The 72,089-nt window shown below is 46.1% G+C and overlaps 2 long non-coding RNA genes across 2 annotated transcripts; one reads left to right on the top strand and one right to left on the bottom strand.

Moving 5' to 3' along the window:
- Positions 1–38,335: 38,335 nt before the first annotated feature.
- Positions 38,336–40,209, bottom strand: LOC146871208 (uncharacterized). The gene is made up of 5 exons (XR_014959521.1): positions 40,059–40,209; positions 39,524–39,638; positions 39,333–39,425; positions 39,112–39,211; positions 38,336–38,746 (listed from the first exon to the last, which is right to left on the bottom strand). It is a non-coding gene; the product is annotated as an uncharacterized LOC146871208 (long non-coding RNA).
- Positions 40,210–41,228: 1,019 nt separating this feature from the next.
- On the top strand, positions 41,229–43,275 carry LOC146871207 (uncharacterized). Its single transcript, XR_014959520.1, has 5 exons — positions 41,229–41,388; positions 41,809–41,923; positions 42,021–42,113; positions 42,235–42,334; positions 42,700–43,275. It is a non-coding gene; the product is annotated as an uncharacterized LOC146871207 (long non-coding RNA).
- Positions 43,276–72,089: the final 28,814 nt, after the last annotated feature.

Genomic DNA, 72,089 nt, shown 5'->3' with positions numbered 1-72,089 from the left:
GCGGAAGTGGTGGAGTCCACGTCGTTTCAACACATCCGGAAGGCTCTCGAGAGGACCTTCGCCATGTTGGGAAACCCGAAGGTAATTCGATCGGACAATGGGCCACCCTTCCAAGGCCAGGAGTTTAGAGAATACTTGGCAAAGCGGGCGATCCGGCACAGGCGGATAACCCCCTTGTGGGCGCAGGCGAACGGGGATGTCGAGAGGCTGATGCGCACACTGAACAGGGCCCTTCGCATCGCCGTCGAGCAGGGACAAGACGCGGAAGCGGCACTGATCAAATTCCTTGACGCATATCGACACACCCCGCACTGCACAACGAAGTGCGCACCAGCCCATCTCCTGTTTAAGGAAGCCCAGCGAGATGGAATACCGACGGACCCGTCCTGGAGTCCGACGGACCCGTCCTGGAGTCCGACGGACCCGTCCTGGAGTCCTCCGACACGGGAGGATGTCGCGGTGCAAGGGAGAAGGGAGTTAACGAACAACAAAGCCAGCGAACACCGTAGGGCCCGCGAACATCACATAGTGGTTGGAGACAAAGTCATAGTGAAAGACCGCCACCCGGGATGGAAGTTCCGGACACCTTTTGAACCAGAAGTGTGGACGGTGCTATCAACGAAAGGGACAATGATAACGGCCAGTAGAGGCGATATGAGGGTGACAAGAAACGCATCGTACTTCAAGAGAGTCGAAGGAGAACTGGCTGCTGAACAATAAAGTGAAGAAGCAGGAGAGGAGCAGGATGGTTTCCCGGAGCGAGCGGCCACCCCGGAGAGAGCGTCTCAACAGCGGAGGGGAGACATTTCACCAGGAGTCTCAGGACAAGCTACAACCAACCAGCAAGAGAATCAGACTCGAGGAGAAGAGGCTGGCCCCCGTGGGCGAGGCGAGAGAGAAGTGTCCAGCAGGGGAGTGGGGTCCAGGCTGCGAAGTAACCCAGCTCCCAGCCAGAGACTCAGAGACTGTGTATGTCCCTCACCGTGAAAAAGACTCTCAAATGGGTGGCACTGTCTAAAATGTTGGAGGGATGTAGAGAGCCACTCGGCCTCTACGAAACAATGTATACACCCACACATGCATCCTCCACCCCTCGAGGCGGGCTCGCCTCGAGGGTATAAATAAAGTAACGGAAGACCGCTCGTGGTCTTTCCGGTTAACCATTCATCCGACTCACCGTGTCCCATTACTGACGAAGTGTCCTCGAGTACGTGGCCTCCACAGGGCTACCACAGACAGCACGGTGTCATGGACAGCAGCTGAGAGTGAGCGTGCAGGAGAGTGGGCAGACAGCTCCAGCTCGAGACTGCCACTGCACGGCAAGGAATGTGCTCGCAGCCTAACTGATTAGGCAAAAGAAGCTCTTCTCGACCAGCCAGTCTGGGGGAAATGTAACCGGCACGGGCAGGGGTAGATGAGGCAAGTAGACAAGCTGCTCGCTGTGGGAGAGGGATGGGGAGACCCATGTGAAGGGGCGCACTGCACATGCACACACGTGTTCCGCCGTACACCACAGGTTTACTGCATATGACCTAATTAGTAGAGCTGTGCATCGCACGCTTACTGCACAAGCCCACGTGGGAACAAAAGTGCACCGCAGGCTCGATGCCCATATATACACAACCCCACAGAGGTGCACCACGAGCTACATGCACACATGCGCCACGGCTGTGCACAGCGGACTCATTATACTACACATCCCACATGTGTGCACCGCAAATTCGATGCCCACATATAAATATCCCACAGCGGTGCACCGTGATTGAATAGCGCATGTACACATACGCACGGCTGTGCACAGAGGACTCAATATACTACTTATCCCCCACGCTGCACATATATTTACAAACTTCAACGCCTCGTCGGGAGTAGTAAGCGCTATATAAGTACCATTACAAGATAATACAGTGCAATACAAATTACACGGCTGTACAGGCTCATTGTACTGCACACAAATGCACATGCCACAGCGATACACCCCTCGCTCGCTGGTCATATATATAAAACAGGACTGAGCACCTCGGTTTGAGGTACCATCCTCAGCAGGGGGTTCTTTGTTACAATATATGATCCATTCATCTGAAAATCACTCACCCATCTGACAGAGGAGGAAGAGCTGCAAGCCACCGAGGAGGCAGCGCCGGATTAGCATGTTCAGCTCGTCCTCGGTTTCTCGCCTCTGTCACCAACTGTACTCCCCAAAATACAGCCCATGCCCCTTCCTCCAGCCTTGGCTCGTCCTACGCCAGACGCTACAACGGACAACGAAAGGCGCGTTTTCGGCATCGCAGTTTGAAAGCAGGCCGGCACCACACCTCTAAGCCACACCCGCTGCCTCCATAGCTCAGCCCCATTCACTTTTAGCCTTTTTGGTATGCCCGCTGGCCACGGCCCCTTCACGCACACCCACTCCATCCCAACCTGTCCTGTATAGCCTGCCACGCCCCCTTTCCATGCCACTGGGGATCTCTGCAAAGACATTCCTTCAAAGCACACGAAACACCTATGTCGCCTAGCATGTCCTGCATGGTTGCCCTCCCTATGATTTTCTTTTTTGAAAATTCTTTTTATTGGCATTTATAGTAAACAGAGTGCGGATATTTGCACATACAGATTTACAGTAAACATGTGCCCTTGGAGCACCGTGTGCAGCGGATCTCACAAGCTTAGAGTGTCAGGGTCCCCGCCCTATCCTATGTCTAGGCCCATCCCACTGACGAACGCTGTGGATGCCTTATTACATGAGGGCTGCTATGAATATCCATATCCCCTGAGTGCGTTGTCCCTCCGGTCGGTGAAGCGCGGCCAATTAAGTACTATAAACGAACTGGGGACGTGTAAACTGGGGAGTGCACCATATCTGGAACTATAGTCAGTGTGTGGCTAACGTCGGGGAGCAGTTTCCTTGCCTGTCGCAGCGCTAGGTTTTCTCGGACGCGAGGAAGGGTCTAGGGAGGGGAGGGGCAAGGGTCGATGGCGGGAGTGTAGATCCCCGGCCGCGCATGGGGCGGATAGGGTACCAGCTACAGGTCAGGGTTAGGGCCCATCGGATACCCGGGCCTCTCGGTCATCTCCCTCCTGAGTCGCGGGGGCCTCCTGAGAGTCAACTATTCGTGGCCCCGCCGCCGGTTGTGTTTCTTGTGTGAAGGAATGCATGAGCATCGCCCATGACAGGGAAATCGGGTGTTTGCGGTGTCCCCGAGCCTCCTCCGTTCGAAGCAACGTCTCCTCCGCTTTCCCCCACTTCTTAACTGCCCCCACCCATGCCGCCATGGGAGGTCCCTCCGGCGCCTTCCAGTGCATAGTAATGCATCGTTTAGCCAGGATAAGTCCCAAGAAAGCAAAACGCCTCTCCACCTTCTTATTCTTGTGTCGCCCATGTATGCCTAAGGCGCTGGCCTCCCACGTGTAGAGATCCTGCAACCCAGTGACTGCACGAATGGCGGTATGCACCGCTTCCCAGTAATTATGGAGTGTCGGGCAATCCCATAGCATGTGTATGAACGAGGCAGCCGGTTCAAGACACCTAGGGCAGGCGAACGGTGTATCAGGAAAGTATTTCTGTAGTTTTTCAGGAGTGAGGTACGCCCTGTGTAGGATATGTAACTGTATGTTCTTGAAGCGGTAATTACGGGACACTTTTTTGGTGTATTCAAGGGCCCTGATCCATTCCCCGTCGTGTAGGGGCCTGCGAAAGTCCTGTTCCCATTGTTCCCTGAAAGGTGCAAGTGTGGGTTGCCTGAGGGTACGTACAGCCTTGTATAACCAAGTAACTAAGTGTCACCCGGGTCCCATCTGTAGTATTGCGTGGATAACCGGGTTTGTGGGGGGTTCCGTATCAATCACTTGCCACTGTGTGCGACAGTCAGTGAGAAGCTGTCTATGTCTCAGGAACTGACCCCTAGGGAGCTCAAAATCCTCCACCAGCTCGTCAAACGTCCGTAGGTGCCCCTCAGCATAGAGCATCCCCACCTCGGTTGCCCTCCCTATGATGTAGCTAAAGCTCGATGCACCCGCTCTCCGCGTGGCTCATGTAGCCACGCCCCTCACCTAAGGCTCCCCTGCAAAGACACTAGCAGGCAGCCACTATTAAAGTGAAATCACGCATTGCGCGCTCTGTATACAAATAACGCTCACCATTGTCCCACGAGTGCTGGGGGGGCAGGGCCAGAGGGGGTTGTTGGCCACTATTAAATTGAAAGCGCACATTGCGCGCTCCGCATGGAAGTAGCGCCCTGAGTGCTGTATGGGATTGCTGCATATTTCATTCGCCGCCATTCTCCCACATTCCTAGTAAAGAAAATAGTGCTCGCACACTAATTAAAGCATCCCGTGTAACGCCGCCAGTGAAAGATCCAGTCCGGGTGGGCGGAGCCAAAAGGAGACAGGGCGGTAACCAAGGGACTAAGAAGCCTCCTTTATAATGAGAAGCCACCGTTTACCATGCACTTTGACGCAAGCCAATAGGAATCATGGGCGGGGCTTCAAGTCCCCTTCTAAAAGTTTATTGATCACAATAAGCCTCGCAGAGCGAGGAGCGCATGCGTGCTCCAGCGCTAGGTCTGCAAGACCTAAAAAGGTACAATAACATGGCTGCATCATTTTGTAGCGATGAGGTGTGTGCACACCAGGGTCGTCCCGTATGCATGGCTACAAAATGATCCCAGTTCAATTTTTATACTTTACTGATCGAAGTTGGAAAAGGAAAATGAAGTTGTGCAAAAGGGATTTATTAAGGTGTTGGGACTAGCAGCCATTTGCTGTCTGGTCCCCCCAAAAGATGAATAAATAAAGAAATAAAATATTTTTGGGAAAAAGAAAGTGGATGTGGGGGTAGCAAAGGAGTGGGTCGGGGAAGCAACAAGGAGTAGACAGGGAAGAGGAGAAGCAGCATATGAGGGAGAGCAACACCGGGGTGGTGGGAGAACCATTAAGCAAGACAGAAACAGGGAGGTTAGTGCAGGAGAGGCACAGGAGAGAGAGAAAATGGAAGGACAACATGAAAGAGACAACAACACATCGCGGGGGCAGGTATTTGAAGGGGGAGAAGCACACGCGGGAGAGAGCTGGAAAACATATGCTCTATCATTGGTTGCTTAAGCAAAAAGAAACGAGCATTGGCTAAGCCAATAGGTCTCAGCAATGCCAGAGCTATTGGCTCTGCCAGTGTCAATTTCTTTTAGCCTTGTTGTATAGTAGCACGGCTGCTGTTCAGCATTATTGAAAGTCACGGAAAAAGGAGCAATGATGCAGCCAACTTGCTTCTGTACATTAAAACCATCTTATTCACCTTTATCATATTCATACATGGTAACATTTTAAAAGTGAAAAGGAGGAGAATTTGAAAAGAAAATTCGGGGGAATGCAATTTACTAATTGACATGTATTGAAGCAGCAGTATTTCAGGTGGGAGACAGCTACAATAAAGCCATTTTTGGCTTCAAGAATCGTGAGTCTCCAACCTGAGTCGGGTCTGTTGGCATGTATGCATATTTTGCTCACCTTAAATGCGTTGCAAGCTAAGTCTAACAGAAAAGCAGGCTGATTGATGCCTCAAACAGCATGCAAAGTACTGATTTTAGACGTTGTGTGCAACATGACAACGAGCACATTGGTAAAAATTCTTCAGTCCTGCTTTAGAACGCTTGCATTCATCCAGAACTATCTTATTTACATAGTTCACCTTTTTGTTTACCTCTAGCCGGCTACGACTCTACTAATCAGCCAAAAGCAGAGCACCTAAAGCTGATATGCTTTCCAAATTTTCCGGCCTTTGCATGACCCCGTCTGCTAAAGAATGTGGGCACAGGCATGAGGATGAACCTGTTCAACATTCCTTTATTCTGGCCTAATCGCCAATCTCCCCATGCCTAAAAACTAATTGTGACCCATGCCATATAACTGATGCTAATTTTTTAAAAATGTATATTTATTTTTTATTTTTATTTGCATATTAAAAGATGCAAGAAGGGCACAATCACCCAACCCAAGACAAGAAAGGAGGCGGATATACACAGGTCGCCCTCCACCCTTGGCTGGTACAGGGCCTCAATAATGGAATGTAGCAGGATAATAGACAATAGCTCAGAATACGGCAGTACGAGCACAAAAAATGTAGGTAGAAGCGTCTGCCACTTCGGCAGGGAACTGTATGTCATAATGGTATAAACCTCTATATGTAACCTTTTCTGCTGCCATATAGAGCTCAATCCCCGATCTCCAGTCTCCCACAGTCGGGACCGCAGGAGCACCCAAATGGCGCGCCACATGAGGCTTCGCCACCACAAGCCCCAAGTTACAAAAGAGGAGCTTTGCCCTAGGGACATGCACATCTCCCGGGACCCCCAAGAGAACATATTTGGGCTGAAGAGGAATGCGTCCCCCAACACCCTAATGAGCTCCACAACCACCTGTGGTCAGTATACTTGAATGGCTGGGCAGCTCCAAAAAATATGCACAAATGTACTCCGAGTCACCCCACACTGCAGATAATCTGGGGATGCAGCCCTCCCCATTGGGATGCAGGCTGTCCCAATCGAAATGAACCCGATGCAGTATCTTGAGTTGGATCAAACGTAACCGGGACTTTGTGGAACTTCCCTTGGGTGTATCAGAGTCATCTCCCAATCTACGTCCTCAAGCTCCCCCCTAAATCTTCCCCACAGGGAGCATACATCTTAACCAGTCTGTCTGGCATATTGTTATTGAGAATTTTAAAGGTAAGTTAGATAGCCTTCGAAGACAGCTCCTCTAGGAGCAGTCAACCTTCAAGAGGGGTGTACTCAGGCAGATCCAGCTCCCCCAGGCCATCAGCCCGCCATGCATGGTGCATCTGTGCATATTTTAAGTATTGGTGGGAACTCATAAGTTAGTTCTTTTGAAGGGAGAAGGGCATCAGACTACCATCCTCCAGGTGGTCCCTCATCCAGGAGATTCCCAGCAAGTTCCAGGACTTAAACCCAACCCTAAGTTTCCTCAATTCGCACATCCATATCCCATCCCAGAGCGGAGTCTCTTGTGTTAACTTCCAAGTCCAACCTCCAGGCTGGTATTGCCACCCGCATCGCCGGTAGTAGCATCTCAACCCTCTTCTCACTGCACAAGTAATGGAAGTAGGACTGAATGGCGGCCATCGATAGCCGCCAGATGGGATGCCCAGTAATAGCCCCTTACATCCAGGAGCGCAATCCCAACATTATATTGGTTCCGTCGAAGAGTTTTGAGTGCTATCCGGGGATGACCTCATCCTACAGCAGGGTCTGCAAGTCTCCCTCTATCTTGGTGAACGTTGCCTCTGGAAATGGGTGGTACGTGTATTATAAGACATAGACCAATTTGGGGAGCATTCAAATTTTAAAGACAGCCGCCCTTCCCAACAGAGTAAGAGGCATCTCTCCGTCTCCTCCTGAAACCTGGACACCTCCCGGCCCAAGATCCTGGCCAAACACATCTGCCTATAAGGAGTCACAAAGATACCCAAATATTGAAAACCAGTAGTCTCTTCCTGGAGCGTGTTGGGAAGAATGGCTGGATCCAGCGGGCCAAAAGAGTGACAGAGCAAAGATTTGGCCCAGTTTATATAGTACCCAGAGTACGTGCCATACACCTCAAACACTTGCCGGATAGCCGGAATTGTGGTAGCTGGTTCGATGACATAAAACAGCATGGCATCCACTTATAATGAGACATTTTCTCCGTCCCTATCAGCCTCAGAGATGCGGAATCCACCAATATCAGAACAGGATCAAATCATGGCAACCAATGGCTTTATAGTAAGAGCAAAAAACAATAGGGACAAGGGGCATCCCTGCTGGGTACCTCGCCCAATTGAGAAGGTCGAGGAGGTGCCTGGTAGAGCAATTAAACCCAACGCTGGTATCTGGGGCCAAAACCAAAGCTCTGCACTGTCTGTTGAAGGTAGGGCCAATGAATTGCATCAAAGACCTTTTCAGCCTTCAACACTAGGAAGACATGGGGTTCTGTCCTGTGACTCGCCTCTGACAACCAATTGTGGAGAAAGCACAGTCTGAGTCTGGTGAACCTACCCGGCATGAAGCCAGACTGATCATGGCCAATATCCTAGTCTCAATATTTAGCAGGGAGGTGAGGTGATAGGAGCCACAACTCGTCACCGGTTCTACCTTCTTGTGTTCTACAGCAATAGTGGCACACTGCAGATCCCACGGGAGCTCATCTGTGTCTTGGGCCTCCCTGGAGTGGTCCAGCAGGTATGGACTCAACATCACAGAGTAGCACTGAAAGAATTGAGCCACGAGGCCGCTGGGACCTGGAGTCTTCCCGGTTTTCAAATTCCCGATAGCAGCCTGGACCTTTTCAAGCATGATGTCCTTCTCGAGGGACAAACGGGGACCATCAGTTCTCTGCTAGAACTGCTGGCAAGTCCACCACGTCCAAGAAGGACGCTATGGAGGCCATGTCTGTCAGTGGTTTGGCACTATACAATGAGGCATAGGACCTTGCAAAGACCTCTGAGATGTCTTTATCTGACAAGTAGGGAATTCCAGTCTTGTCAATTACACATTTAACCCACCGTGACTCAGCCTCTAGCCTGCTTAGCCCAGCAAGCCGCTTACCCACTTTATCTCCGGCATCATACAGACGATGTTGCATTCTCAACAATTGCTGCTGCACCTCCCCCTAAGCCAGATCCCTGTACTCCCTCAGCAACACCTCCAACTCACGGAGGATGTGCTGATCTGTTCAGGCCCCCAACATTCAAGGCTCTCTATCTCCTCTGTTGTCTTACGCCTTTTATACTCCAGTATATTTTGTGCCCTGTCGCACAAGACAGTCTTATAATCCTCCTAATGTACCAGCTCCAAATCTACCGACTGTTTATTATATTTAGTAGAACGCCAAGAGCCCCTCCCACTCACTGTTACTAAGAGAGGCGAATGGTCCAAGAGACCTTGCACAAAGTATTCTACCCTATACACCACAGCCACCTCGGCCGCTGGGGCAAATATGAAGCCTATCCTGGAGAAGATCTTGAGTGTCCAAGAGAAGAAAGAGTAGTCCCTGGCCACCGGATTCCACTGACGCCACAGGCCAGAGAGACCTAGGGAAGCTGAAAATTGCCCTGGGGGGTACCTGCCAGGGCGCCAACGCGTTTGTCTGGCCGGTCTGCCACCAGGGCCATAACGTCATTAAAATCACCACCCACAATGTGGAGAGCAGAGTTGGCCTTCAGAAGTATGGCTGTCATCTCTTCCAGTACAGGTGCCTGAAGATGAGGGCGTGTATATACACTAACCAGGGTAACCGACGTCCATTCCTACATCCCTGCACACTGACATACCTCCCATACTGATCCATTCATGTCCATAGAACCTGAAATGGAGGCATTTGCTTAATACCTATGGCCACCCCCTGTAATCCAGTGGTGAATCCGGTGAATGCTAAGATAGTATATACTCCCCTACCTAAACCTCTGCACTGGGTCCCCAACAAAGGGTTTGAGGCAATGAATGCACTGCACTGTCAGGCCCCGCTTCACCCTGCTATCCAACCTGTTAACATTCCAAGACATAACTGAGCACTGTGTGCTATCCATCGGTCTACCCTGCATCGTCAAGTGGGAGTATAATCATGACTATGCCGCTCCCGTCCATGTGAAAGGAAGTGTGCGTTTGTGTATGTGACCCTCCGTAGCCAAGTGAGCAACTCAAACAACCAAAAAATAATAACCATAGAAGCACCCCATCAACCCCACTTCCCAGCTCCCACCGCTCCCAGCGATTGCAAAAAATCACATCAACAGAGCAACCACTCAATATTGAGGCAAGAGAGGTCTGTTGCTCTCCCACATACATTTGAAACACTGAAATGTTATGCCAACCAAAAGATAGAAAAAGCAAAGATTAGGGCCTTAACACCCCAAGAAAGGCTAAATGAAGCATAAAGAGCTAAAGAAATGTGAAATAAAGGAAAAGAAGAAACTGAGGAAGAAAAAGAAAAGGAAAGAAGGGGGTGACAATAATGGCAACTACTGCCCTATGATGTGTGCTGCTACATTTTCGACCTCACAGTCCAATGCCATTTGTGGGCAGCACAACAAGGTCCCCAACGCGAACAGCAGGAGCACACTGCACCATCCAGAGGGGCAAAGTGACAGATCACCACAGGTCAACAGCTGGAATGACAGTTCAGAAATCTGTTCAGTAGCTCCAAGAACCCCGCTGGGTCCTAGCAGCAAAACCCCACCATTGCACACCAGGAGCTAGTGGCTGGATGGGTCTGGCATTTCCTCGACCACCTCCAAGCCACTGTCTAATGATGGTGCAGACGTGACAGCCTCCACCAGCACCCCTCGCTTCCTCCTTCTCCAGCTGTAGTTGGTCCACATCCATCGTGCCATCCTGCACACCACATGTGTGTTTGATCATGTCTCTTTCCTGCAGCTGACCTGTGTTCTCCCCGTCACTCCCCTCCAGCGAGAACCTGGCAGCCAACCAGAGGGCTCCCTTGCACTAAGCACTGGGATCCTGCCATCAACCTGTATATTCGACATTCCCAGACCTCCTCTAGGCCCCTCATGGATGAACTTCAACTTGGCAAGGTACAACATGTACTGCAGCCTCATAGCTCTCTGCTTCTGCTTAACTCCCACAAACGTTATTCGCATCTGCTGTACATGCTTGGTGTAATCCAAGAAGATCCATATGCCACGGTCCTCAAACGAGGGATCCCCCCTGCTGATGAATCATCTGCCCTATAGTATCCCTATCTTTATAGTTAAGGAGTTTGGCAATTATAGTTCTTGGTGGCGCCCAGGCAGCACCAAGGCTCAGTGTGCATATTCCACTACAAAGACATTCGACAAGGCAGCATCCAAGAGTGTCCTCCGGAGCCATTTTTCTAGAAAGAGTTCTGGGGTCATACCCTCAGCACCCTTCAGGAAACCCCACAAACCACAAGTTGCAGCACAGAGAGCGAACATCTGCATCCTCCGGTCGCATCTCAAGCTCTTGAGTCTGGGTCGTCAGAGAGGCAACTGTGCACTGGAGGTCCTTGAATTCTTCCTGGAGCTTCGTAATGTGTTGTTCAGTCTCCAGTGATCTCTCAGCCACCTCACGTAGGTCAGCGCACAGCAGATTGGCATCCATAGATACTGAGTCAATCTTGGCCTACACATTGGTGCAGGAAGCCTCAATTGCCGCCAAAATCTGCATGACCATAGGGCCCTGACGGTCATCCAGTCCCCCTCCACCATCCGCGACCTGTTCGCCCCCAGAACCCGTCTCTGTGTAGTACTCTATCCTCGTCTGCTGGGCCACCCTTTGTGTTTTGTCTTAACAATCATCAGGCAAATTAAGCGTCCCGGTATAGAGTCTTGGCACTTCGCCCCAGGCAGAGGAAGTCCCACTGGGGTCGAAGGACAAGAAAGGGCGGAGGGGGCGCAGGAACGAGGCCTGCGACCCACCTCAAAGTTGCCACATTCACCAGGAGCTACCGCACTCCATCCTCTGCCTGGAAGGCACTGCACTTGATGGAGCGGGTAAAATATTTTCTTTTTATATACCCAATCCATTTATATAGGTTTATATTAAAATGAATAATAACTAATTCTAATGAATAATAGAGTGATGTGATGATAATTAAACAACCTTATTAACCAAGAGAATACACGTGGGAATGCATTTGCATGGCTAAAATAATAAGTGAACTAAGTTTGTACGCATATTAAAGTTATATGTTTTGCTTAAGCAGTGTTTATGTGATTTGCGCTTAAATAAACCAGCATTAACAGCTTTGAATGTTGCATATGGCTAGATAAATGCATACACATAAGGGTATTAGTAAGTGAATAACACTGTTTTTATCATTTCGATGTATTAATTACGATTTTGTGTTTCTTTGCTTAAAGTTGACTATTTTGGCCTACCAAAAGATGGCTGCCGACTGAATCCTAACTAAAGTACATGACTTCATAAATTGAGCAATGGAAAAAGGCGCCTGCACCGACTTCGTTGTGGCCTTTCCATGACCCATCGGACCAGGTCCATGAAGACTACCCTGGGCGAGGTGCCAATGTCCCTGAACGTGAAGCAATTGTTGCCATTTGGGAAAAATGAACTACCAAAAGCCACCTATTCACAATAGACTGATACTTTCTTGACCTGGGAACAGCCTTTCCCATGCGCCTAGTTTATTCATCATCCAAATGTGAAATTTGGAGAATGTTTCTTAAATGTATTGGGACGTGGCTGAATTCAGCCAATCAGGGACCCGAGAATAAAGAATTGTTACTGTTATATGTAAATTTTAGTATAAATATTAGTAGTCTAGAGAGGAATACTCACCACCCCCTATCCTACATCGCTGCTACTCAGAGATGCTACTCTATGCGACACTTCCTGCTGCTCTGCGCTAGAGATCCTTATGCTGACGGAAGAGGACGAGGACTTTAGGATTCTGATGAACTTTCTGAGGACCGGTTCTGACTTAGAAAACGACAAATAGCCAGAATAGGTAAATATGACAAAAGATAATAGGGCATTGTTAGGATTTAACCCGCAATTTAATTAGATAAAGAAAAATCATTATTTTAAGAACTGTGTCGGGTGATTATTTCTTGAAATGTTTATTGAATAATTTGAGAATTAAAGAGTCATCAAATTCTATTACAACTAAATGATCTAGTCAACCTCCGGATGGAGGAACTAGTAGGGTAAGTCAATAGATGAGTTTTCCTCTATCCAAGTGAATAACAGTAGTTCGAGATCAGATATCTCCTCTGTAAGACATGGTTAGTTTGAAGAGAATGAATGTTGGTGTTATGGGCCCCACCAGCGTGTGATGTGTGTATGTGCGTGTGACTGAGAAATCATTTTGTCCGTGGAAGCAGGGGGAGATTTTGTGTTCTGAACTGCACCAGTATTTCTGGTAGCAAGATGATGGTTTTTATTGTATAGGTCTGATGATTTGTGTATATATATATATAGCTACCAGTATTTCTGGTAGCTAGAGATGGTTTTTATTGTTTTGGTTTGATGATTTTGGCATGTATATAGCTTATCGATTGTTGCTTGGTATTAATATATGTACTAACACTATATGTTGAAGTCGTATTGAGTTTTATATTGTCTGTACGGCTTCTGGGAGGTAGGAAGTCGGGAATTGATGATAGTTCCGTAGTAGAGCAGAGGTAAGTGCTGCTCTCGGGAAAGACAGAATTGTGTTTGCCCGTAGGTACACGGGAGAAACGTGTGACAATTGAAGTTGCACGACGCATTGTCTGGGTTCGATTCGGTAGCATTGCAGAGTGTTACCATTAGTGATATTTCTGTATGAGGAAGGTGTGAATGATAGCAAAAGGGTTACTTGTGAAATTTTGGTCTTAAGTACCAGGAAACCAATTGGTATGCCAATAACGCTTATCACTGAAAAGGTAGCAGGTGTTCTCTGAGCTTGTTAGAAGGACAAAGTAGAGGTAAGCGCTGCTTTGTCAAACGTATGTTATAATTCTGTAGTGGGACAGACTGTTCGCTGTTCTCGGGAAAGCAGGATTCTGTGTGAATGAACTATATTTTCTTGTGTAAAAGTGCGTGAATGAAATAGCATTCGGATTGATTGCGGAACTCTGGTGTTATTTCTCAGGAGCATTACGTTTCCACCTATGTGTTTTAATTCCGGAGAAAACAGTTAATTGATGCTTGATAGAAGGGTGAAGTAGAGGGATGCGCTACTTTGCCAACGGACGTAACGATTCTGTAGTAGGGCAGAGGTAAGCGCTGCTTTCGGGAAAACAGAATTCTCGTGGGAAAGGTCTTTGCTATTCTGTGGTTAGCGGAGCAGACAATGGAGATGTTTGTACGTTGTAACTAACAAGTATTGTAAAATTGAAACAAAGTCTACCGACTAGTTTTTGTAAAGAAGGGGTAGACTGAAGACAGGAGTCAGGATCAGGAGCTGCTGCAGCGACTGTTGACGTCAGGAGGACCGCGCTGGGATTGGACAGCTAGTCAGTGACGTAGACGCTCCAGGATTGGTGCGTTGGTGTGAGTCGCGCAGGGATTGGAGGTTGTGACAGTGACGAAGACGCTCCAGGATTGGTGCGTTAGTGTGAGTCGCGCAAGGATTGGAGATTGTGACAGTGACGTAGACGTGCGAAGATTGGTGCGTGAGTAAGAGTCGCGTTGCTATTGGACTGAAGATCGTACAGTTGCAGGAAAAACTAAAGGGTTCACGAAAGAGGGAAAATGTATTATCATTCACCCGAGAAGAAGAAAAAGTCTTTGTTCAGTAAACTAAGAAATTGGTTTGTGAAAGACAGAGAGATTGTGACTAGGGAAGGACAGTTACTTCCTCCAGCGAAGACCCCCGCATCCTTTATGGTTGCGAAATATGGGTACCATACTTGCATCTGGTTAGACAATTGGGCGAAGTATACAAAGGAAGACGGAGTTCTAGCGTTTCCAGAGGATGGGTCCTTTAATTTGGCAATATTGAGGAACTTACGGGAGAGGATGATGAGCTTAGATCCGCGACCTAGGCCTACGCAGTTTGAGGCATTGACAGAGTGGGAAGATGAGATGCATGAGCGAGAGAAACAGAGAAATGGCAGTAGGTACCGATACATGTTTGGACGGCCAAATGATTGCGAAACTCATTGTGATGGAATGAGAAGGTGGCGAGATGCTAGTATGACTGAAGAACTGTTTCCCGTTAGAACTGCAGGAGAAAGTGAAGGAAGGAAATGCCTAGAAAAGAAAAATCATGTAGAAACCCGGAGGTATGGGGCCAACGAGACAGATGATGATGTCCTAGATGATATGTTTTTCAAAAGCCCACCTCCGTACAGGCAGGAACCAGAAACGCCAACTGCAGATACACCAGTGAGGGAGACTCTGAGAATCATTAAAACAGAAGTTGTGACTTCGGAAGTAAAAAGAAGAAATTCTCTTAAGGAACGGGAAAAGGAAAATAGGGCAGAGAGTGAAAATTCTAGGGAACTAGCAAAAACCACATTAGAGCTGACAGAGAAAATAAGAGAATTGACGAAAAATCGAGAAGCAGTTACAGTCCCTGTGACCATAGGTCCTGTTATGCCTATTTTTGAGAAGCAGAAAGACAGTGAACACGGACTAACAGTCCCGTATGTGAACAATAGACAGGAAGAACAGTCCCTGATGAGAGCAAAAGAGAATTCCTGGGGACATACTATGGGTAAAAGTGAATTGCATGTGTCAAAGAACCCATTTTATTGTCCTGATACTGCCGAGAGAAGCAGAATGGTAGGAGGATCAATATTAGAACCACAGAGATTGACAGAACCAGGGAATGTAGAGAAATCAGTGAGTATAACTACCGACGAATTGAACGAATGGCTGAAGGGCTTGCAGGATATAGAGAAAGAATCTCATATCGTTGATGTGGCAAAATTACGGATGGTGTTAGAAGAATTAATTGTAGGGACCATCCCCACAGAAAAGCTGAAAAATTACCAAGATGAGGAATTACTGTTTTTGTGCAAAAGTGTCACTTGGAGAGCCAAGAATTTACATGACAGACTAGCAGAAATAGCAAGTGAAATGGGAATTGACATGGACAAGGTAAAAGCTTTACAGAAGCCATACCGAGTGGATTTCACAGAAAAAGACATTGAGAATCTGAACGCTGCAGGACGAATAGGGCAGATTAGGGACATAATCACAGTATTGAGGAAATGGGGAGATGTGGACAAATGGAAGAGCAGGTGGTATAGGAAGCGGGAGGACACCTCAGACAGAACATTTTCAGCATTTCCTGTGAGAGAAAAGGAGAAGGTGGTGACAGAGTTCCCTATGAGAGAGATTCCAGGTGGGGGATATGTGCATGTCCCATGGACCCGACAGGAAATTTTGTCATTTACCGGTTGAGTGGTACCGACAGGTAGACCGATTTGTTAAATTGTCAAAAGTGCTGTGGATTGATCTGAATAGTCTGTTTGATATAATAGTGCCAGCAGACTTGTGGGCAGAATGCAAGATAGTCATAGATTGGCCAACCAAAGAATACCCGAGAGATCCCAAAACAGGAGCCCCAGACCTAGAGGTAATGAAGAAATATGAACAGGTCATGGTATTCTTGAAAAACAAAGTGCCTCCAAAAGAAACAGACTGGGTTAAAATAGATCGAACACATCAGGAAGTGAAAGAGTCAGTCCACGCATACTATGAGAGGCTAATTTTAGCTTTCAAACAGTTTAGTGGGGATGACAGTCTGGGAGAAAAGGACCTGAGTCATTTTGTGTACAGATTTGTGTATGGTCTGCGTCCAGAAATTGGGGACATGATTAAGCAGCACACCGTGGACTGGCAGAGCAAGAAAATAGATGAGATCCTAAGGCATGCAAAATACTTTAGTGATGAGATTGAGGCAAAGCAGCGAAAACTAAAAGAAAAGGCAATGTGGGCTCAGGTGAAGGTTGCAGAGAGACAGGAAGCTCAGCTGATAGAACAAGCTAATAATCCAGGTATTAAATCAAGATTTGGCCCGGGTAAAGGGAAAGGTAATATAGAAGAAGCAAAGAAAAAGTTCCCATGCCACAATTGCGGAAGATTAGGGCACTGGAAATCCGAGTGTAAATATCCACCAGGTACTAATAATGAAAATCCGTCATTGAATCCACAGGTGCAGTGTGAGGGGAGTGGCCCACCGCCACAACAGCAGAAGGCTGTTAATCCACAGAATCAGGTGCCAAAACAGCCCTTACCACAGAGCCGGAATATCCAGAAATATAGTAAGGAGACGGGATTCTACAATGAAGAACAGGTAAACAAACCGCAACGCGCGAGCGCTGTGTCACAATATTGGCTGCAAAATTACGAGAGTGAGCCAGAAGAGATTTATTGACGGTGCCGAAAAGAGGAAGCAGGGTGCGTACTTGGCGCATCTCTAGAAATAGATCTGACAGGACCATTTGTGGATGGAAAAGTTAATGATGAGAACATTACTTTTCTAGTAGACACTGGAGCTACACGATCCACTGTCGGATCAGCAGATGTGAAAAATCTTCCTCTTTCGGATGAAACAATCCAAGTAGTTGGTGTATCAAACACCCAGATTAAAACGTACCTTACTGAACCTGTAAAGGTCAAAATAGGGAAATTTTCAGACATGCATCGATTTGTGGTGTGTGACACCAGTCCTGTGAATTTACTAGGTAGTGATTTGTTGTGCAAAATGAATTGCACCATATTCTGTACACCAGACGGAATAGCCTTTGAAACACCAGATGAAGATGTTCTGTATAAGATGACTATAGCTAACAGAGAGTGTGAGGTTGCTGAAACCTATGCAGTATTTAATCCAGATGAATTGCCCCCAGAGTTGAAACAGACAGTGAAGGCAGCAGTCTGGGATTTCACTGGAGCAGATGTAGGCCTGATGAGAAACGTAGACCCAGTGAGAATCGCTGTAAAGGAAGGAGCAGTTTACCCAAACATTCCACAATACAGACTGACGCCTTAAATAATAGCAGGAGTAACCCCTTTGATTGAGAAAATGATCCAGCAAGGAGTGTTAAGGGAAATAATGAGCAGTCCATGTAATTCGCCTATAATGGGACTGAAAAAGCAGAGTGGGAAGTTCAGGATTGTGCAAGATTTGAGAAAGATTAACAAGATTGTTGTATCATGTTGTCCCATTGTTCCAAATCCTTCAGTAATTTTGTATCAGATTCCTCACGATGCAGAATGGTACACAGTAATTGATTTGTGTCATGCTTTCTTTTCCATTCCGTTGCATCATGACAGCCAGCCGCTTTTTGCATTTCGGTTTGGAGAGCGTATTTTGGCATGGTGCCGAATCCCACAGGGGTACACAGAGAGCCCCTCCATTTTCAATCAGTTGCTAAAGAAATCTCTGGAAAGTCTTACTATGCCTGAGAATTCAGTTTTGGTCCAGTATATTGACGACCTATTGGTGGCGTCAAAGACACGTGAGGCCTGTGAAACAGACACCATAGCCTTGTTAAATCATTTGGCAGATGGAGGACTGAAGGTATCTCCAACAAAATTACAATACTGTAAGAAGGAAGTAACATACTTGGGTCATACTATCGAAAAAGGGCTGAGAAAAGTAACCATAGACAGGATCAGAATCATTAGAGGAATGAGAGCTCCGATGACCCAAAGAGAGGTGAGAATGTTCCTAGGAATGGTTGGTTACTGTCGTCAGTGGATAAGTAATTTTTCCCTGATTGCCAAACCATTGGTGAAATTGACAAAAAGTGAGGTCAAAGACCCCCTTGAACTGAACAAAGAAGAACTGGCAGCATTTAAACAGCTGAAGAACAGTCTTTGTGAAGCCCCTGCGCTGGGCATGCCAGACTATGAGAAAGAGTTTGAGCTATACTGTAGTGACCGAAACGGATGCGCACGCTCAGTGTTAATACAGAAACATGGAAGGCAAAGAAGACCAGTGGCATATTTCTCGTCAATGTTAGATCCAGTGGCGATAAGTCTGCCAGGATGTCTGAAAGCAGTAGCGGCTACATGTCGAAGCCTAGAGCAGAGTGAGGGAATCGTGATGGGGTATCCAGTAAGAGTGTTTGTACCTCATAGTGTGGCGATCCTTTTAACAAGGAGTCGAACACAGTTCATGTCACATAGTGGGCTGACTAAGTATGAAAAGGTCATTCTAGGTGCAAACAATGTGAGTCTGACGTTGTGGGAACATGGGATGAAGTGAGACAGTTGCAGGACGAAGCAGTTGATGAGGAAATGAGGCAGTGGGTAAAAGCAGGTTGTGCACCCAGGGAAAAGGATCATGTGTGGGTCTATCGGGATGGAAGACCAGTAATGCCTGATAGCAGGATGTCAACAATGGCACGGATGTATCATGGCCAAGGACATCTGGGAAGGGATGCCATGATAAGGGCTTTTAAACAGACCTGGTACAATCCAAAATTCAGGTTAATAGCAGAAAGTCTCTGTCAAAGATGTCTGACATGTCAGCAGTACAATCCTGGAAGGAAAACTGTGGTGAGTCTAGGCACCATAGGCCGGGAGGGAGGACCTTTCACCAGAATGCAAGTAGATTTCATTGAAATGCCCCCTTATAACAAACTGAGGTATGTTTTGGTGGTAGTTTGTCTGTTCTCTAGGTGGGTGGAAGCATACCCAAACAGAAGAAATGATGGAATCACAGTGGCCAAGCTATTGTTGAGGGAATTCATCCCAAGGTACGGGTTCCCAACAACCATAGAGTCAGACAGAGGAGGACATTTCTACAATGAGATCATGAAATTGATTTGTGAAGCATTGGGTGTACAACAAAAACTGCATTGTGCCTACCGACCAGAGGCTTCTGGTGTGGTCGAGCAAATGAATGGTACTATCAAAAACAGAATAGGGAAAATGTGTTTAGCCACAGGTATGAAATGGCCTGATGTCTTGCCTCTGGTTTTGATGACCATTAGGTATACTCCAGACAGAACTACAGGTTTGAGTCCACACGAGATCATCATGGGACGTGCCATGAGACACGTGTTTGTACCAGTCAACAAGCTGATGACTATAACTGATGACATGATTTTGGATTACTGTAAAGGCCTGGCTGACGCAGTTCATTCTGTGTTTCACCAGGTTGGAGCGGATGCCACCACACTTGAAAAGAAACCAGCCCATGATTTGAGCCCAGGGGACTGGGTAAGAATAAAAGTACACAGAAGAAGAAATTGTCTGGTTCCAAGGTGGGGAAGGCCAAGGCAAGTCATCTTGACCACAACAACTGCTGTGAAGTGTGCTGGACTGAAAAACTGGATACATGCAAGTCACACTTTAAGAGTTCCAAATCCAGCAGACGGCATTGGAAAAGAATATTTCGATGAATCAGAATCAAGTGATGAGTCAAGCAATGAGAATATAATATCAAAAGAAAATCCTGAAAGGGGGGAAAATGAGCCAAGACTAGTTCAGACTTCCAGAGAAGAAATTCTGAGGAAAAGATTGCAGATTTCAGATGGTTCAGATTCTGGAGATAAGCAAAACGCCAATGGTGAACACAGAATGAAGAAAAGAAAAGAAAAGAATGTCCAGTCAGAAGTAACATTTTCACCAAATGAGAGAGTAGAAGAAGTTCCACCTGAGAAAATATTGGAAGGAGAATGAGGGACAGTCACAGAAAGATAGCGACAGATTTTGGAAAAACCCCGAGGAGGTGTAGGGAACTGCAACACCCAGCTAGGTGAAGGGACAAGTAGTCAGCAGGAAAATTGCGTGCCGGAGACCCGAGGAGGGACAGAAGTAGGGCCAACCCAAGAGGTGGAAAAAGAGATTACTGAAAAAGAAAAGTCAAACGAGACAGAATCTGAGGACAGTGAAACTGAAATACCAGAGGGTCGAGTTCTAAGAAAGAGAACTTGGATTGAGGAAAGAAACAGTAAAGACGGCAAAACAAGAAGAAATGCTGAAGGAGACCTTTGGCCAAACAAAATTAAGAAGCTGAGATATCGATTGACACGAGTCAAACCCTCAGAGGCTGAACAAGTGAATGAAGTAACCAGTCAGCATCCAGAAAAAGAGGGAGAAACAGAAGTGTCTGAAGCAAACAAACGATCAAGAAAACCAAACCAGAAATATAAGTCACCTGAATGGACGTACGTGGCACTGCCTGAACAAAAAGAAGAGGCAGATAGTCAAGGAAATCCAGAGGAGACTTTACTGAGATTGATAAAAGAAGAAGAAACAGGGGAAATCCTGAGAGTTATCTTATCTAACATCGGAGAAGAAGCGGAAGATCAGGAAATCCTGAATGTGGATGACAAGAAATAAGTGAAAAACGATGAGAGGCCAAGCTGAGTAATTTCAAATCGGTCCTTGTAGGAACACACAGGATTGAAAAAGAAATTGAAGTATTTGGATCACCTGTTAAGGTCTTAGCTCTTGTGGGAAAGCTACAAGAGTCGGAGTAGAAGAGGCTAAGTCAAAAGACACGGTTAATTCTGACAAGATGGCTAACATAGATAATAACAAGGGTAGATGTACCTTTATGAGAAGATGGTGCCAAACATGTTGTTGTTGTACAGGACTATTAATGCTTCTTTGGAGCGTACTCGCTCTTTTGATCTCTTTCAAAGTAACTTTAGATACACTATCAGGACATACTGAGAATATGACTAACATAGTGAAAAGCTCGCAAAAAGTAATACCAGTTAGAGCAAGCACTGAGCATATGCATCAAGATAGGTCAATAACTGATTTTTCTGGCAATGTTTTTTCAAAATTATTGTATGAATATGTAAAAACAATGGACGTAAGGGATTGCTATGTATGTATGCAATTACCTGCATCTGTTTCAGAAGGGTGACTTATCATCACCTCCCAGCAACTTATGGAATAACATGTAGTGTTTTAACTAGTATATTTTATCAAGTAGGAAAATTGGAGTATAATTTGTCTAATATAGATAATATTCTTGGACGATTGCCCATGAATAAAGAATTAAATCCAGCTAAAGATGCTAATGTATTAGGAGAAATTTTTATAGAAACTAAAGGACTAACTCTAGAATATATTTTTAGAACAATTTAACTTGCAGTTTGAAAACAGAAGAGAAAACATATTTGGATATGGTTGAAGAGAGAAGACTAAAAATACACCAGAATGCAGAGGGACATAAAGAAGGGGAAAACATTTGGGAAATAGATGGGAAAAAGGAGACACAGGGTGGAGTTAGACCAACAATAGCTATAGACTCACCCCAGAAAGGCAAATTATGCATTATGAGGGAAAGGTCCCAATATGATTATATCTATATAGGGACAAGTGAGTGTCATGATACATATTTCATTGCATCCGGATGGTGATTTAGAGGTGGAAAAGATCCAGTTTTCCCTGGACTGTACTATATTTGTGGGAACAAGGCTTACTACAGGTTGCCCGACCATTGGTATGGCACATGTTATGTTGGCCTGGTCTTTCCAAAGATCTTTCGCATGGATAGAGTAGAAAATAGTGGACCAAATAACCTACTAATGCGTAGCAGAAGAGAAACCTGGTTAGAAATTATAGGTGATATTTTTGGAGCCTTGATACCAGCAGTGGGAATATCTTGGAATGCAAATAATATTCGGAAATTGTCAACCATAGTGGATCGCTTGTCAACAAGCACCGCTGGAGGATTTCTCTTGGGAAACACTGAGCTGGTTGCCATGCGTGCTATGATTATGCAAAATCGACTTGCCCTTGATATCTTATTGGCAAAAGAGGGTGGAGTCTGTGGAATGCTGAAAGTTCAACATTGTTGCACTTACATTCCGGATGAAAGCAGAGATCTAAAAGTCTATATTAAGAATATTACAGAATTGCATGATGAAATAAAACCACTGGAGGTTGAAAGTATCTGGACTAGAATTAGTAATAAAATGGCTGCTATTAAAGCTTATTTAGGTAAATTAGGTAGTACTATAATAGGGAAAATATTATTCGCATTAACCTGTGTGATTTTTATATTATTAATACTTAGATTAGGATGTATGTGTTGTAAATATAGAAGAAATAAAAAGAAGGTTAAACGAGAAATTTACAAAAAGAGGAAAAAGAAACCAGAAAAAGATCTCAATGAAATAGAATTGGAAGAATGGAAGGAGAGTATGTATGACAAAACCAAAAGAGAAGATGAAAGGGAAACAGAATTTTAATTGAGCAAGAAAACATTTCAAATTTCTGTAAAAGGGGAAATAAATTTAATTTTTTGTGGGTTTTGTTTGTGGTGATAAAATCCCCAAAGGGGGGATTGATGGAGCGGGTAAAATATTTTCTTTTTATCTACCCAATCCATTTATATAGGTTTATATTAAAACGAATAATAACTAATTCTAATGAATAATAGAGTGATGTGATGATAATTAACCAACCTTATTAACCAAGAGAATACACGTGGGAATGCATTTGCATGGCTAAAATAATAAGTGAACTAAGTTTGTACGCATATTAAAGTTATATGTTTTGCTTAAGCAGTGTTAATGTGATTTGCGCTTAAATAAACCAGCATTAACAGCTTTAAATGTTGCATATGGCTAGATAAATGCATACACATAAGGGTATTAGTAAGGGACTAACACTGTTTTTAATATTTCGATGTATTAATTACGATTTTGTGTTTCTTTGCTTAAAGTGGACTATTTTGGCCTACCAAAAGATGGCTGACGACTGAATCCTAACTAAAGTACATGACTTCATAAATTGAGCAATGGAAAAAGGCGCCTGCACCGACTTCGTTGTGGCCTTTCCATGACACATCCATGAAGACTACCCTGGGCGAGGTGCCAATGTCCCTGAACGTGAAGCAATTGTTGCCATTTGGGAAAAATGAACTACCAAAAGCCACCTATTCACAATAGACTGATACTTTCTTGACCTGGGAACAGCCTTTCCCATGCGCCTAGTTTATTCATCATCTACATGTGAAATTTGGAGAATGTTTCTTAAATGTATTGGGACGTGGCTGAATTCAGCCAATCAGGGACCCGAGAATAAAGAAATGTTACTGTTATATGTAAATTTTAGTATAAATATTAGTAGTCTAGAGAGGAATACTCACCACCCCCTATCCTACATCGCTGCTACTCAGAGATGCTACTCTATGCGACACTTCATGCTGCTCTGCGCTAGAGATCCTTATGCTGACGGAAGAGGACGAGGACTTTAGGATTCTGATGAACTTTCTGAGGACCGGTTCTGACTTAGAAAACGACAAATAGCCAGAATAGGTAAATATGACAAAAGATAATATGGCATTGTTAGGATTTAACCTGCAATTTAATTAGATAAAGAAAAATCATTATTTTAAGAACTGTGTCTTGTGATTATTTCTTGAAATGTTTATTGAATAATTTGAGAATTAAAGAGTCATCAAATTCTATTACAACTAAATGATCTAGTCGACCTCCGGATGGAGGAACTAGTAGGGTAAGTCAATAGATGAGTTTTCCTCTATCCAAGTGAATAACGGTAGTTCGAGATCAGATATCTCCTCTGTAAGGCACGGTTAGTTTGAAGAGAATGAATGTTGGTGTTATGGGCTCCACCAGCGTGTGATGTGTGTATGTGCGTGTGACTGAGAAATCATTCTGTCCGTGGAAGCAGGGGGAGATTTTGTGTTCTGAACTGCACCACACTTACAGATCTCCTTGGCCAGGCAAGGGGGACAACCAGTACAAAGGAAGAAAAAGTCCTCCTGCAGCTGAGAGGCCGGGCAGCAACACAGGGCCTCCTTCACTCGGCCCCCATGGAACGACAGCGCAGTCAGTAGGCTTCCTAGGGACTCATTCGTGGCAATCTCCAACCCCGGCGGCCTTCACCCTCCAACATAAGGTCTAGAACATGCAGGTGGCCAAAGCCGCGACACACGATCCACCTCTAGGCAATCACAGTTATCTCCCGATTCTTGCGTGGCCCAGGTGGCATCCACAGCTCCCAAGTCAATGTCATGCCAGGCCATACAGGGGAAGATGGGCACAAGGGGTCAGTCAGACTCACAGCTGTGCTACCAGGCTGTGACCCAACAGGCTCCTCCTCTGGATCCACAAAGAGCAGTACCGCAACCTGCGAGCTCTCCAGTGGCTCGCAGGCAGCAACCATAGCCCTTAGTAGGACCCAACAGTCATCAATAGCACATCGCCGCACGGGAAGCTGATACCGCTCACGGGGTCACAGCTAAGTCACAGGCCCCCCAAAAAACCGAGAGGGTCTCTGCTGGCCCCATCATCGAGCAACACCGCCCAAGAGCAAAGATGCTGGTGTACAGTGGCAAGATGATGCAGGGCTACTCGTCATGGCCGGGAGCTTTCCTCTAGAACTGCCAGCCTGCCATCTTGCCTGGCCACGCCCCCAACTGGTGCAAATTTATACACTATAAAAAAGTGCAAAAACAGACAAAAAACAAAATCAGAGCTAAGTGTTGTCAAAACACGGAAACCGTTAACTGCTCCCTACTCTGTAGAGCCCATATAACGGTAACAATTGTAACTGAAACCATTTTAAAGATTTATTAGAGCTACAGCTGCATGGTGCAATTAATCAAAATGTGGCCTTAATATTACGTTCGTTACAAAAAGATAGCTAACTATAGTGCAGTTACAGCAAACTGGGCAACAACGACCCGATGCTGTACACGCTCGCTGTGTTTTGTGAGGCTGTAGCTCCCTATAATGTCCATCGGTCCAGAATTAAAGGCAGGAACGCTGCAGCAATCAGTGACCTGAATCAGATTACCTGCGTGCCGCTGAAGCATAATGCCTGCTCCATCACTGTTGCCTTGGGACCCACGCAGCCCCTCGTCGAGGAACCACCAGTCTGCACACCGGAAAAGATTTACCAACCACCCCTGGCACACCATAAGTGAGGGGTTTCTTGTGGCCACAGAGTCATCAACAGGCCTTCCAGCCACGAGTGAGTAATAACTGCAGGCAGTGCCGGTGTTGTGTAATATCAGGTATCCCCTTGGGATCGCGTATCCCCTGACTTCGGGAGACTTCGGAGGTCTCACCTATTGGACAGCTCAGACAGGCCCACGAGCAGCCCCTCCCATCCCCGGAGAGGTAGCCTCGGCTCTAGCAGGCAGAAGTAGCAGCGCACCGAGCCGAGCAACTGTCATTAAAGCACACCTCTCTGTTAAGAGCTTACAGGGGCACGCAGGTCACGAAATTGAGCACGAGCTGGGCTGTCACGTGAAAGCAGTACTTGTGCAAGCGTTCTGTACTCACGTGTAATTAGTTTTGAATCACCCACAAAGCGAGAAATACACAAGGAGGGGATGTGGTCCGGCGGCTGCGCTGCCGACTTTGGTGCATGAAACCAGGGTTCGAGCCGCGAGGTCGCGTCCACATCCTGTGATTTTGGGCAAATCACTTAATCTCCCCATGCCTGAATATGTAATGTAAATACAGCGCTCCAATACCTTCGGGTCGAGTTCGCGCTATATAAAAGATGCATAAAAAAAATAGGGCATGGAGTAACGTATTAGCATCAGTGGGCGGGATCGGCAGGGCACGGCGTGCCCCTACTTCTTTAAGTCCAAAGATACCGTTCACCTACTTTTTTTTTATATTCCACATGCATTCCAGGACAGCATGAATAGCCAAGGCCTACAGATATGGCTCGGCGTTTGTGACTGTTAGGTGACGGGCAGAGAAGGAAAAGGACTCTGTCTTTTCCTTCTTTGCCCAGAAAAGACCAGGACAGTGTCCCTTCAGCTGCCCCCTCCTCTCTTTCCTCTTATTTCCTCTCTTTCTGCCTCGCTCCTCCTCACTTTCTGATAAACCGTGACTTCAAGAAACGGTTCTCATCCTCTCTGTTCTCCTTTCTTTTATTTGTTCCCTTGTGAAATGGATCCAAAAAATGAGAAAAACACTTGTGCTGGAAATGTCGTCTTTTTTGATATTTTTCTATTCCAAAGAGCAGCCTAGAGAATACAAGGTTCAAAATATGGAAAATAAATAACTAAATAACGCAAGAAAGAGTGGTTGCAAAATGTCCAGATTTGTTTTCTTATCTCCCAATCACATTTGCGCCACTTCACAGAGTTTGCCAGTGAAGCACCTGATTGATGGGCGGATCGGAAAACAAAATGTGTACCGCGGCTTTGTGTTCACGGATGTGGTGTTTTTCAACCATAGTGCTTACGTTTTGTCACAATATAAGCACTAGACTGGACATTGAAATGGGTCCCTTCAGGGCCCTGTAGTTATGTCCTTAACTTTTCAGGCAAAACCTTACACTGATTTCAGAATAGCGAGTGTAAAAGCGTTAAGGTAGCCATGTTGTTCCAGCATACATTTTACATGCTTTACATAATTCTCTATGGGTGTTCGCTATTTTCAGGATGTTGTTACTTTTTGTTTTACGCAGCATTTTACTCTCGTCTAATGCGTAATTTGAATTGAGTCGCATCCAAGTGTTTATAGTGGGGCACAATTGGGTTGTAGTTGAAGGCAGTGCAAGTTTCTCTTAGTGGGGCAGTATGGTGTTCAGTGGGGGAGAGTATGTGGCACTATGGTCAGAGCTGCCAATTTGGGAACCGGGTTCAGCCTTCATGACCAGTCCCCCAGACCACTCTCCTGAGGGAGCACATTCCCATGCTAGACCTTAAAATGCCCCACAACACCTTAGAAGCCCTGGTAGATTAGCACCAGGAGGTGGACCCTAGTGGGGGCAAGTATGGGATAACCTTGAAGGCCTGTCTACCACAAATCCATACTGAAGTTCACCTCCATTCTTGCGGGAAGGCCTATGAACCAGCATACCCTAGAGTGACAGTGACTCTGTCACTGAGGTGACAGGACCCTTGAGAAGGGCCGGCTTTAGGGCAGTGCGACCATTGTGACTGCACTGGGCGCTGACTTTGGGTGGGGGCGCCAGCAACAATAAAAATGTCAAAATAACTCCAGTGATTATTGTTCTTCCTAGAGAAAGATCTAAGTTTTGTCTAGTGGAAGTTTTGGCTCATAGAAAGGTAGCGCAGAGGGTTGATGTGCCTGCTGCAAAGAACATCTACCATGCCAATCACAAAGTGCACATATTGTAAATAGGTCAGTGGGTTACTGCTTTTGTAAGAGAGATCCTTTTGTTTCTTGCAGTCTATAAGTCAAAATCCTAACATAGCACAGTGAGCTATTAACTGTCATCTTAGAGTTGCACGCAAACTGCAAGGTATAAATTAGAGCGTTGTTTTTTTTCCCCCAGTCTTAGATTATCCTAATGTTGCAAAAAGTGTTAATTTGGAAAGAAATCAATTCTGATTATTAAAGAGAACCCCCAACCATGGTATTAAGTTTTAAATTCTGAGTTTGTGTTTCTCCAGATCAGTCACTATTAAACTATACTGCCTACTAGTTCTCATGTGACTCCTACACCATGTAGCCCTTAGTCTTATGTAACCTTTCCTAATAGTGATTTACACATGTATAATTGATTGTCTCAATGTATTGAGTGGCGGCGCCTCTGCTAAGGTGGAGGAGCGTCGCCCCACTGCCTTTCAACACGGCAAAAAAGGAAAATTAAAATGATAATAACACAATGTTATTATCATTTTATTTTTTTGTGTTGGCCAGTTTTGTGGGGCAGTCTCTGGAAAGATTTTGCCTCATTAATACCAGTGTAACATACAAATGCAGCAGTGAGAAAATTGATCAGTCAACCTTTGCAAAGAGCCCTCCACTTCACAGCAACAAATGTCACATTTTTTAGTAACTTTTGATCCGTTTGAGCTACAAATAGTTTATTAGATAAAATTGCCAGATTAATGTAGCATGTGTATCCATTGGTTGAATTAAATAACACAGTAAGCTGTAACTGAGCAGTGAAATGCTAAACAAATACTAAAAATTGATATGTTTTGTGCATTCTGGTAACACCTCTGACTCCGCCCACTGATTCCATCCTCAGGTTAGTCCCGCCCTCTTATTCTCCACCCACAGTTCCCCTACATTTTTTTCCCCACTTCGACCACTGATTAGCATCCACACCCCAGCAGAGCCTGAAAATACTTTAAAGGAACGATTCAATAGTATAGAGATGAGTCACTCTGGGTCAGTGGACGCTCAGCTATTCCACACGTCGCACCAGTAGGTAACACACTTTACAGTGTGTGCTATGACTTTCCCTTTTGTGTGTTTTCTTCTCCCTTAGGTAGAGAATGGTACAAAGCTGCCTGGTGCGAGTGAAGGGGGCCTGCAATGGTTGGAGGATGGGGCCTGATGATGCTGTATGTACAATTTCTCCTGCTGTAGAGGGTCTGAGTTCTGGGTGAGCGGATACTCTTGCTGTGCTGATAGACTGCTGTGACTGAAGGGGTTGAGGGTGCTGTGGAGAGGACACCCGCTTTACCTGGTGTGAGATACCCCGCTGTGAAGAGCTTGAGAGGGTGCACCTTTCATGTTGAGCCGACAAATTGGTGGAAATGAAAGGGATGAGCTGGGGGTTTTGAGGATGCCTGCTTCAAGTTGTGCAACACACCGCGCTGTGAAGAGGTTCAGCTTCAGCTTGAGGAGATAGACTCTTCATGTTATTCTGACACACTGGTGTAAATGTAGGGGTTGAGCTTGGGGTTCAGAGGTCACCCACTTCATGTTGTGCGACATACGCAACAGGTTGAACCTCAGGTTGAAAAGGTCTTCATGGTGGCATGACATAGGTGGAAATGTAGGGATTGAGCTTGGGGTTGAGAGAACACCCTAGGGCAGATTTACAAAAAAGTGGCGCATCTGTAGAGATGCGCCACTTTCCCTGTGCCACCCTTCGAAACTCTTGCCCCACCATGGATGCGCCGTATTTACAATACAGTGCACCATGGCGCAAGGATTGACAGATGCGTCCAAAATTTGGATGCATCTGTTGGTGCAAAAGTCACGCATTGCTGGAGTCGTGTCACAATCACGATGCAACTCCAGCAATGCATGGGGAGGTCTATCCTCATTGTGCTGCGTCACTCCTTACGCCTACTCCAAGCAGGCATATGGTTTTGACTCAGTGGCGTCTCAAATGTGGCGCAGTGAAATCTTGGAGATTTCATTGCATCACTTCTACGAGACTTTTTTGCATGGGAACGCCCACCCTGCATACATTATACCTGACGCACGTATAAAGTGACACAGGGCTTTACACCGTGACGCATCTCCTTAGATGCATCGCGTTGTAAATGGGCCACCATGCTACATTGGGAACCAAACCCCATCCCACGTTATACAACCACCGGAAGGCCAACGTGTATAAGCCCACTCCCCTGCAGAGACGTCCATTTAATAGGTGTTCTGCCAAATGAACACTAATCCGCTACGGTCACCATAGTTTTAAACTTGAGAGTGGCTGGAAATGTAATAGGGAACACATGATCCTCCTAGCGGATCCCGAGGATTATGGAGCCTTGTGGTACTCTGCTGAACTGTATATAAGGGAGACGTGAACTGCTGCGCCACCGGGCTCTCTTGCGTGTTGTTGCTGGATCTGCGGCACCTGCTCTGCCGGAGCTTGGGGTCTGGTATTTCTCTAGCCCCAGAACGGTCAATACTAATAATAAGTATACCTCCTTCAGCCACAGTTATTTTATTTTCTACTTGTACACGGACATTAATGGCAGCGTGGCACTGGAGCTAGGGCCCGGATTGGCACACTATACTTATACCTACTTGGGAAGACCCCTCCGATGACCAAAGCTGGCCCCTGCTGTGGTTGGGTGTTGTCCGCGCTTCTCCGCCTACAGGGTCCTCAGCTGCAATGAATATGGGCAAAGACAGGCCACAAAGAGGAGCACAGCAAACAAAGATGGACCAGTTCATTGCACAGGGAGGGCCCTCAAACCCTGATCCTCCAAGGGAGGCCCCCACCTCAGAGCATGTAAACACACAGCCAGGCCCCTCGGGGCCCAAATCCTTGCGGCCATTGAGTCCTCCAGCACAGCGGTCCAGACAAAAATTGATGCCATGTCCCTGGACATAGGCTTACTACGAGTCGACCTCCGTATGGTTGCAGAGAGATCCCTGGCCACAGAACAAAACGTGACTTAACTGGAAAATGAAGTCTTCACATAAAAACAACACTAGCAGACTTAGTTTCCAAAGCAACTACCCTATAACAAAGAGTGGAAGATGCCGAAGGACCATCACAGAGAGACACCTTAGGTTTGTGGGATTTCCAAAAGGCGCCAAAGGTAATGGCCCTGAACAGTTTCTAGTATGATGGATCAAAGACACGTGTCCCGCAGCACAACTGTCTACTATTTTTGTGATCAAATGAGCGCATCGAGCTCTTATAGAAAAACCGCCTGTAGGCGCACCTCTAAAGACCCTTATTGCCAAAGTGCTCAATTACAGAGACAGGGACTGTATCCTAAGAGCAGCGCGACTGGAGGGTGACCCTACTTATGAGAACAATGTAATTTGTATTTTCCCAGACTAAACATGCCTAGTTCAGCGGCAAAGGGCATCCTTTGGTGGGATAAAGCAAAATCTCAGGGCAATGGGCCTACAGTATGCACTCCTGTCCCCCGCTAAACTAAAAGTGATACATAATGAGCGGGTGCATTTTTTCACTTCACCTGAGGATGCCTGGGACTGGTTGTAGGTGCGGGGTGAAGCCAGATCAGTCTACAAGGGGAAGGAGAGATTGAATGTGCCTGGAGCTAATACAGTGAGGGGTTTCAATGGCAGAGGGAGGAGGTCCAGAAAGTCATCGAGCTCGACCCATCGAGTGGGGGTTCGCCAAGATGGATCCCGGGACTTGGAGCACAAAGACATGGGCAGAAAGGGCCAGAGTGAATCCAGTGTGGATCCTCACCTACAACAAACTGAACGGGAGGCTGCGAGAGCCTTGGTGGAGGTGGTTACAGCGTCCAACTCAGACAGCAGCATGGGAGACGCAATAGAGGATACACAACTAGATGAACATTGAACTGACCCAAAACGGGACAAACAGAAGTACCAGGAGTGGAAAACTAGTATGTGTGGGATAACTGAATATGAGCCATGCGCTTAGTCCAAATGTGAAAGACGAGCATTAGCGGTGATATGAGATATATGTCGGTGGATGTGAGTGATTGGCTGGACTAAATTGATAAATGGGTGGAGCTGCACACACCCCCATCTTATCTTACCTTATCTTATCTCCTCTTCTCCTCCTATCTAATCTATCATTCTATTATTTTTCTCACTCAGCTGCACTTTAAATCACTTAGCTTATATTTCTTTCTTTTTTATTCATTGAGCCCTCAGTAACGTGTTGAGAGTGAGTGTGTGGAATGAATGGATAGATAGGAGAGAAGTGAGCGAGTTGTTGAATGTATAGAGGCCAAGAGTTGGGATGAGATAGCTGAGTGGTTCAGTGGTGTGGATTGGCACATTTCATTACACTCTTGCTCCGTATATAGTTTTGGATGACTTTGTGTATAAAGTATAAGTAACTTGGATTGAGTGTGAATCAGTGTTATAGTTGTAAATGAGATTTGATCGGTCCACAACAGATTTGGTTAAGAGCATGACCTACACGCATAATGACACTGATGTCATGTTAGTTTTAATGGATTTGAGGCTGTCTGGGGACTGGGAAATGGAGAGGGTTGGAAGGGGTTAATAGGATTGGGAATGCATGAATTGTTGATATAGTGTTTACGCAAGTGGGTGGGAAAAGTTGAATGTTGTGGGAAATGTACTAGTTATAGGAAAGCAGTGCAAGTGATGGAACAAAGAAATAATAGGGAAGAACCATGTGTGGATGCACAGAGATATGGGACAATTTTAGATAATAACTTGGAATGTGAGGGGTCTCTATTCATTTACAAAGCGGTACAGAGTGCACTCCTACCTGCACAGACAAGGGACACAATTGGTGATACTGCAGGAAACCCACCTACTACACTCTGAAATTCAAAAGCTGCACAAGAAATGGAGAGGACAGCTATATGCCTCTACATATTCCACATATGCAAGGGGGGTATTAGGATGGGTGGCCCCACAAGTTTGTTTCCAGATGCACAATTATACAGCGGATATTGAGGGTAGATATATAGTAATTCATGGCACACTAGATGGGATTCAGGTCTGTCTGGTAAACACATATGCCCCAAACGCAGACGATGGAGATCATTTCTTGGAACTGGAAAAACTGCTCATTCCACATGCTGGAATTCCTCTTATATGGGAGGGGGTCTTTAATTTTGTAATTGATGGCAATTTTGACAGGCACCCCTCAAAAATGCTCACCAAACCTAACATTACCTCAGCTCTTCAAGAAGTGATGCGCCGCTTGCTATGTGTAGATATCTGGCGGGAGACCCACCTGACCTTGCAGGAATACATGTGTTACATGCCAGCTCGGGACGTTTCTAGAAGACTAGATCGATTCCTTCTCTTAGGAGAGGCCATAACAGCTGCTGTGCAGACCCACATACTCACACAATTCCTATCAGACCACGCCCCTGTCATACTCAAGTGGGGTCCACAATTGGGAGCTTAGGGGGTAAAAAAGAACAGGTCGCCCCCCACTCATTAACTTCACCTCAACAATAGACCGGTTCCGTCTTATTGTGTGAACGAATATCAACGTTCACCATATACTTTTAAAGAAGACACAACTTTGTGTGTCACAGCAGAGAATCCAAATTTTACTTCTGCTATACAGTGACCAAAATCACTATTTGTAACTGTGGTATATGCTGTCTACTTGTACACGGTCTCCCACCAATGTGAGGGTGAACGAGAAGGAGGAAAAAACGTTGAGGAAAAAAGTGAGGAAAAGTTGGCACACAGCAGGGGTGTCCTCTCTCCCCGTTGCTATTTATTTTGGCTATGGAAGCTCTGGCCATTAGATTGCGGCGAAATATGGAGGGGTGGGGTATCACTGTTGATGGGCGAACACACGTGATCTCACTGTACGCAAACAATGCACTTCTGTATATCTGTTCTCCAGAAGAAGCTATACCGGCCCTGCTAGAAGTACTTTATTTGTTTGGAAAAGTATCAGGGCTCCATATTAACCGCCGGAAGACCCGTCATCTTTCCATTAGCCGCCTTAGCACGGGAAGAAATGTAAGGCCTCCCTAAGGTAGAGTTCAGCTGGGAAACAAACCATTTCAGATACCTTGGCATGCAGGTGACACATAGTCCCCGAGACCAATATGCACTAAATATTGATGCAGTTATTGCAAATCTGAAAGTGTCAATCCGCCTTTCGAACAGACTCCCCATGTCTATTATGGTACGAGTTGCACTTGCCAGAATGGTCATGCTACAAAATACATTCTGCAATATCCCGACCTCTACGTTTACCACATTAAATAAATTACTGTTATCGCTAGTATGGGCTGACGGCTGGAGCAGGGTGAAATTAGATGTGCTTAGCTGGACATGCAGATGGGGGCATTGGGACATTTACTATTACAGTACGCCGCACAGTGGTGTATGGAGGGGCACAATATAGAAAAAGCGCTCCAAGCAGACAAACATAGAGGCTCAGACCTCCCGTGGTACCTAATGATGGGCATGCAGGTTCCTAATACATGTCCATTTATAATCAGACGGGTGGCGGCGGTCTGGGAGCGCACGGTCACTCTGGTTATTCGCAGAGCACCATACCCAAACTCGTTCCTCATACAATGGTTGCAGGGATTCTCTCAAATCAAATCTGTCATGGATATATCCAAATGGTACGAGGGGGATTGCACGCCGGCTGGAGACTTATATGCAAATGGGACATTTCTGACATTTGATGAAGCAAGAGAACGGTATCAAATCCCTGAGTGTCAGTTTCTTCAATATACCAAAATATCTTGCACAGTTCACAAAATATGGCCTTCTTTCCCAGAGGAGCCAATAGAGTCACATACACTGGCATTGATGCTCAACCCAGGATCCACTAAAGGCCTAATCTCCCGTTGCTACAAGGCCCTCAAAGAAGACCGCATGGTTGACACATTAATAAAAGGCTGATGGTGAGAGGACCTTCCGGTCCCCCTTACGGAAGGAGAATGGAAAAAAGTATTTGTGCATATGCGGGAGATGCCCAGTAATGCCAGATTTAAACATATTCAATTTCACTATATGCAACGCACTTACTTGACTCCTCAGAGACTTGCCAGTTTTAATATGGAACGCCACTCCAACCGTACCCGATGTAGTATAGACCCAGCAACTTTCTTACATATGACCTGCTTGTGTATTCGTCTGCAGCAGTATTAGCACCAGGTAATCCAGATATTACACACTGTCACAGCCATTAATATAGAAGCATCCATTAAGCATTGCCTGTTGGGGGTAAGCCCGACCCCAAAGAAAAGAACGCGTACAAGATACAAATTCGCACTGCTAGGCCTAGTTTTAGCAAAGCAGTGTATTGCAATACATTGGACTTAAACTCTCCCCCCCAAGATTGGACAAATGGTTATCGGACATGCGAGAGTGGGGTGTGGCGGAAGAACGCCATCTAAAAACAGTGTGCACAGACGAGAATGCAGAACAAGCTATTGAAAACTGGGGGTACATGCTGAAGGGGTTGCAATGACCTAACACCCTTTCACTTTGAATTGTGGACAGACTCCAGCTCCAAATAAATGCACTAAAGATATGGTAAAAATACTTTGAAAAGAAATACCGTCACTTGACACTGCTGCAAATTGTTGTTTTTCTTTGTTGCAGTAGTTATGTTTTCAGCAATTCATATTCTGATAACATTGTATGATGATGCACACATCCATGGTCTGGGTGAGTAAACCCAGATACATCACATATGTCGAAATGCAGTTTTGATGGAAACCCGTTGGGCAGATCAGGAGAATTGTCAACTGCATGAGGTGCAAATTGTTGTGTCAAATAACGCAGTACTATAATAAAAATAAGTTTAAAAAAAAGTACAAACAAAAGCCGCATTGCTGAATTCGATTAACTAGATGGTTTCAATTGCGGGTTCGGGAGCCGGGTGCACACATGTGAAGGTCAGGGAGTGTGATCTGAGCTGATGGCTTTAGAGCAACATTCAGTTGTACCAAGACAGGTAAACTACTTTCCAAAAGTGGTCTTATAATGTGTTATATTTTCAGCCATTTCTGACATTTCTTATCCAATATAAAGTTGCATTCGGGGACACATAGTGTAACTTTTCTGTGCACTTTTGACTAAAAAGCCAGACCTTACTGAAGATGTTTGATACAACAGATCGAGCAGTGATAATTAAAAGTTGCTTTAAAGACAAGAAGACATGGAATATAATTGAAACATGATGCTTCGCACCATGCATTCAAGCTAAATCTTTGATTCCTTAAAGCATATGCATCCGTTGTTCTCAAAAAGAATTCACTCAGCATGTTATTACTCGTGCATGGACCCTTATTACCTACTTATCTCCTGCTAGGTCTCCATGTCATTAATTGGAGTACGCTGTTCTCCCTTCTGCACATGTAACATCACAGATATGTCATGTGGGTGCAACTGCTTGCAACCCTTGCTACATCTGTGGCATCTCTCACCTTTCTAGGGGTTGCACGGGGATTTTGGTGTTGGGGGCCTACAGATACGCATGGACTGGTCCCGAGTTCTGCTGGAAGCTTTAGTGAAGGGGAGCCAGGCTGCGGGGGATCCAATCCTCCACAGTGGCGGTTCTCGCCTCTCGGAGGTGAGCAAGAGTTCCTCTAGACCACCGAATGGCACCAGACTAGGTTACAGAATCATGCACTCTGCCCTGACAGCACCTACTCTGATGGAATGAAGAGGTGCTACATTACACCAGAGATTCGGAAGCAGAGGTTGCACGCACTGCGCCCCCTCCAAGGGATCTCTTGTCACTGACTCCTCCTTTTTCTATTTGACTCACACACAAGGCCTCCTCAGTTTATTGTGACAGCACAGTGATCAAAATCAATCAATCAATCAGGGGTTTGTGAAGCACCCTACTCACCAGCGAGGGTCTCAAGGCGCAGGGGGTGGGTATTCGCTCAGCTTTGTCTCATCCAAAGATACAGGTCTTGAGGCTCTTCCTGAAAGCTTGCAGTGTGGGGGCTTGTCTGATGCTGAGTGGGAGTTTGTTCCAGGTTTTGGCTGCGATGTAGGAGAAGGATCACCTCCCCCCACTCTGGCTCTGCGAATGCGTGGTATTTCGGCTAGGGCAAGATCGGCGGATCAGAGGCTTCTCTTGGGTACGTAGAAGGAGATTCTTTCATTGAGGTATTGGAGTCCGATGTTATGGAGGGATTTGTAGGCGTGAGTGAGGAGCTTGAAGGTCACTCTCTTTTGGACGTGGAGCCAGTGAAGTTCTCATAGGTGTTGGGTGGTGTGATCTTGTCGTAGGATGCTGAGGACAAGTCTAGCTGCGGCGTTCTGGATTTTCTGGAGTATGAGGAGTACAGATTTGTTTATTCTGGCATAGAGGGTGTTCCCATAGTCAAGTCTGCTGGTTATGAGTGTGTGGGTGACGATCCTTCTGGATTCGGTTGGGATCCATTTGAAGGTCTTGTGGAGGATGCAGAGGGTGTTGAAGTATGTGGAGGATATGGCGTTGATCTGTTGGTGCATGGTGCAAGAGGAGTCGAGTATGATGCCGAGGTTGCGAGCGTGGTCTGTGGGTGTGGGGGGTTCGCCAAGGGTGGTGGGCCACCAGGTGTTGTCTCATGCTGAGGGGGTGGACCCGAGGATGAGGAATTCTGTTTTCTCTGAGTTGAGCTTTAGTCAGCTGTTGCTCATCCAGGAAGCAGCGTCTTTTATGCCGTCCTGGAATCTGTGTCTGGTGATGCCGGGTTCGTTGGTGAGGGAGAAGATGAGCTGGGTGTCATCAGGGTAGGAGACTTTGCTGAGTCCGTGTTTTTACTGACGATGGTAGAGAGGGGGGCCATGTAGATATTGAAGAGTGTGGGCTGAATGAGGATCCTTGGGGTACTCCACAGCTGATCTCTGTGGGTTCGGAGTGAAAGGGTCGGAGTCTGATTCTTTGGGTTCGGCCGGTGAGGAAGGAGCAAATCCAGTTGAGGGCAGTTCCCCGGATGCCGGTGTCATGGAGTCTGGCGGTTAGTGTGCGGTGGGAGACTGTGTGGAAGGCTGCTGAGAGGTCTAGTAGGATGAGGCCTGCCGTGTGGCCCTGGTCAAGGAGGGTAAGATGTCATCGGTGGTGGCGAGGAGGGCGGTCTGAGTGCTGTGGTTGCTGAGGAATCCGGATTGGGAAGAATCAAGGATCGAGTTGGCTTCTATGAAGTTAGTGAGCTGGTTGTTGAAGATCTTCTCCGTAACTTTGGCTGTGATGGGGAGGAGAGAGGTTCTTGAGGTCCGTCGTGTCTGTGATGGGCAAATGAGGAGGGGCTTGACCTCTGTGTGTTTCTAGTCATCAGGGAAAGTGCCTGTTTCGAGAGAGCAGTTGATGGTATGTCGTAGTTCTGGTGCAAGGGTGGAGGCGGCTCTGTGGAAGATGTGGGGCAGGCATGGGTTGGTGGGTGCTCCTGTGTGTATACTTCTCATGGTCTTCGCAGTGTCTTCTGTGGTGACCTGGGTCCAGGCGGTGATGGTGGGCTAGGTTGCGGTGTTGGTTGGAGGAGTAGGAACAAATAAGAAAAAGGTATTCCCCAATGTATTTTTAGGCCCAAGAGGGGGGAAAAACAAACAAATATAAAGGATTACTACCTCTTTACCGACCTATATTTCTTTTAATTCTATGGTAAGCACTCTCAAAAAATCATAATGGACAAGCTAACATCAGTTGTAACCCATGAATACAATGTCTACACACAGTTATTTCTTTTTGTCCTCTTTATTTTTATTTATTTAATAGACAAAGAATTTTTTGTATCAAAAGTGATTATAAATATTACTTTTACCTGTTATTTTTTGTGAATGATTCCACAATGTGATTAAAACAAATATGTACAATTTAAACAAAAGTGTAAAACATATCAGTAACACATTGATATACATTAATATACATTAATGCAGATCACAGTGCTAAGACAAATAATTATGCCCCTCGGTAGGCAAGTTAAATCTCTACATTCACACCTTGCATACTAATCTTGCATACTAACAGTCATACCACAAACAAATCAATATAGAGAAAAAAATCAATAAAAATACACAACTGGAAAAGTCAGTCATTATGGATTATTCTAAATTCTCACAGAGTTTTACTGGAGGAATTGAAACAACAGACTTAGTTTCTTCTTATTGTATGATCTGAGTGGGTCCAAATACAGATTGTTGTCCAGTTGCGGAGAAGTTGGTCTACGTACGTTTCGGTGAAATATAAATTAACATCACCTTCATCAGGACCACTGTATTCTGAAATAATAAATGCATTGTATATAAGGTATGGGTATCACTGATGTGTGTTACGTCTTCTTACTCAAGCTTATATTAAGTATTACTTTAAATATGGCTGAAACATGCACGTCTCAGAAGAAGAGGGAAAAGAAGGAAGAAACAAGAAAAAAAGAGAAGAAAAGAAGAAATTTAGACAAGGGAATATCTTCCTAAAAGAAGGAGACCAAAGGTTTAAATTCACACCCTAATTTGAAATAGAGGAGATAAAGCTATTCATATCAATCCTTATTGTATAGCAGTGTTATTATGTATATACATAGGCCAGCTAAGGAAGGTCAGAATATTCTGGGCTCAAAGAGAAAACAGGTATAACTAAAAAGTACCTGCTACAAATGCACCAGATCGTGTTTTCAAACCATAAGGCTGCTATCAGTTTCCTCAAAGATAGTATTAGAGTGAAGTTGAATTTTCTGTTAGAAATATCTGTTAATAATCAGAAAAAAGATTGCATAATCAATTGAACAGTTTTTAGACAAGTGTAAAGAGTGTCTGGAACTGGTAGTGACCAATAGGTCATTTCTGAGAATTGATCCTAGTTTCTTACCTAGAAAAATGTGTAAGGGTAGTCAGGGTCAAAAGGCGTTGACTAGCCTGTTGTGGTGTCTCCAAGGTGGGGTACCCAGAAATGAAAGTGTACCTGAGATCGAAGAAATACACTATGTATTTATTCATAAAAAAAAAAAGGGGAACATGTATTGTTTGCTTAATTGCACAAGTGTGCTCAATAGATCCTACCTTCATAAGGAGTCTAGAGAACGGAAGGTATTTTGTAGTCCTATTCTCCAGGAGACTTGGGATGGTAATGGCGTATTTCGCAGTTTTGTCGGAAGTCTTTAAATTTTGGGTGACTCTGGGGGTACAATAAAGGAGTTCACACGATATGGTTTGTATTTTAATAAACAAAGTCACCTTATGGTTTTAATCAAAGGAACACACAACCTCTGCCAGAAAATCAACCTGCTGTTGTTATGGTCCGAAAAAATGTGTGTGCCACCAAGAATACGTCTACAGTCAGTAAGTATTTATCACCCTTAGCTGGCAGCAGTCTAAATTTGGTGGTGCATAGGGCCAGAAAATAACATGTCATTAGTAATCCACTCGTGCTTGATAGTATAAGAGGCAGAGCACAATTAGCCCATAGTTAAATATACAAAGGTTGTTTGGGGATATAATACTTTCAAAGAATTATAGCTCTGCAGCGCCCAATAAGGGTCATAAAGAAATGGAGCCGCTGCATCCAAAGAGTAGCAAACGAACAGGGGGTGGTTACCTTGAATTTTCAAAAAGCAGCGCGATCATCTCCCTTAGTCGTCCGGCTCGTAGCTAGTGTCAGGCGATGTGAGGCGCGTTTAAATATCGTGTCGGTGGTTGCAAGATATCGCGATGCTTCAAAGCCAAGAGATAGCTATCTCTATGCTATGGTGAATGCGGGCGACATTTTACAAAGTGCATCTAAAGGCAGAGAGACTGTCCTGCAGTAAAATTGGCTACATTTCTAAGATGCCAGTAGCTATACAATATATGTACCGGGCAACGACAGTGTCATACCCAAGTGGTAATTTGTTATTATGTACCTATAGTGTGTTAGATATGTTTCCAGGTAACGCAACGCACCATGTTGGATAGGGGAAGGAAGAACGAGGCAATAGGCGTTGATATAAATGTCACTACCCCAAAATAAGTGTTGTTCTACTTTGAAACATGCGAGCGCCTCCGTTGCCTCATATCATCTTAAAACGAGTAGATCTGAATACATACGTGCGCCTAAATATATTACATTTAACAATCCCTATAGCACTATAGCAGACCGACACAAATATTACTAAACCTAAACGATGTTTGTTTTAGTTTGATGGCCACAAGTAGTGCTTGCTACATGTACCATTGAAGGATTAATCACTCTAACATGGTGCTTACATACCTTACAGAAATACAAGCAAACTTGAATGGAGGAGATTGACACGTTGGTATCTTTCGCCCGTAACTAGTGCTTGTAACATGTTCTATCATTTGTTTTACTTTTCCAACATGGCGCTCGCATGTTTCAAAGTAGAACAACACTTATTTTGGGGTAGTGACATTTATATCAACCTACACATATTTACATACTAGATGAATAGGTTTCACCACACCTCTTACTACGATCCTTTGAAATAACAATATCATATATTTTGTAGCCTTTTAGGCTATAAATTCTTCTTTGCTCGTTCAAAGATGGCGCCTATTGCCTCGTTCTTCCTTCCCCTATCCAACATGGCGCGTTGCGTTACCTGGAAACATATCTAACACACTATAGGTACATAATAACAAATTACCACTTGGGTATGACACTGTCGTTGCCCGGTACATATATTGTATAGCTACTGGCATCTTAGAGATGTAGCCAATTTTACTGCAGGATAGTCTCTCTGCCTTTAGATGCACTTTGTAAAATGTCGCCCGCATTCACCATAGCATAGAGATAGCTATCTCTTGGCTTTGAAGCATCGCGATATCTTGCAACCACCGACACGATATTTAAACGCGCCTCACATCGCCTGACACTAGCTACGAGCCGGACGACTAAGGGAGATGATCGCGCTGCTTTTTGAAAATTCAAGGTAACCACCACCTGTTCGTTTGCTACTCTTTGGATGCAGCGGCTCCATTTCTTCATGACCCTTATTGGGCGCTGCAGAGCTATAATTCTTTGAAAGTATTATATCCCCAAACAACCTTTGTATATTTAACTATGGGCTAATTGTGCTCTGCCTCTTATACTATCAAGCACGAGTGGATTACTAATGACATGTTATTTTCTGGCCCTATGCACCACCAAATTTAGACTGCTGCCAGCTAAGGGGGATAAATACTTACTGACTGTAGACGTATTCTTGGTGGCACACACATTTTTTCGGACCATAACAACAGCAGGTTGATTTTCTGGCAGAGGTTGTGTGTTCCTTTGATTAAAACCATAAGGTGACTTTGTTTATTAAAATACAAACCATATCGTGTGAACTCCTTTATTGTACCCCCAGAGTCACCCAAAATTTAAAGACTTCCGACAAAACTGCGAAATACGCCATTACCATCCCAAGTCTCCTGGAGAATAGGACTACAAAATACCTTCCGTTCTCTAGACTCCTTATGAAGGTAGGATCTATTGAGCACACTTGTGCAATTAAGCAAACAATACATGTTCCCCTTTTTTTTTTATGAATAAATACATAGTGTATTTCTTCGATCTCAGGTACACTTTCATTTCTGGGTACCCCACCTTGGAGACACCACAACAGGCTAGTCAACGCCTTTTGACCCTGACTACCCTTACACATTTTTCTAGGTAAGAAACTAGGATCAATTCTCAGAAATGACCTATTGGTCACTACCAGTTCCAGACACTCTTTACACTTGTCTAAAAACTGTTCAATTGATTATGCAATCTTTTTTCTGATTATTAACAGATATTTCTAACAGAAAATTCAACTTCACTCTAATACTATCTTTGAGGAAACTGATAGCAGCCTTATGGTTTGAAAACACGATCTGGTGCATTTGTAGCAGGTACTTTTTAGTTATACCTGTTTTCTCTTTGAGCCCAGAATATTCTGACCTTCCTTAGCTGGCCTATGTATATACATAATAACACTGCTATACAATAAGGATTGATATGAATAGCTTTATCTCCTCTATTTCAAATTAGGGTGTGAATTTAAACCTTTGGTCTCCTTCTTTTAGGAAGATATTCCCTTGTCTAAATTTCTTCTTTTCTTCTCTTTTTTTCTTGTTTCTTCCTTCTTTTCCCTCTTCTTCTGAGACGTGCATGTTTCAGCCATATTTAAAGTAATACTTAATATAAGCTTGAGTAAGAAGACGTAACACACATCAGTGATACCCATACCTTATATACAATGCATTTATTATTTCAGAATACAGTCCCCTCGTTTGTGCACAGGAAATTTAGTTCTTCATTGGTCCTGATGAAGGTGATGTTAATTTATATTTCACCGAAACGTACGTAGACCAACTTCTCCGCAACTGGACAACAATCTGTATTTGGACCCACTCAGATCATACAATAAGAAGAAACTAAGTCTGTTGTTTCAATTCCTCCAGTAAAACTCTGTGAGAATTTAGAATAATCCATAATAACTGACTTTTCCAGTTGTGCATTTTTATTGATTTTTTTCTCTATATTGATTTGTTTGTGGTATGACTGTTAGTATGCAAGATTAGTATGCAAGGTGTGAATGTAGAGATTTAACTTGCCTACCGAGGGGCATAATTATTTGTCTTAGCACTGTGATCTGCATTAATGTATATTAATGTATATCAATGTGTTACTGATATGTTTTACACTTTTGTTTAAATTGTACATATTTGTTTCAATCACATTGTGGAATCATTCACAAAAAATAACAGATAAAAGTAATATTTATAATCACTTTTGATACAAAAAATTCTTTGTCTATTAAATAAATAAAAATAAAGATGACAAAAAGAAATAACTGTGTGTAGACATTGTATTCATGGGTTACAACTGATGTTAGCTTGTCCATTATGATTTTTTGAGAGTGCTTACCATAGAATTAAAAGAAACATAGGTCGGTAAAGAGGTAGTAATCCTTTATATTTGGTTGGAGGAGTAGGGTCAGTGTCTAGGGTTTGCTCGTCGAAGTTGCTGTCGAGAGTTTTCATATGAAAGTAGGAGCTGAGTTTGTTGCAAGGGTCCAGGGAGGGAGGGACGTCAGAGGATTCGCTGTGGGGTTTGGATTCTTGGATGATGCTGAAGAGGTCATTAGTGTTGGGGAAGTTGGTGACTATTTTGTTCTGGATGAAGTTCCTCTTTATGGTTCTGATGAGTTGGTGGTTTTCTGTCATAGTGGTTTCGTAGGCGGAGCGTGCTTTGGGGGTTTTGCTGTTCCTCCAAGCTTTCTCAAGTCATCAGCACATGCGCTTGGATTCTCAGAGGTCAGTGGTGAACTAGGTGGCTTTCGTGGTGTATTGTTGTGGAAATGTAGCTCGTAACTGAACATTATCTGCGCCATCTTGTCTCTCCCCAGCGCGACACACAGAAAAACGCACGGCAGCCATTTTAGGCACTCTGGTCTCTCTCCCTGCTCATTGCCGATCGCCGGCGCATTCCCCTGGCGCTGCCAACATCCACCCGCGCGCCGGCCACCCCTGCTCTCTCATACATGGGCCATAAACCCTCTCCTTCTGCGCGACCCTGCCATGGAACCACATCCCACGCCTGACCGACATCCCATACATGGTCATACATCTCTTTGATAACCCCCTTCCTCTGCGCCCGATTGTCCGAACTGATCCCAGGCCATCACCTAGCCCTGCGGATGCAGTTTATTGCCCCTACTGTAAGGGAAACACCCCACATCAAAGGGATTACAGTAGATCAAGGCCCCCCACCCCCTGAGACCCGACACACACCCCCGGGAATTGGCGGAATGTCCAGCTGTGTGATAGCCATCTCCTACTGTGGGTGGGTGGGGACTTCTACTGTAGCTATGTGTGGGAGCGGATCTGAGCCGGGGATTCTGAGGATGTTCTTTCATGTATCAAAGCGATCTCAAGAATGTGCCATGTATGATAAACCTGCAATAAAGTCATAAACGTGTGTATAAGAGACCAGGTCTCAGAGATGCAGTGAGAGCACCTCGTGACGATACCTTGCTGTCCGATCTGATGTGTTCTACTCCGACGGAATAAAAACTTTGTTTCCTGCCTTCCAGTCTCCGGCGCCTGCCTCTTTGTTGGTTAATTTTCGAGTGGTATAAGAGGCGATTACCACCGGGCAATACTTGAAAGGTTAACGACTGCAACTGCCACTACCATATTTAACATTGTCTGTGGGAGTTCCGAAGGGAAGCGAGAGTTTATTTATTTAATGCATTTTTATAAAGCGTGGACTTTACCCGAATGGTGTCAGAGCGCTGTAAAATAGAGCCAGTTACGTTACATGAGAGAAATGTTACAAAATAGTACATTACAAAAACAGCAGGACACATTGAATGTCCTGCTCTTTGGACTGTCTGCACAGTTCTGTGATCAGCTGTGGAGTGTGTCGGCTGCAGAGTTGGCGTCGGTTGTGGTGGGGGAGGAGCGTGGTTGAGGGCAGAGTTGAGTTGCTCCTCGGTGATCTTGCGCCAGTTCCTGCACGAGGGGCGAGGTATAGGCCTGTGTGTGGTGGGCTTGGAGAAGGAGAAGTGGATGCAACGGTGGTCCCTCCAGATGGGTTTTGTGGTGTGGCTGAAGCAAGAGTTGTGTCCTCCAGTGAAAATGTGGTCAAGGGTATGTCCTGCCTTGTGGGTGTGGGTGGTAACAAGATGTCTCAGTCCGATGTTGTTGAGATTGTCCAGGAGGGCGGTGGAGTTGGGGTCTCTGGGGTTGTCGAGGTGGAAGTTCGGGTCTCCGAGGAATACGTAGTCTGTGGATGCAATGGTGTGGGGTGCAATGAGGTCTGCGATGGTAGTGGAGAACATGGAGCGTGATCCGGGAGGTCTGTAGGTGAGGGTGCCGCATAGAGTCATTCTGGGGTTGATCTGGATCTGGAAATGCATGTGTCCATGGGGAATGTGGAGCCGTTCGTGCTGGATGTGGTGAGTCGGAGGAAGTTTTTGTGTACGATGGCCAGTCCACCTCCAGGGCGGTTGGGGCAGTCCTTCCTCTGGATCTTGTATCCGTTGGGGGATGGCTGTGGGGTGCGGAGCTGGTGTTGGCCCAAGTTCCTGTGAAGAAGACGACGACGGTCGAGAGGGTTCTGAGGAGGGTCCCAGATTTCTACTGCGTGTCTGTGCAGCAGCGAATGTTGAGGAGGATGCAGCTTAGGGGTTTGGGTGCGCTGGCGTACGGTGAGTTGGTGGTGGCTGTGGGCATCTGGAGGTGGGTGAAGGAGCAGCGGCAGTGTCGGAAGGAGAACTAGTCTTGGGCGGTGTTCAGTGTTGACAGCTGGCAGTTGTTGTTTCTTCCGGGGTTGAGTGCGTGGAGTGTTGCTGAGTCATAGCACTGGTGGCCGGAGGACCAGGGTTCCTGGCACTGGTCACGGGCGGGTCGCCGACAGGCACAGACGGGCTTGCCTTTGGCATGCCTTCGGTGTGCTAGTAGCTTGCCCGCTGCGCAGTCGCACAGCAGCCGCCATTAAGTAAGGGTAGGGGAAGGGCAGGAACAGCTGGGAGGCAGGAGTGGGAGGGGCCACGGGAAGCAGAAAAAAATGGAAAGGGAAGCTGCAGGAGCGGCGAAACTAGGCACAGTGAAAAGTAGTAACAAAGAATGAGGGCAAAGGCACGACAAAAGTACAATAAGAAGAAAAAAGAAAGTAGGCAAAAGTGAGGTGAGATGCCTGACGACAAAGTCAAAGGTAGAAAGGAGAATCCTGGGGACTCGAACTGTGCTCTCCTGCGTGGGAGGCAGGGGCACTAGCAGGGAGAGCTGAGGCGGAGCTGCGTGCTGGGAGAGCAGAGCCCATCACATCAGGGAGCCTTGCCCAAAAGAATAGGTAGCTTTATTAAAGACACAGGACCTCATACCTTGATATCAGAGAAAGAGATGTGAATTACGAAAGGAATTACATTACAGAAAGCTGCCAGGCTTTGAAGCTGTGAAAATCACTAACCTGGGGGCCAGACTGCAGTGCTGAGGCACCAGGCCACCTCACCGGTGGCCGCCACAAGTCAGCTGGGATTCGGTCCCGGTGATCGTTACGCTCCTAAGTCCCATCTGGCTTGCGAGGCATAATGCGGTGGGAGTTTCAGCAGTGGAGGCAGGCTCCCAGCTGTGAGGCAGGCTTCCAAAGATAAACTATAGCGCGCCGGTAGCCTATAGGTGTGCTTCCCGCACAGTGTTCCCTGCAAGGCTGTCTCAGCAGGCTGTCTCAGCAGCAGGGATTGGGCAACTATGCTTGTGACGTCCTGAGTTAATCAGAGGTGCTGCGCTAGAGTGTCGGGTAAATATCAAGTTATACTTTGTAGGCAGCTGAGCGAGTTGACTCAGCCTTCAAGCCTGCTGCAAGCAGTGCAGACGCGCTGCTGTCAGCTAAAAGCCTTTACTCTGTCAGTGTGGTTTAATTAGCAGCGCTCGGCTCCAGCTTGCTCTGAAGGTGCTATAAATGTGTGACAATGTATTTCAGTGCGGTGATGCGGGCCACCACTCTAAAATGCGTTAGTCTAACGCCTGATGCATGGATCTTGGATGGGCTGGTCATGTGACTGCGATTAGCTTAGCTGTTGGGCTTTGTGTATTCTTCCCAGTGAGACAAAACGGGATTAGATGTTGGCAGACTTGGCTGTTCCCTGCCCACCTACAGTTCAAAGGGCTGCCTCCAGCACACCAACCAGGGAACCTGGCACCGACCTTTTTCCACCCCAGACTTCTTGGAAGGTTAAGGGAAGAACTTTCCAGAACCAGATGTGATGGTAGCATGGGAAATTCCCCAGCTTCAAAGGCTGGCTCTTGGTATAAATATTGCACCTCCAGAACACCTCTTTAGTATACTTCTGAACTTGTGGAAGACTTCAGAATGACTTCCTGGACCCCTAGAGGACCGCCCTGCTGCTTGAGGCCTGCCTTTTTAATTTTTTTAGTTTTATATAGCATGAACTAGACCCACAGGTATCAGACTTCTTACATGAGCACTAGTTGCCTTACAGAAGGACACATTCATTTTTGTTAGGCACAGGGAGATTAAGTGATTTGCCCAGAATCACAGGATGTTGAGCATCCCTGCCGAGGCTCGAACCCGGTTCTCCTACTCTGAGGTCAACCGATCTAGCCGTTAGGCCACATCCTCTCTCCGGTTCCTAGAGGTCTGTTCTGCTGCTACCAGAGGACTGCCCTGCTGCTTGAGGAATGCCTTGCTCACCAGAGGACTTCCCTGCTTCTAGTGGCCTGCCTTGATGCTTGAAGGAGACACCGGCTGAAACCCACACACGTCCGTGGCGGCCCGGCGATACTCATTCCCCGGATTTTCTTTGATTCATTCCCTTGCTCTGAACGCCCCACCGAGGACTCCTCCCGGTTCCTGTGCAGCGGATCGGGGCTCCGACCCTGCAGCGAATATTCAATTTCCAAACAACCCCTCACTCCTCCACTGGATGATTTCACTCGTACGATCAGCCCTACACAGCTGAGGTCCTACGACGCCTTCCTGGCATCCTAAATCGGCCCTTCTTCCCGCGTGCACTGATCTCTTCGTGCCACAGCACTCATCAATTGACTACCCGGTCCTGATGATGATCCTAACTTGAAAGGATCGAAATGCCGTCGACTCTCCCACATCAGCAAAAATCTTTTGGCGCACACCATACATTGGTTCTCGGAATCGCTGAAAATCATAGCCTATCTTTACGAAATAATCATGATGTGAACCAATAATTCTGTATATATTATATTTTACTCTTCACCTTGTGCCCTGCGCTGTGTTTTTCTCACGTTGTCACTTGCGCTGTCATGTTCTATCACGAGCACAATGTGCACTTCCTTTGGGTTGCCACTGCATACATGCTTAACAGTGCTGTCATAACTGTTATGTATATTTCCAATCTTCTAAATATATGATACCTAAGAGCACATTCAGCAAATAATTTGGAGTCTCTCACCTTTGTTCTTCTATTGTAATGTCTTGCACATACAAGCCTAATTATTTTCAATGAATCCGGTTGAGATATTATTGTATATTTGTAAGTTGAAGGAGAACTGGACCATCTTCATGAACACAGGACCACCAGACATGAGTCCAAGGGATAGTTGGCTGGCCTTCTGTGTGAACTACAGGGGCATAAAAAGCTCCAGAGGCCTTGAACTCAGCACCTCTTCTTTGCTGGAGTGAATTTTAGTACCCCCCACCAAGTGGTGGCTTCCAGGTCCTGTACTCTTGAAAGTGGTGTTAGAGATCACAGAATGTACCAGAAGAACTGAAGAAGACAAAGAGCTACCTGACAGTCGATCCACCCAAGATGCATTGCCAGTTGGTTTGACATTGCAGTAGCTCCTGCTACATTATTCTACGCAGCAGAAAATACTGTTCACCAAGATCTCTCAGTGACAGTGTCTGGCTTCATGGAGCCCTCTTCTGCTACAGCTTGGAGCTGTGTCCCGCTGGAGGTTTTTGGCTGTTAAAAAGTTGCTGAAGTTTGAAGGTAAAAACCTTTACCGGGCTCGATGGTGACCAGCTCCCCATTGATAACGACAAATTCCTCAGCCTGGAAATCCTTCTTTTTCTGCTCAGAGCTTTTTCATGCTGTTGTCAATGGCTTCACTGAGACTTCATCCAGTGCTTCCCGGTGATGATGACTCCTCTTTGGATGCAGCCTGCTGCCTTGCCCCGCTGCACTCTACCTTCTCCTGGACTTTTTCTTCAAAAATGTACCTCAGTCCGAAGTTCAGCCAAGACCAGGCCCAATCCACCTTGTGTATCTGACTTGTGCTCCATTGTGGTCAACCTTAACTTTTGACTCTGTCAGGCATTGGCATCCGGGGACGATGTGTTGCGCAAAGCAGGTGATGCATGGGTTGGATGTGCGAGGCTTTGGTTTCTGAAGGCGGTGCAGCAACAGTGATATGTCAATGTCAAGAGCGCGGTGTGCATCAATTTTGTTGTGTTGTAGTTGAACCGCTGGGCTGAAGTGAAGACGATTCATTGGTCGAAAGACTTGCAGAGCCTGAAATGGGTCAGAGTCGGGATGGTACACTACGAATGTCGGTATGCGGTGTCCGAGACTCATGCAGCAGTGGTTCATCGGAGGTGCTGCGGCATAGTCGGGCTTAGTTGAAAGTTGAGGTTGTGACGTCGTGCACTTGGTGAACGGTGTCTACGACTTTGGTGCACGCAGTGGTGATGCGTCAGTTTTGCAGGGATGCACCGGTTCCATAATGACACTTTGGAGTCGACACATCGGTTTCCTGGTTGTGGCACTAAAACTCACTTCTAAGGTCCCAGGACTGGATTTGGCACCACTTGGCAGAGCAAGGCCCACAGCAGAGGGACTCAGGCAGGGCCGTAGCCATGGGGGGCGGAGGGGTGAGTGGGGCCCTGCCAGGGCCATAATGTGCTCTGGCCCTCCAACTGAAACCCCCGACCTTTCAGTTTCTGTTATTTAATAAATATATGGATAAGCTTGACATTTGAGACGGCGCACATAATATGCGTCCTCAACTCTGCCAGCATTACCAATACTGAAACTGAAATAACCGTATCTGTCTCCAGAGTAAGAGACTGAGGCAGAGGGATAGACAGAAGCAAGGGGGGGCTGGGCTGAGGCTGTCGTGCACACCCGGGTGCACTGAATGATAGTAATATTGACTTATGAATCATAAGAACTACCTCTCCTGGAGCCTCACTACCATTGGTGAGGGCACTGTATGCAGCCAGCAGAATGACATGCAGCGTGAACACACTGCTTCTGGGCCTCTCTTATCTGTCCAGCAAAGACTGAGATAGTTGAGGAGTCTATCATGTTTTAAAGCATAGTCAAAATGGGCCATTGACAAGAGCCCACAAAGGGGGGGCCACCTAATATGTGGTTAGGGCAGTCCCACGGCATCAGTTTTCTATGTAACAGCTGTGTTTTTTGTTTTTTTAAATAGCACATCTAAAACCATACAAATAAAAGAAAATGCTGTCACTGACCCTCTGTTGTGAAACCATTGAAAGTGTTGGCATGTTTAAGTCGGGCTGTGTATGTGCACTATGTTTCTATTAAAGGTGCAAGACATGTGCACATCACATTTCAGCCTGTAGACAAGCTCATTAAAGAGCCAGAACTACAAGACAATGATGGAAGGACAGTGTATATGTACACAGGCCTTATGAAACCCTCACTCACTCCACTGATCTCATGTAAATAGTAAACGTCAACCAGCTCTGCCATAAAACAGTCAGGCAGGCATCTTAGACAGCAGTAGGATCCCAGTCAGGCTGGTGGGTTGGGGTCGGGGCCGTAGCTCAATATGTTATGCCAGCTTGAGCAAGAGCCACGCCTGACATCTTTTAATTTTACTTTCCTATCCCGCAAGAAACCTCCGTACAACTAGCTCTAGAGACTCCAGATATAGACACTTACACACAGAAAAATATGGACAACCATGCACACAGATATAAAGACCCCTGTATGGACAGAATCAGTATGTATAATCATGCATACCCCCATGCAGACAGACTAACAGATACAGGCCCTATGCACACCTGCCAGCAGTCTAATCAATGTGTGCCCATGTGGCTATATGTAGACTCCCTCTGGTAGCAATTTCTTCTGGAGTTGGAAGTGGTATTTAAAAACCTTCAATAGTCATTGTTTCTAAAGGATAGAGCTGTTGTTTTGAAAGAATGAAATACTGGTAAAGGGTAGTGTTGGTTTAAAGTTAGAGGTCCCTCTGTCCATCTATGAATTTAGATCTTGTTAGACTTGGGGGTCCCTAGTTGGCACAGGTATGCACTTGTGACAAATAGGGACCCTCTCCTCTAGTCAAGGTAAGGGGGTACACTCCTAAAATAACCCCTGCTCACCCCCTTGGTAGCTTGGCACGAGCAGACAGTCTTATCTCAGAGGCAGTGTGTAAAGCATTTGTGAACACATACAGTAACCAAGTGACAACACTACAAATGGACACCACACAGGTTTTATATATTAAAAATAAGTATTCTTTATATAGATTTATCACAAGACCAGTAAACGACAAAAACACACAATACTGTCACTTTAGATGGCAGGATTTTACTTAATTCTCTTAAGTTCTTAAATGCGACACTTTAAGTCAATGTACCTTTTAGATGCAACACACAGGGCAACGGAAGTGTTGCAATGATGATGCGATGAAGATTTTGGTGCAAATAAATAAAGACGTGAAGATCTTCCAGATGCGGTACGCTTCTCCGATGTTGCGAGAAGACTCGACTCGATGCTTCAGCTGCAGCGGCGACACACTTTACGCGATGCAACGACAGCGGCCTTGGCAGCGGCACCCTCTCCGATGTTTGCGAGACGCTTCCGCTCGATGCGGTGCTGCAGCGGCAAAAACCCCTTTACACAATGCGACGACAACAGCTCCGACGGCGGCATGCTTCTCTGTGGATGCAAGGCGCTTTTCTTGATGCGGTGCAATGCGACAACTACGATGGCTGCGATGGCGACACGCTTCTTCCTCGATGCGGTACTCTTCTCTTGATGCGGTGCAATGCGTCAGCTACGATGGCTGCGATGGCGACACGCTTCTTCGGCGTTGCGAGACACTTCCTGGATGATGCGAGATGCTTCCGCTCAATGCGATGCTGCAGCGGCGACACACTTTACGAGATGCGACGACAACAGCTCCGATGGCGGCATGCTTCTCCTTCTTGAGTCGCGCTTCCATCTCCTTGCGACGCGCAGTCCCTCAGAAGGCCCAACAACAGCAGCAGGCACTTCCAAAGAACTCTGGGGAGCTGGGGGGTGAAGTCTGTTGTTCCTGAGACTTCAGCAGGAGGCAAGCTCTTTTCCAAGTCCTTGGAGATCCTTCACAAGTTGAGAAAAAGTACACACAAAGTTCCTTTCTCCTCTCTTTGGCAGTAAGGCAACCACTGCAGGCCAATCCCCCAGGTCAGGGATAGTTTCCTCCTCAGCTTCTTCTGGTTCTTCCCTCAGCAGAGGTTCTTCTTGTTTTCCCAAAGTGATCTAATTTCTTGGGATCAGGGTCCCAATATTTATACCCAGAAATCCTTTGTCCTCTGACGGCAGAGGGGCCTTTGCCCAGTCCAAACCAGTTCCTGAGCACTCTGTTTACCAGACTTCTCCTTTCCTTTCACAGTGCAGGGCAGAAACATTAGATGCCCCACAGGAGGTGGAGCCAGCATTGTGGAAGGCAAGTACGGCTCTGGAGCACTTTGTTGACAGGATTCCTTCTCTTCATTCACTGTGTAGGGCAGAGACATGAGCCGCTCCCCAGGAGGTGGAGCCAGCATTGTGGAACACAGGCACAGCCCTATTCAGGTCCCAGGTGCAACTCCTCCCACCCATTTGGATACAGATCTCTCTATTCACCACTGGGACACCTCACCCTGTCTCCTGGAATTCCCCAGCCCTGTTACTCAAACTCCAGACAAAGGAATACACACAGCCTAGCAGAGGCAGGTTTGAATGGTTAGACAAGAAAATGCCTACTTTCTAAAAGTGGCATTTTCAAACACAGAATGTTAAAACCAACTTCAATAAAAGATGTATTTTATTATCCTGAGTTCAGGCATACTAAATTCAAATTTCTACCATGCTCTCTGAGTCAGTTAGGATTATAAAATGTAATAACCAAACTGCCCATTCTGGCCTATGGAGAACAGGTAGCCTTGCAATAGTGAACAACTAAAATGGCTGTAATTCACTATTAGAACATGCCACACACATCAGGGCATGTCCTACCTTATCCTTACAATGCACCCTGCCCTTGGGCCTACCATAGGGGTGTCTGATGAGGAGAAAGGGGAAGGTTTAGGGACTGGCAAGTGGGTGCACTTGCCCAGTCAGCATGACAGTACCAGACTGCACGCAGGCTCTGCAATGGCAGACCTTAGACACATGTTTACAGGCTGCTTCTGTGGGTGACACAACCAGTGCTGCAAGCCCACCAGCAGTATTTGGAATACAAGCCCTGGGCACTCCTGGTGCACTGTACTAGGGTCTGACAAGTAAACCAAACCAACCAATCATGGAATCACAAATTATACATGAATTTACAATAGGGATCACTTGCACTGTGGCACTGGACAGCAGTGGCACAGTGCCCTGAGCAACTAACACCAGCAAAAAATACATGAGGCACAGCGAAAAATGGAAGGGAGACTCACGCCAATGTGCCAGGTCTAACAGATCTTACAAACAACTAAAGCTAAAATCTCTTCTCTGTTAAAATCTAATAAATGTCATGGATGGCAGGGAGTCTTTCCTGTCAATGAGAAGGTTATCATGCATGCTGCTGATCAACATATATATATATATATATAGATACTCATGCACACAAGCGTGCACACAGGCTCCATGTTCACAGACCAACACCCATGTATTTTGTTCTGCAGAAGGCTCTGAAATCACCACGTGCTCATCTACCAGTGGACGTTAAGCATGTGCACATCAGCATGTGCTCACTGCTCCACATCACCCTATGTCCTCCAATGTATATCCGTCTGTGCCCCTTACTGCCAATCACCCCGTCCTTCCAGATACACAACATTCATTGCTCCCAATGTACATCAGCTTGCACTTCCCTGAACTGAAGCAAGTTATCCTGCTCTTCCATCTTGCAGAATACAAGGGAGTCCCTTGCTACATATAATCTTTGAGCCTTTGTTGCACACTACACTATGCTCCCCTGAGACATATACCCTTTGCCCCTTGCTCTTGGGTTCACTCATGTTCTTCCATATCTTTATGTTTGAAATTGCACCAGTTCTTATCTTTCTTGGATTTCTGGTGCTTGTTGCAGTGCTGTTGTAAGGCATGGGCAAATAGGGCGATTGCCCAAGACCTCCAACATCCAAAGGGCCCCCTGGTAAAGTGATCAAGATAGCCAGAAGAACAGATTTTGTTTGTCTGATGAGCATGCACACTTCAGAGAATGTTAAACTGCATAACCACCTACCGCACCTTAAACCTCATGCTCTCAGGCATTTTGTGGTAATCGAGTTAAAGAATAAACTTTCTGTCTTATGTCTCTCTTTCCAGCATCACATCACCTCTTCTATCTTATCTTTCTCTCTTTACCTCTCTACCAAACTCTACATTAGGTACCTATCACAATTCTCACTCTATTTGAACTCTCTCCCTCACCTAGATTTACTCAACCTCACTATCAATATACATCTCTCATACCCACATCTTTCTACCTCTCTCATTACCTCACCTCTTTCTCTCAACCTCAATCACCTCTATCACTCTCTATCTCAACTCTGTCTCTCTCTGTCTTTCCATACAAACTCACTGCTTCACTGAATCAAAGAACACCTTTTGAAGAGTATATTTAGTGCCTATCTCTCCTCTCCCAGGTGTGTCCCACCAAGCTCACAGAAATGCAGCAATACACAAATCTGTCTGGTAAGATTCCTATAACGCCTCATGTCTTTACCATGCAGGCCTGGGTATTCCAAAAGGGAACCTAAATTCCTCCTTTACAGGCAAACTTGCACTCAGTGCACGTACACAGCCACAGTACACACACTGTCCAGAACTGTTACCTCTGTGTATTGTAGTGAGGATAAGGATACACCTACAGACATTGCTAAGTTAGCATAAGTTGGACGTAATTTTGCCTCTTTTGCTCACGTTACTACATGGCACATTCCGGGTAAACACTTTGCTTGCTCGCTTTCACATGAGAACTGTCTGTTTTTTATGTATTCAGTTGAACACTCTGCTCCTCGTCTGCACAGCGTGTTCAAGGTAAAAAAAACAATGAGCTCTGTTGAATTGCTTTGGTCAGTCTCAGGTCCCTAGCCATAACATAGAACACAGCTGCAACCCTGGAAATCTGGTGCATTTATTATTGCTGAGCATGCATGTTAACACACTTGGAGAAAACGCTTTCCAGGATAGAAGAGCTGGGCTTGTCCGGAGATGTAAAGTCCTGAATCTAAACTCAGAGCTATGGGGTCCCCTGATAAAGCCTACAGGCCTTCTATAATTATAATAAACTAGCTTCTAGCAAGGAGAGGGTGGCAAGGCGCTGTAGTCCTGTTTCCACTATCATTATAATATGATTTCTCCTTTTGTTCTATATGGAATTGTAACTATGCTGATTTGTTTGATCCTATGAATTTTGCTGCTAGTACTGGCACGTGTATTGCATTATAGAGCACGTTAGTTACAATAAACATTTTAAACTACACTTTGACTCTATTTAGTCATGTTGTGGACAAGTACGAGAGTTTGAATGAAAGAGTGTTCTTGTTCCCACGTATCCTGAGAGAGGAGGAAGTAACATGTTCTAGGATGTCTAATCATTGGTAGCTTCGCTATAGCACAGAGAACAAATGAGACGCTGTAGCTAGTCGGATAGGGGCTCTGGGCACCGAGGTGGGTATTTTGGTACACCACTACACACTTAGGTCCTGGTTTCCTGCGCATAGTTCTGCATATGTGCAGAATCCCTGCAACAGTATTGTGCCACCACAGGGACCCATACACCGGGCACACACAATCACCATGTACACACTGCACAACACTATCTCTTTCATGTACTGTACTCCTTATTGGTACACATACACCCAGTACATGCATTCTTGATGCATGCACTACACAGCACTACATCCTTCATGTACTGTTCTCCTCACAGGTACACAAACACTCAGCACATACACTCACCATGCATGCACTGCTCAGCACTGCCCTATCCCTATATTGTACCCTTCCCAGGCACACATCTACCCAGTGCGGAGTCACCACTCTGATGTAGAGTAAGCATGAGTTAAACACATAGCTGCGAAACTTTTAAAAAGGTGCTTGAACCTGTGACAGGGTAAAATGTACCTGTTCACTACTACTGCCACTACCACGCTTGCACTGCTTAACTCCTGGTGAAGGCGGTAGCCTTCCACCACAATGAGGGTAGCTCGTTGGGCACCCCAAGTCCAACAAGACCCCAATCAGTGAGACTGGCCTATGTCATGGCACGCACGTATGATCAGTGTTTGCATATGACAACAAAAATTAGCAGTAGGGATCCAGACAACAGTACAGTTGGGCACTCAGGGTAGGGGTACAAGTTCATTACCATGCAGAGGACTTTTCCGTCCCAACAGTTTTCTTTTCAGAAATTATGCAAAATGCTGAGGCGGCATTTTGTGCTATTTTTAGCATGAAATACTTCTTTACATTCATTTTGAGGGCCCATTTGACACTAAAAAAGAAAAGTGAAACACTGCATGTGACATGAACAGCTACTCATGTTCTATTAATTCACATTGATATCGTGCTCACTCAATCACATTTTTAAATAAATGAAAACCAAATAAGCAACATGGTGTAATCCTGTAATTTTGTGACGAGCAAAGGACCAATCTCGCAACACTAGGGGCATACTTAAGCTGCAGGCTGGCGCGAGCGCGCCCGACTGCATCCTCCTGAGGCGTGAGCCGGGAGAGACGCTGTTTTGTTTGCCACAATTTTGCATTTTTGCACAGATTCTTTTAAAAATTAAGCTTTTACCTGATCGCTCGTGTTACTGCGGGGTGTTATTCCTTGTCTTCACGCTATTGTCCCCCGGAAACAGCGCAGAAGCGTGGGGGCAGTGTTTGCGCTTTGCGCATGCGCGCTGACGCTGTGGGCTGCTGAGGGGGTGTGACGGGCAAAGGACCAATCTCACAGCACTAGGGGCATACTTAAGCTGCAGGCTGGCGCGAGCGCGCAGCGGACGCGCGCAGCAGGCGTGCCGCTGGCGCGCCGAAGGCAAGCCCGTCTGCGCCCGTCCACGCTCGTGCCGTGCTCAGCGCCAGCCATGCTGATCGTTACCCCCCCCAGGTGAGAAGGATATGGTCTAGAGACCAACTGCTTGATCTGTCCAATTCAGACTGCTTAATGCCCACTTGTTTTGCGCTAGATAGGCTGTTGATAGGAGGAAGAAGGTACTCTAAGTCGCAGTGTGGATCCTGCAAGTTTAATCTTAACAGTTTACCCCGGAAGGCAACTAGCGTCCCTGACACTCATGAAGAACTGCCGCGTGTTGACCCTCCATGTAATGCCTACTGTGAACAACATATTAAGGCTGCTCTGATTAACTGCAGATCCCTCCCTAAACACGCCGCTGAAATCTGGCTGCTTCTAAAAACCTATGAGTGGGATCTGCTGTTTGTGACAGAAACATGGCTGAGAGAAAGCTCAAACCCTGACAGCTGTTTAGCCATTCCCATGGGTTACAGAATGGTTGCGGTTAACAGACCAGATAATAGGCTTGGGGGAGGCCTTGCCATTATTCTGAGGGAGGACTGGGAAATCTCCCATAAGAAAATTGAAGACCTGGGGCCTATAGAGGCCATGTCCTTCCATATCAAATTTTCTAAAAACCATTCATGGCAGGGCTTTTGGTATACAGACCCCCAAACACCGCAGCCTCCTACTGGCCATTATTGTTTGATTGTATCGCAAACCTCTCTGTACGATACTCCAATCTAACCGTGCTAGGAGACTTCACTGTACATATGGACATGGTGAACTGTTCCTCAGCCACCTTACTAGGAGATGCTCTAATAAGTTTAAATCTGATGCAAAAAGTACAATCCCCCACTCATGCTGCTGGCCATGTTTTGGATCTTATCTTTACCAACAACATGGCCATTAAAGTGGAAGAGCCTATACCTGTAACCTGGTCGGACCACATGCTGGTCACGTTCATGATGGGACTTAAGCGCCCCGATAATCACAGTAGGCCCACTGTAGAAAACAGAAGAATCTGGAGGAAGGTTACACATGCTTCAATGAGCAATGAATTATTCAATACTTCTCCTGTTTTTTCCAGGAATCCGACTCTTGATGCTTCCCTTTTTAACGCATGGATGACTGCAGCCCTTGACAAGATAGCCCCGATTAGACCGTGTAAAGTGCCTAGGAGTAGACCTTCAGCACCTTGGTTTAACACAGAGCTCCGGATTGAAAAAAGTCACTGTAAGAGGCTGGAGCGAATCTGGAGAAAGGACTACGAAGCATCAGCTAAAGAGATATACAAGGCAGCTCTGAGGAAATTTCATACCTTGAAACGTAGGACCATGAGAGATTTTATGATTGTGGAGGCAGACAACTCTCCAAGGGAGATCTTTAGGATAGTGGAGAGCTTCTTGAAACCTCAGTCTCTAAAAAGTACGGTCCCGCCATCTCTTACATTGTGCGAGGAACTGGCTTCGTTTTTCCACAATAAAATTATGACCATTTATTCGACTTTTCCTACTACGGATAAGCTGGACGTGGCGAAAGACGTCACTTCAGATAAATGGTCAGACTTTCGCCGGTTTGAGAAGGAAGCATCCCTGAAGGAACTAATGAAAGTCAAGTCTTGTTCCCCTTCTGACCCTTGCCCGGCCAAAGTTCTTAAACTTCTAGCTCCTATAGTAAATAACACCTTGAACACTCTCTGGAACGCCTCTCTGGAATCTGGAATTTTTCCATCTGATTGGAAGAAAGCCTTTGTTCGACCTATCCTCAAAAAAGAGGGTGCAGATCCGGCAGAGTTGAAAAACTTCAGACCTATCTCTCTGCTGCCGGCCCCAGCAAAAATTCTGGAAAAAGAGGTCCAGAGGCAGCTCTCGGACTTCCTTGAATCCAATAACCATCTGCATGACTCCCAGTCAGGCTTTAGGGCAGGGTACAGCACTGAGACGGCTCTTCTAGAGGTGGCAGAGTCAAAACGTGAAACCATGGATACGGGAAACTGTGCAATGCTCGTGTTAGATCTCTCGGCAGCATTTGACACGGTCTCCCATAAGATCCTCCTGAATAGGCTTCATCTATTAGGAGTTACGGGGACCGTGTTACGCTGGTTTCAGTCGTTTCTGGAAGATAGATCACAGCAGGTCTTTATACATCCCCATGTCTCCAGTTCTAGGGCTATGGCACAAGGGGTCCCACAGGGCTCGGCACTGAGCCCGTCACTTTTCAATGTGTATCTTGCCCCTCTAGCATCTATTATTGAAAAATCGGGAGTCCGTGTTGTCTCGTATGCAGACGACACACAACTTATTTTTTCTTTTAAAGAACAAAGCAAGAATGCCTTCACGAATTTCAGGCAGTGTCTTCTGAATATTTCCTCCTGGATGACAGATAACTGCCTGAAATTAAACACGGACAAAACTGAGATTCTATTCTTTAATCAGCCCCTCCCGCCTCAGACCGAGCTTTGGTAGCCAGTAGAACTAAATCCACCTCCGATTCCGGTTAATTCGGCAAGGAATCTGGGTTTTAGGTTTGACACTCAACTGACAGGCAAGGCCCAAATATCGCACATTTCCTCTCAGTGTTTCTGGAAATTGAAGGCATTGCGTAGATGTCTTCACTTCCTTCCTATGAATTGTAGGAAGATGGTGGTCTATGCTCTCATCACCTCCCAGCTTGACTACGCCAACAGCCTCTTCATTGGCCTCCCTGACTATCTCATGAGGCGACTTCAGCGGATTCAAAATGCAGCAGCCAGGCTCATTAGAAATGTCCCCCTACGCTATCACATCACTCCCCATCTACGCAGTCTGCATTGGCTCCCTGTGAGGAAAAGAGTTATGTTCAAAGTTCTGGTTTTAGCTCACAAAGCTTTAAGAGGGGTAGGTCCTCTCTATCTGAAGCGAAGGCTCCAGAGATACCAGAACGCTAGAACACTCAGATCCAACAATCTTAACCTCCTGGTCACTCCTCGCTTTAAAAAAGCAAGGACGGGGGGGCGTGCTTTTTCTGTGAGAACTGCGATCTTGTGGAACACACTGCCCAATGACCTTCGGCAGATAAGTGCGGAACTGCTTTTTAGGAAGGCCCTTAAAACTTGGCTGTTTGGCCTGCCTTAAGTGGAAACTTCGTCCTTTAGTCTCTCTCTGACCCCCCTCATTGGACGGATGCTAGCGCCGGGACACCTCCATTGGAGGTAGCTGTCGCGCTCTATAAATGCTAATAATAATAATAATAATTTTGGCATTTTGTGGAACAAGTCTGATGTGAAATGCAGGACAGTTTGTGAAATTATGCCATTGTAAACTAACTTTTGCCCTTGCTTATCTTTTTCCTAAGTCGATAAAATGAGTACCCCTGAATTAATTAACAATACACCTTGCCATCAGTATCAAAAGATCACTTTGGGAGTCGTTGGGCACTTTACAAAGCATATATTTCCATAGTGACTTTGTTGAGATACTCAAGCCGCATGCTCTAAAACCGAGATGACTCACTTCATGGGGGTTCATGCAGTGAATCATAGACTTGTTCCAGTTTTACTCTAATAGTCTGAAGTTGAGCAGAACTGCTTTAGCACCACAGTACCAGAACCTTATAGTGGCATGAAAAAAAAAACTGCCTGTTTGAATGATCGGTAGGCTATGCTCAGTCTATCACACATGCACTATTTGTGTTGTATAGATTGCTAACACACTTGCACTCTGTTATTGATCAGGGGTCTGAAATCATAGCCTGCAGCTTGCTGTATGCCAGCGATTGAAAGCAAATTATAGTCCCTGTATCACACTTACAATGTCATTACACAACCAATCACCATGCAGCTCAAGCCACATATTAGTTTACTGTTTTATACACCCTGGCATTGTCAATCACTCTTTAAAGGATACAGGGCCTCCCATATGGTGGCAAGAGAAACCCAGGGGCATATTTACAAGGGGTTCACCACCAGAATGTCACTTTTAGCGATGTTATGTTGGTGATATGCCCTTCTCCATATTTACAACGTGGCATCAAGCCACTTTTTATGGCGTAACACTGCCTTGTAAATAAGGCCCCTTTACACGCATCACTTCGTGTGAAAGGGGTGTGCAAAGGGTGCTGCTGTGGGTGTTCCACTCCAACACCCATTTCTTTTGAGGTGTAAATCTGAGGCAGCGCCAAAAACTATAACCATCCAAGGGCATGATTTGAATGACAAAACGGGGAGAAATGAATGAACAAATCTGTATTTCTTAAGTGCATGGTTACCCGTAGGCATCCCAGCGCTGCTAGCAGTGCTATCAAACACTTCAAGCAGTGTTAGGGAAACAGAAAGGTTTTAATTTGTTTTCGAAAGGTCAGATAATTAGCCTCAAGACGAATCTGGGGAGAAAGGCAGTTCCATAATTTAGCAACATTATAAGAAAAAAAAGACGCCCTCCACTACTTGATCTTTTATTTCTCCTTGTTTTTGCTTTTTCTATGTGTGCTGCATTCTGCAGAACACATAGAAAGAAAAATGCCATTAATGGTTGTTTATGTGCAGGAAGGTGTCTCTTCCTGCCCATAAACAATCATTAAATAATGATGATTTGCTACTTCTATGTGTACTGCATTAAGCAGTGCACAAAGAAGTAACAAATCAGGAGGGCGTGGCTAACCGTCAAGCAGGGCAGACGTGGTTTAGATGAGCTGCGAGACGGGCCCTGAATCCTATCTGCTACTCTGCCAATGCTCAGACATCTGCACTCAAAACTAGCTGAGGCTGACTCCTGTGCCACTGGGCTACATAGCGGAAGGGAAAGAAAATCGACCTTTGTGTGGGCTCCGGAGGAATAGGCTGCGGCCTATACCACAAGGATAGCGGACACCGTAAGGATCGCACCCTGGAACCGGAGGAGTCATTGCGAGGCAGGAGAAAGTGCTGCATACCTGCAGGAGCGGGTCCGGACAGTCATCTGCTTCTCAGGTGCCTGAAAACAGCGGACCGGCGGCCATTGCCTGCAAACTCAAGGTACAGGGATACGGGAGCAACAGAAACTAGTGCGGCGACTGCGGACTGGGCTGTGGGGGCGATGGAGGCCGAGAATTGAATGCCCGGCACTGCAGTGTAACCGAAGAGCCAAACTACGCACAATACCCCTGCGGTAGTGGCGCCTGACACCCCGGGAAGCGATTGGCTTCTGAAATGCCTGAAAAGCAGCGGGCTGCATATAATGGCAGTTGCGGCAGACTTAGGGCATCGAACTGAGAATCGGGGCATCAGACGTGGGGCTGCCCTGAAATCAGTTATAACTGACTGTGTACTAGTATACCGTGGAGGGAAATGCGCAGCAATATTGAGAGCAGAGGACTCACCGCGTAACGGCATGGGAGCGGTGGGGTGAAGCACCCGATGCGAGTAATGATGGCAGCGCTGTGCCGAGGCCCAGTCTGAAAGCAGAGACCATTGGTTCCGCCGCCAACAATGTTGCTCCACAGAAAGGGGGCAAACACAGATAGGACGTTACAACCCGGAATCGGTGCATATCATTGGTGCATGGGCCCCCTCCCCCCAGCTGAGAGACATCACCAGGAAAGTGCTGGGACATAATATCCCTTATCCTGCCACGTTGGGCCCCAAAAGCAGCGCAGAACATTTACATCCGGAGTACATCGCAGCGTGGGCTTTGCTAGTCGCTGACTGAAGGTGAGGACTGGCCATAATCGCATGTTACAAGCAGGCAACACAGAGTGATGGGACCAGTAGGGTGCGGTGGAAATCCACGCTAGAGACAGTGCGTAATTACTAGCGCGTAGTGTGTTACGAGTCGGCCCAGTGCAAGAACAGATTGAAGCATGTGCTGCGCTGGGGGATGGGACGCACCAGAGGAAAACAAACGGAACCCCTCACTTCTGGAGGGACTGCCAACACTATGCAGAATTACCTATTACAAGCCTCTAGCCCGGATTTTGTCCCGCCAACAGCGCCTGGGAATCCAGTGGACAAACTGGATTTGATTCTCAAGGAAGTACGTCACTCTGGAGCAGCAATTGAACAACAGGTGAGGGCGCTAGCCAAAAGCTTCACGCTATTGAAAGTGGATCAGACCAAAATGGCAGAAACAGTGAAAAGTAACAAAATTGCTGCTAGAAGAGATATTGCCACAACACAAGGCCCATATGACACAACTTGAACAGCTACGGCGTCAACTTGCAGGATTGCAGGACAGAGTGGACGACACCGAGGGGCGGTCTCGGCGCAATAATGTGCGGATACTAGGCATACCAGAACGCAGCGAAGGCTCGAACCCTACCCAATTCATAGAACAATGGTTGCACAACAATATTGCACCGTAAGGCCTTACGGATTTAAACAGTGTAGAGAGAGCGCAGAGAAAACGTCTTGACCACCTGTTCCCAGCGTGCCACCCAGACCCATCATAGCGCCGTGACACGCTGTTATGCGCTGCCAGAGAAAAAGCTCCAATTCACTTTGAATTCACTTTGAAAATAAAAGCATCTCACTATATCCGGACTTCACAGTGGTAGTCCAACGACTGAGAGACAAATTTTAGGATGTTAAAAAAACACTCAAGGCTCATAATTTGAAATACGCTCTATTGTTTCCCACCCGCTTGAAGGTTCTTTATGAACAGAAGGCCCACTTTTTCGATAGCCCGGAAGAAGCGGCGGAATTGGCGGAGGTCACGCTGTCGCTGGATGCATCACAAGGTTCATCGCAAATGCGGCAGCAGAAGCCGTATAAAACTCAGAGGTCTGGGAGAAATAGACTAGGCAGAGGTCGGAAGGCTTGTCCTGCTACCAAAACAAACCCCTCTCCAGAGCAGAAGTTAGAGAGCCAGCAATCAGCAATACTAGCGGCGGCGGTGTTGAACGACCAAGATGCGATATCAGTAGCTGACTCAATTGACTCGTCAGAAGACATGAACCTACGCCAAGACTCTGAGAACAGTATGGTTCTATTCCCTTCAATTAGCCCACCAACTGCAAATGACTATGTGGGCTGAAAGAGCAGGGTTAATATCAGCATGTCCCTCGTCGTACAGATGAGTATAATTGGTATAACATATGTATGTGGATGGTCGCAGTGTAGATTGTAATTGTACAATGATAGGCCCTGAGCTCGGACACTGGAGTTGTTATCGGGTGTATTGCACCAATACACATCCAGTGAATGATGGTAGCCACCTCCCCCATGGCAACTGCAAAATGTTATAAGATACGAAGTGTTCAAGTTGAACTTGTTTTTCTTGTTTGGTCCTCTATCATTTTATGGGGGAACCTTGTATTGGGAGTTATTAGGGGACATGTATGGGCAGACTCATTCATAGTTGTATCCTTAACTAGTCAGCACACAGATATGGGAGTGTTCCGAATATCACATCACCCAACGCCACATGGCTACGACTGGTAAATATTTGTGCGTGACCTCGAACGTTAGAGGAATAGGGACTGTGCACAAGAGACAAAGAATATATGCCCAACTCAATAGGAGGAAAACCCAAATTGTCTTTCTCCAAGAGACACATCTTACCAATTCTGAGGCCGTTAAATTAAAGAAGAAATGGGAAGGGCAGTTATTCTACATGTCTCCCTCTGCATTTTCCCGTGGAACTGCAATATGGATTAGGAATGGCATCTTGTAGTTCTCGAACAGAGAATTAACACAAATGGCAGGTACGTGTTGCTCCATGGTACATTAAACGAGGAGCACGTAGTACTGGGTAGTATTTATGCCCCGAACACAGAATAAGACCAATTTCTAGGGACACTTAACACAGTGGTGGTGGGGTGGGATGGGTACCCCTGGATCATTGGAGGGGACTTCAATGCAGTACTGGATGTGGAATTGGACTGCTCCCACCCACCATTACAGGGCGCCAGTTGTAAGAAACTGGCAAAGACATTAAAAGGATGGGCGGAGGGGTGGACCATGTGTGATGCGTGGTGTGCACGCAATACTGATAGCGAGGAGTACACATTCTATTCAACTCCCCACATGTTGCATACTCATATAGATAGAGTGTTCTGCTCATTGCATTTACTTGCTACCGTGGACAATAATACATATCTAGGGAAAACATTGTCCGATCACAACTCACTGGAGATTACATTCTCCTGGGGGAAAATTTCCACATGAGTTCCCACATGGAGACTACAGCCTTTACTCCTAGAAGATTCTGTTATTCCACAGCCCACTATCCACAGCCATCACTATTTATTTCATTGAAAACGCAGATACCGCTAGCTCATGGCAGATGGAGTGGAAGGCCTTTAAAACGGTAATACGTGGGGTGCCTATTAGTACGAAAGTGGGTGCCCGTTGTGCTCTGGGAAGAGAACTACGGGACTTGGAAGACGGTCTGGGTAAGCTCGAGCGGGACGCAGCATTGAATGACACACGCAAAGCGGCTCTACAAGAGGCACATATATGCCATGCAGAGCTCCTTGAACAACTATGCATCATTGAATATCGCTCATACACACAGAAGCAGCATGCCGAAGCGGACTGGGCGGGATCCGTACTAGCTAGTATCAAGGGGTAGTCCGCTAACAGCCCACATAACAGAGGTGATTACTTTAGAGGGCACAACGGCAACCACGCAGCTAAATATTAACGCAGCCTTCAGGAGATATTCTGAGACACTGTATGCACCACCGGCAGAACTTCAAGAGGAGGATTATGTATCCTTTCTTCAAGGGCTACAATTTCCCCAACTGACAGGCGACCATAAAAAAGAATTAGCCAAACCCATCACAAAAACTGAAATTAGAGCAGCTATTAAAGATCTCCCCTGCAACAAAACACCAGGCCAGGATGGTTGCCGGTGGAGTTTTATAAGGCATATTCAAACCTTCTGGTCCCTCACTTGGAACGACTGTACCAAGCAGCAATGGAAACGGGTTCCCTCCCACCTTGGTTGCATCCCTCCCGAAACCTGGCAGGGACCCCAAAGATATGGCAGGATACCGCCCACTCTCACTATTGAATACTGACTATAACTGACTATAACATTTTGAGTAAGATATTAGCAAACAGAGTTCTCCAGTACACACCAAAACTGATACACCCGTACCAGTGCGGTTTTGTGCCTGGGTGGAGAACCGCGCTCAACATCAGACAGCTGCATCAAGTGCTGACACAGGCGGAGGTAGATAGTGCCACAATGAGGTGTTTGTCCCTGGACCTGAGACAGGCATTTGACTCTTTACATTGAAGTTTCAATCTGAGAACCCTAATGAGGTTTGGAATTCCTGACGAATATGTAAAATGGGTAAGCTTACTGTACACAAATCCGACAGCGCGTGCTCACATTTCACAACAATACAGAGTGGCAAGAGGTACCCGATAAGGATGTCCGTTTTTGCCCTTGCTCTTTATACAAGTGCTTGAACCACTGGCCATCAAGCTCCGGGCAGCTGAAGAAGATAAGGGAATTAGAATTGGGACTGACACATGTATTTTTTCTGCCTATGCAGATGACATAATTTTGTATCTCAAAAATCATAAAGGTGATCACGAGCCTATTCCCACAGTATTTCACAACTTTCAAGTACTGTCAGGATTATCCATTAATGAAACTAAATCATATGCATACTTCTTTACTGACGTAACTCAAGTTAATCCTGTACGCTTTGGTGACTGGACATTTCCAACGGCGCCAGTCACTTTCAGATACCTCGATATTCACATCTACAGGGAGGGGCAGGATTTATTGGATGGTAATTTGACCCGGGCTGTTACAGCATTAAAAGCCCAGGTGACATTCTGACCCTTTTTGCCACTATCGGTGGCAGGACGAGTGGCCATCTCTAAAATAGTAATGCTTTCCAGATTATTATATTTCTTTGCAAATCTACCAATACTAATCCCGACACACGTGTTCAAAATGAGAAATACATTATTAGTAGAAATTATCTGGGGAACGGGGTGTAGAAGAATAGGATTGTTCAAACTCCAGTAAGACACAGACAAAGGAGGACTGGGAGTCACGGACTTTAAAGCATATTGTTATGCCAGCCAATTACAATGGCTATCGTATTGGATTGCAGGCCACCAGCTGCAAGAAATAGGTATGTCAAAACACATGTGGGAGAGAGGAGCGCACCACAAACTGTTATTACCTAAAAGCAGCCCCCGACAACAGCACCTCCTCTATTAAAAGTGGCTTTAGCGTACTGGAGGGAAGCGATCTGCTACACTAAGGGGGTACTCCCATATGCCCCTAACATTCCACTACTGGGGCTCCCCACACCATCTAGAATATCCACCTTGACATGTATCTCCAAATGGTCAGATGAGGGAGTGAATATGGTTGGGATGTTGTTTGCTGATAATATGCTAATGAATCATGATACATTTGTAAGGGAGCAAAGAGTCCCCAACAACTTATACTTTCTCCACGCTAGCATTAGCAGGTACTTTAAGAATACCTTGGCTCTAGACGGAAAGGAACCCCGACGGATGAGCTAGTGCACATGCAATACCTAATGGGGAACGGGAGACACTTGACCAAATGGTTGTATAGGTGTATATGGACTCATGCTGCAACCTCATTACAGAAGCTCAGAGATAAATGGAATGGGGACATAGGCTGTGAACTAACGGACAAAGAATGGGGGGTGATACTAGAGTACCCAAAGAAGGTATCTTGAAACCCTAAGTTTAAACTCATACAATACATGGTGGCACATAGAGCTTACCTGATTCCCTATAGGGTGAATAGAATGTTCCTAGATATGGCAGACACTTGTCCTCGGTGCCATGCACCACAAGTGGACTTGGTGCACATGTTGTGGACTTGTCTGCGATTCATACACTTCTAAACAAAAGTGCAAAAATTACTAAGTGAAGTAGCGCCAGTGGTAGGAGGAGATACGCTTGAATATTGCATATTGGGGCTAGGCCCTAAACACAAGAAGAAGGGACCACAGAATAGGTTTGCCAATATGGCATTGATTCTGGTCAAACGGCCAATCACGATGAGATGGAATGCTGCAAGAGCACAACAGTAATAGGATGGTAGGATGGTAGGATGAGGTCGTTAGATGGGGCAGAGCTGAAAGTATGGAAATAAAAAGGGAAGAAAATAGAGGACTGGGAAAGAATCCCATCTCGCTGGAATGGAATACAATGCTGGAGGGGTTTATTGACACGGAACTACCAGTGCATGATAATGGATAACTTAACACACTGAACGGCGCACTTAACTGGATAGACATGGGGCAGCCCTGATCACGCCCAATAGTGACAGATAGTACAGGAACAATGAATCTTCCAAAAGAACCGATGCATAAAATAGGATTGTAACTCTGGCTAATTGAATGAGTCTGAGGGAGAGGGGTAGGGGGTGGGACACTATTGTTATTTTAGTAGCTGTGGGTGGTGGGTGGGTTGTCTTTCATTGGCTCATACTGTATCACGTTGTATGTACAGGCATTATAATTGCTGTTGTTGCTTATGTACTGTAAATCGCATTCGAATGTCACTGAGTATATAATGTGCTGACACTGGCAAATATTGACGTGTCAATCGTGCCGTACCTGTGAATGCCTTCTATACTGGATGTCGTTGTACTAAGAAAACCAATAAAATATGTTAGAAAAAAAAGTAACAAATCACCATTATGATTGTTTATGTGCAGGAAGGGACACCTTCCTACACATAAACAATCATTCCCTGCAACGCAGGGACCCTTGCACTATGGTGCAAAGTTGTCTGCATTGGCGTTAGGCAGCTAAATTTAGCACAAGCTCTAGGGAAAACACAGGGGTGCACCGTATTTTTGTGAATACGGCACATTCTGTGTTTTGAAAATGTCAAAGCATGGCGCTGCCAAATTTGGGGCAGCTGCGCACTCCGACATTGTCTCGTAAATAAGCCCCCCAAGTGAGAACCCAGAGTCAACCAGAGCATATGTATATATATATAGATTACCTACTGGCGGTCGCTACTCGGTAGTTATAGTTAGGACCTTGTTTCTTTTCAAAAAGTGTTTTTTCTTTTGCCGCCGTTTGACGAATTTTCGCACTCTAATGACGAGCTCATGTCAGCTCCTGTCTTGGAAGTTTGGGGGTGATTCCTCAGGTGGGGTCTGAGAAAAAAGGGAGGTCCCAAAACACGTTTTCCCCATGTTAATTTCCATAGGATGTTATGGAACAGGCTACAGTCCGAACTGCTGAATGGAATTACACCAAATTTGGCAAATGGTAGCTCTTGGTTCAGACAGCGACCTTTTTTTTTTTTCAAATGGTGTAAATACGCTCAGTAGTTCCTGAGAAATTAAAAAAATAAAAATATCGATTTCTGAATGCCGAGGAGGAGCCGCGAACCCTCCCAAGCAAGAGCTTCATTTTGAATGGCTGCCAATATTCCAAACCAGAATGTGTTGGCAGCCATCTTGTGACTCGCTCACCGAGTCACAAGAAAACAGTTAAGAAATGATAAAAAACAAGAAAAAGAGGCAGGGTAGAAACACCCTGACCCCCTAGGCCTGCTCAGTGGGTACCACAAGGACCCACAGGCACACAAATAGCATTTGTTTTTTTTTAAATCGACAGAATTTGTGATGGGTGCACAAATCCTGCCAAAAAATGTAAAAAGTACAAATCGCGGGCTCCCGCACTTCGTTAGTTTTAAGTCCCCGGGTGGGCCAGGTCCTGGGGGCAATTTATAATTATGGCGTGGGTCAAATGGTGGGCCCTCGCAGCTCCAGGGACTGCCACCTCCCCGAGGCTTTTTAAAAAAAAATGCATGGGGGGCTCCTGTCCCCACCATGCTGCCTCGGGGACCACCACCTCCCCGGGGCTCCAATCTAATAAAAAGAGTGGGGGGGGCTCCTGCCCCCCTCACACTGCCCTGGGGACCGCCACCTCCCCGGGGCACTGATTATTTAAATACGGGGGTCCATTGTGGACCCCCGGGGACCACCACCTCCCCTGGGCTTTAAATAGTTGGGAGGGGGATTAAGTCCCCTTAATTCTTGAGGGTCTCTGGGGGCCAACTAGTCCACCAGGGTACCTCCAGTAAGCCCCACAAAGTGTCCTGAGGACCTCAGGACACAACTGGACTTCATCCCCCGAGCAGCAGTGAGCCAGGAGCCGCGTTTGCAGAGTGGTGTACAAAGGGGCATGGCCTTTGAGCACTCTCAGCAAACCAGCTGTATGGGGCTTACTGGAGGTAACAGGAGGGCTAGTTGGCCCCCAGGGACCCTCAGGAGGAAAGGGGACTTCATCCCCCAACCAGGAGCACGCCAGGAGGTGCATTTGCAGAGTGGTGGAGAAAGTGGGCATGGCCTGTGCCCACCTCTCAGCAATCCCACTGTGTGGGGCTTACTGTAGGTAAGAGGTAGGCTAGTTGGCCCCAAAGGACCCCCAGCAGTGAAGGGGACTTCAATGCCCATCCAAGAGCGCGCCAAGGAGCGCGTTTGGAGAGTGGTGGGCAAAGGGAAGGGGGCGTGGCCTGCTATGAGAACTTAGCAATCCTGCTGTGTGGGACTTACTGGAGGTAATAGGTGGGGTAGTTGGCCCCCAAGGATGTCCTTGGGGGCCAACTACCCCTCTTGTTACCTCCAGTAAGTCCCACACAGTGGGATTGCTAGGACGTCTTCGGAGGCCACGCCCCCTTTCTCCACCACTCTGCAAACAAGCTTCCTGGCAGACTACCATGTGGTGTCCCACAGGGATTCGGCCTTGTCCCCTACACTATTTAATTTATATGTCAGGACTCTGGCACAAGTAATTAAAGAACATGGCATTATGTTGGTGTCGTACGCCGACGACACTCAACTAGTGGTATCAGTGACACAAAGTGTGGGGATAACAGCGGAAATGTTTCGTAACTGCCTCACAGATGTGATGGCATGGATGAATGCGAACTTTTTAAAGATCAATACCGAAAAAACCGAGGTCCTAGAGTTTGGTCAATTATCATCAGTATGGAGCCAGGCCTGGTGGCCTCCTGAAACTGGCAGTTGTCCTGTGCCCAAGGCAAGGAACCTTGGATTTGTGCTTGACAAGGACCTCAAACTTGCCTTGCAAATAAATCAAGTTTCCTCTGCATGCTTTTTCACATTAAAAGTCCTGCGGAAAATCTTGCCATTCATTCCTCTATCACTTAGGAAAACAGTGGTTGGAGCTTTAGTCCTGTCCAGAGTTGATTATTGTAACGCCCTGTTCTTACGGGTTGACAAAGGACAGATCACAAAACTTGAATCACTTCAGAATGCAGCGGCCCGGGTTCTGTTTGGGTTACCTAAACACCACCCCACGTCAGCGGTGATCAAGCATTACATTGGCTCCCAGTCCATCTGAGAGTGAATTTTAAAGCCCTGTGCTTATCGCATAAGGCCATATACGGAGGAGGGGCTGTGGACATTTAAACCCTGTTTTCTGTATATCAGCCCCAACGCTGTGTTAGGTCAGCCAACACAGGATTGCTATGTGTTCCTAGAATAAAAAGAGCTAGATGGGGAGGAAAGGGTTTCTCTTACCAAGCATCCGTCTTATGGAACTCCCTTCCCGTAGCTATCAGGTTAGAATCCAACAGGACCTTATTCAGGAAACTGATAAAAACCTGGCTCTTTACAAGGTCTTAAGATCCATCAGCTGCCGGCATCATACTCACGCCATAGACGCCTTGGCAAAAGTGCGCTTTATAAGTTCTTCAGTCAGTCAGTCAGATTATGGGATAGGGGATGAAGTCCACATTACTACAGAGGGGCTTTGGGGGCTAAGAAGCTCTCCTGGCACAGATCTGGTATAGAGGACAAGTCCGGGATAGTAGTCTGAAGGGCATGTTGAATTTGCAGATACCGAAAAACCTCGCTTGGAGCAAGATCGTGTTTCGTATGCAGTTCTTTAAATGTGAGGCGTTTCCCTCGATTTACGAAATCGCGAATAGTTGTGATACCGATCATGTCCTATTCATCAAAGCCCATATGATG

This window comes from Triturus cristatus, chromosome 1_1 (assembly GCF_964204655.1).
Source record: "Triturus cristatus chromosome 1_1, aTriCri1.1, whole genome shotgun sequence".
Taxonomy (NCBI): domain Eukaryota; kingdom Metazoa; phylum Chordata; class Amphibia; order Caudata; family Salamandridae; genus Triturus; species Triturus cristatus.
Note: the sequence above shows the minus strand (reverse complement) of the source record. Positions and strands in the feature narration are given on the sequence as shown.